The sequence below is a fragment of the Marmota flaviventris genome, unplaced genomic scaffold (assembly GCF_047511675.1).
Source record: "Marmota flaviventris isolate mMarFla1 unplaced genomic scaffold, mMarFla1.hap1 Scaffold_318, whole genome shotgun sequence".
Lineage (NCBI taxonomy): Eukaryota > Metazoa > Chordata > Mammalia > Rodentia > Sciuridae > Marmota > Marmota flaviventris.
Genome location: NW_027288185.1, coordinates 4,424 through 76,214, shown reverse-complemented (window position 1 = coordinate 76,214; position 71,791 = coordinate 4,424). Strand labels below are relative to the sequence as shown.

The 71,791-nt window shown below is 48.0% G+C and overlaps 2 long non-coding RNA genes across 6 annotated transcripts; one reads left to right on the top strand and one right to left on the bottom strand.

Annotated features, from left to right (window-relative positions):
• The first annotated feature begins 2,677 nt into the window (after positions 1-2,677).
• On the top strand, positions 2,678-10,482 carry LOC139704134 (uncharacterized). 2 transcript variants are annotated; one of them, XR_011706181.1, is made up of 4 exons: positions 2,678-2,712; positions 3,438-3,538; positions 4,190-4,225; positions 10,156-10,482. It is a non-coding gene; the product is annotated as an uncharacterized lncRNA (long non-coding RNA). The 2 variants fall into 2 exon arrangements; XR_011706182.1 differs by lacking the exon at positions 2,678-2,712 and adding an exon at positions 2,770-2,785.
• An 11,542-nt stretch (positions 10,483-22,024) lies between these two features.
• LOC139704133 (uncharacterized) lies at positions 22,025-70,988 on the bottom strand. 4 transcript variants are annotated; one of them, XR_011706180.1, is made up of 22 exons: positions 70,950-70,988; positions 69,056-69,169; positions 67,168-67,281; positions 65,276-65,389; positions 63,385-63,498; positions 61,493-61,606; positions 59,603-59,716; positions 57,712-57,825; positions 55,823-55,936; positions 53,933-54,046; positions 52,041-52,154; positions 50,148-50,261; positions 48,261-48,374; positions 46,481-46,594; positions 44,590-44,703; positions 42,700-42,813; positions 40,811-40,924; positions 38,923-39,036; positions 30,993-31,183; positions 30,323-30,373; positions 23,782-29,261; positions 22,025-22,212 (listed from the first exon to the last, which is right to left on the bottom strand). It is a non-coding gene; the product is annotated as an uncharacterized lncRNA (long non-coding RNA). The 4 variants fall into 4 exon arrangements; XR_011706178.1 differs by lacking the exons at positions 38,923-39,036; positions 40,811-40,924; positions 42,700-42,813; ... (13 more) ...; positions 69,056-69,169; positions 70,950-70,988 and adding exons at positions 37,808-37,991; positions 38,174-38,311; XR_011706179.1 differs by lacking the exons at positions 38,923-39,036; positions 40,811-40,924; positions 42,700-42,813; ... (13 more) ...; positions 69,056-69,169; positions 70,950-70,988 and adding exons at positions 37,808-37,904; positions 38,174-38,311.
• Between the last annotated feature and the right edge of the window lie 803 nt (positions 70,989-71,791).

The window sequence follows — 71,791 nt, the reverse complement described above, 5'->3', positions numbered from 1 at the left end:
CCCAAGATTTGCTTTGTGTCTCTGGGACACATACAACCTATTTTTATGTTCTGTAGAGGTTTAAACAAACAAACAAACAGGAAAAAAAAAAAAACTAAGCTGATAGTGTTTATGAAATTAAACTGAAAAAAAAAAAAAAATAGGCCTATATCCTGGAGATGTGAACAAGAATGCAGTGACCATTGCTATTCAAGAACAGAAGAAGATTAGGAACAAAGTGTAGTATAGGCAAACTGGCTTTGGAAAGCTGCATTCCCCGGCACTGTTACATGCGCCATTTTGAATGAGCACTAAGAACGCAATGTGGACAAAATAGGCAACCACAGAATACAGTTAGCATGGTTCCATATATATGAGGTTCAAAAACAGGCAAAACTAATGTCACTTAGGGTACATAAATAGTGTATTATAAAGAAAATTAAGGAAATGATAGTCATAAAAATTCAAAATAGTGCTTACCACTGATGAAAGAGAAATGGCAAAATTAAGCAGAGACAGAGAAATAGGGAAAGAACATACAGGCAGCTTCTTCCAGACACAGATTTATCAATCCAGAGTGGGCACATGGGTGTACCACTTAATATTATTTTTAACTTAGCAAACATAGTTACATTACCCACACCCCACTCTCCTCATGCTGGGGATTGAATGCTCTAACACTAAGCCACATCCCCAATCCCTTCTCTTTTTTTGAGACAGGATCAAGCTAAAATGCCCAGGCTAGCCTTGAACTTTCAATCCTCCTGCTTCACTCTTCCTAGTAGCTGGGATTATAGGCATATGCTATTGTTTTCTAGAGGCACATTCAATGTAATCCCAGTGACTTGGGAGGCTGAGGCAGGAGAATTGCAAGTTTGAGGCCAGCCTGGGCAGTTTAGCAAGATTCTAGCTCAAAATAAAAAATAAAAAGGACTGTGGATGTAACTTCTGGCAAAGTATCCCTGAGTTCAATCCCTAGGAAAGAAAGAAAGAAAGAAAGAGGGAAGGAGGAAGACAGACAGACTTGGTGCTATTCTGGACCCCTCTGTCACAAGAAGACAATAAAAATTTTTAAAAAGGTCAAAGAGAGCTCGTTCACAAGCTACCATACATGGGGTATATCCATAACTACAAGATACCATACATGGGGTATATAAATACCAGAAGCTTATTTCTCACAATTCTGGAGTCTGGTAAGTCTAAGATGAAGGAATCTGTTAAGGACCTGCTTTGGTTAAAGATGGCACATTTTCACCGTGTCCTCATATGGCAGAAGCTATTGGTATAAAAACAATCAAGACATGAGCTATTGTTATACAAACAGATAAGATAGATTTATGGAACAGAATAGAGTCCAGAAATAGACCCACACACATCTAGACAACTAACTTTCAACACAGATACAAAGTAGAGTAACTGTAATCTTTTCAATAAATTGGATTTAAGAAATAGATAAACATGTGCAAAGAAAATAAACTTAAGTTTCACGTTGTTTACAAAAACTTGCTCGAAAATGCCATAGACCTAAGTATAAAACTAGCAACTAGGGCCGGGGTGCTGGCTCAGTGGTAGAGCGCTTGCCTAAACATGAGAGGCACTGGGATAGATCCTCAGCACCACATAAAAAAAGAAATTCATTAAATAAAATTATAAAATACAAACAAACAAACAAATAAAACAGTGTGGAAATCAATGAAGATTGTCCCAGTGAGAATTGTAAGTTATTTTCAGAGCTCAACTGAAACAAGTTATACTGCTTGCATTTGGCAGAGACTCAAAGGCAGGCAGGGGCATGAGTTTGCCCTAATCTGAGGTTGTGGGTGTGGGTAAGCTGGGAGTGGGCTTACTAGAAGCAGGACATCCTCTGTGACTGGTCTGGAGATCATTTTGACTTTCTCTGGTTGGTCCTGAGTTGGAAGTGGGGGCAGGGACTAGGGAAGCCATTAGTTATTGCCCAAGTCCTGACCATTTGGGGCCAGTCGTTGCAGAGGTTATAGGTCACAGTTCTATTTTTATCCATGGTCTGGCCATTGTCCATAGGAATAGTCAAGCTCTCAGTCTCTCTCCACTTGGTCATTTTCTTGCTTTCAAGATGAGAACCAACTCATGAACACATGGAAATCCAATATTCACTGCTTGAGGTCATATCCACAGCAAACTATGGCAAGATCTTGACCTTTAGAGCACAATCATCTGATGAGAGTAGCTGTGCAGAAAAATGTAAAACTCTGGAAAGAATCCAGTTGACTAGTCTCATGACCATTATGATAAATAAAAAAGTACTTTAATAGTGCCTGTAGGAACTTGGAATCCCTAGAGCCCAACCCAGACCAAAAGAACAAATCCCATAAGCCATGAGGATCAATCTCATACAACCAGGACTCCTTTCCTGTAAAGTGACTACATAGCCTTGTTGGCTTCATTGATTCAAGTACATCAGGAAGTACAGGTAATGGCACAGATGCCACCATGGCTAACCAAGAAGAAATCTAGACCAAGGCCGTGTCCATCACTACTTGTGTTAATGACGGCTCCTCACTACTTGTGCTAATTTCTATATAGGGAAGAGATAGAGATAGTATCCTCTTTTTTTGAGAGAGAGAGAGAGAGAGAGAGAGAGAGAGAGAGAGAGAGAGAGAAAATTTTAATATTTATTTTTTTAATTTTCGGCAGACACAACATCTTTGTTTGTATGTGGTGCTGAGGATCGAACTCAGGCCGCACGCGTGCCAGGTGAGCATGCTACCCCTTGAGCCACATCCCCAGCCCGAGATAGTATCCTTAATAACGTCTGTCAGAGCTAATGGTAAGTTTCTTATATATATTCTATGTGTAAGACTCTCACTGATGAGAATCCTCTTCTGATTATGCATATAAACAAGGAGTCGATAATTCCTCCTAGGCAGTGTCCCCAGATAATCATGGATGGTTTTCTTTTAGGTCTCATGCTAGAGGTGAAATATCCAACCTTGTGTGATTTTTAGAATTAGGGTTTCTTTATGTAAATATGAACAGCTCTCATGGTATTTTTCCTAAAGTACAGGGAATGTTAGTCTAGGTTTAAATTTTGCAGTTGATTCCATTCCTGGCTGAAGAGAAGGACAGATCTTAGAGAGAACTGATATTTTGAAGTTTCAGGAGAGTTGTAGGTTAAAGATAAGGGGTCTAGACAAGTGAAAGAGAAGGAAGGCACCAACTGAGGAGAGATCAGAAGAATAAGATGGAGGCAGAGAGGCAACTGGAGAGCAAGGAGGGGAAGGCTTTTCTAGAGAAATGAGCCTTATATGTTACAGCTTAAGTATGTCCAGTTGCTCACTGTCATTAGGAAAAGAATGTTTTTTTGTTGTTTTTTTTGTTTTGTTTTTTGTTTTTTTGCAGGAGGGGAGATGATAGGGATTGAACTCAGGGGCACTCGAGCACTAAGCCACATCCTCAGCCCTATTTTGTATTTTATTTAGAGACAGGATCTCACTGAGTTGCTTAGCACCTCACTTTTGCTGTGGCTGACCTTGAACTCTTGATCCTCCTGCCTCAGCCTCCTGAGCTGCTGGGATTACAGGTATGCACCACTGTGTCCAATTTAGGAAAAGAATCTTGGAGTGAAGCAATTTTTGATTCAGAGTTTCATTTGAGAGCCTCCATATCAGCCCCAAACTGCTGCCCAATTGGTCTTATAAAACTGACTTATCCCATTACTTTTCTAAGGTGCTTCTCAAATGAGCAATTTTGTTCACATGCTCCCCCACATGGTCATTAAAGAGCCAAACCATCCTTGAAGTTATGCTACTTCAAAGGGCCATGAATTAGTAGTATACATATAAGAGCAGTTTTTCCAATGTAAGCAGAGGATGTAGACTTAGAACACCTTAAAAGAGATGACAGCCATCAGTGGGAATGTAATGTTTATGAACTTTGTGTCTCATGTTACCAGCCTCATGCTTGGCCATCTCTGATCCCAGATCTGACAATCTGTGTCCTCCTGCTGGCTGGATCAAAGCCAAGACCCCAGGACAAAAATCTTAAGTCAGGAGAAGAACTCTATTCTGGTTTTATTGATGACCCACAGCCTAATTTGTCCAAATGTCCAGTCCAGGGAGAACTGCAAACTCACTGGTCTGCAAGGCCATCTTGAACAGAGCCTTCTAGGATCTATGCCTGTGTTGTGTCTTGTGATTCTTCTTACAACAAACACTTTACTTTTATTTTGCAGGGCTGGGGATGAAACCCAGGGCCTTGTGCACGCTGGGTAAGTGATCTATCATTGACCTCTATTTCCATTCCCTGACAAACACTTTCAAATGGAGCAACACAAAAGGCCTAAAAGGGAATAGCATGATTGTCCCATGGATACCAGGCAAATGGGAATCAATATCAAAATCCAGGTGCCAAACTGAGGATAAACAGCCACATCAACACAATGAAAGAAAAGTTCAGAACTAGTGCTGACTTACCACAACAGTGCAGGCTCAACAAGCCACTTGTAGCAAGGTGCAAGGGGTCTCTGTAGGCACCAGACCTGGGCTTAGCCTGGGACCCACAACAACAAGGAGTGTAGATGGTGTCTTGTAGGAAACTCCAGAAGAACTGTGGACATTAATGAAAACCACTCAACTGAAAAAAGGTACAGGGTATTTATGGAGAGCTTGCTATAACAAGGGAAATAGTCACCATTGCTTGCAGTTGGCAGAGGTCTGATGACAGGGGAGGGAGTGGGAAATCTTCCTAGGGACAAAAAGACAAGCTTGGGTAAGGTCTGATTTGTGGTCATTAGTGAGGAAGATGAGGCAAGCAAAGTCGAAACGGAGCATCCTCTGTGATTAGACTGGGAAACCTATTTGGCTTCCTTGGTTGGCCCTGAGTTAGAAGTGAGGGCAGAAATTAGGGAAGCTGTCAGTTACTGGACAAGTCCTGACACTTTTGGCCAATGGCTCTGGGGGCTGTGGGTTACCCTCCTGGGCTGGTTGCTGCAGAGGTTGTCAGTCAGAGTTCTGTATTTATTTATATTTGGCCATCGTCTCTGTGTATATTCAGTCCCTCAACTATGAAACTTCTAGAGAAAGTAAAGGAGAAAATATTTTTTCCTTGGGTGAAGCAAACATTTCATAGAGATGCCACTAAATGCACAATACATAAAAGAAAAAAAAGAAATGTTGGACTTTAAGATCTTTTCTTTGACCTTTGCCTCCTTGCACCCTTGAAAGCAATATGGATCAGCAACAGCTCTATTGGAGCCATGCGCAAAAATTTGGCCTGGGTTCTTGATCTTTCCGCTGGAACTGTAGCTCAGTGGTAGAGTGCATCACCACATTTGTGAAGCCTGAGTTTAATACTCAGAACAAGAAAAATGTCAAGAGCTTCGTAATGTTTTGAACAACCAATAAAAAAAAAAATAAAATAAGAAAAAGAATGAAAACAAGCCCCTGATTGGAAAAAAAGAACTTGTAATCTAAGTTATATAAAGAACACTCACAAAGTAAAATAAGAAAACAGGCTGTGTCTCCCTCTTGAGCTTGCCCCCATTCTCCTTTGAATATCTTTCTACTTTCCTAAATAAATCTGCCTATGCCTTTAACTGAGGCGTGCTGTAATTCTGTAATTCTCTTCCCTGCTAGTCCTGAATCAAGTTCCCACTTCTCTCTGGGGAACTACTTGGATCCTTCTTGAGAGACATCTCTTGTCTTGTGAGAGAAAAATTCAGGACCACTCAGATCAAGATACATGTCAGAGCTCCTGTAGCATGGGACAAGCATGCTTGGCAAATAATCAGCAAAGTTTTCAGAGGACATCATTCAAAGATGGAGGATGGGAAATTCACAGGCAGTCACTTGTCAAACTCCACCAACAATAAACACCAGGGGGTAGGGGGGCTACTGAACGAGTGTTCTTACAGGAACTAATATGAAAACCCTTCATCTAGGTGGAGCTATTAAATATTCCTCCTTCAGGAATAAGCATCTGACTCCTTATGTTCAAGTTCCTTGAAGAGTTTTACACACACATTGAACAATGGGTGGCCAGTCACATGCCATGGAGCCAGGGTTCCCTAAAGATTGTGAGATGAACAAAACAGGGGGGATTTGAGACAGACTCCCTCCAAAACTAAGAACAACTTCTTGATAACTAGTTTCTCTGCAGGATTGCAAACAGCCCCTTTTGAAATTAATGCTTCAAATTGTTTTAACTTCTGAACTTCCTCTCACTGAGAATAAAATCTTCCTCCTGCTGAGGACAGATGCCAAGGAAGTTGAGACTGACCAGTTCTCTGGCTGACTGAATCCCAACATGTATATTTCCTGCCTTTTGTTTCATTTTTGCCCTCTCATTTAAAAAAAAAAAAAAAAAAAACTTTCCTCACCTTGAGTTCTCTGAGGGTAATGATTAGAGACAAAAGTCTATATCTTACTTCAAAGCTGGCTTTGAATAAACCTATTTTCCTGCCCCCCCCCAAGTTATAATAAAACAAACAACCCAATGTAAAAATGAATAAGAGATTGAACATATACTTCACCAAGAACGATACATAAATAGCAAATACCATGGGCTCTCCATTTCTGGTTTCTGCACCTGTGGATTCCACCAACCTCAAACGGAAAATACCTGAGGAAAAGTTTCATCTGTACTGACTATGTTCAGACTTTTTCCTTGACATTATTTCCAAAACAATAAAGAGCAACAACTATTTACCTGATATTTGCATCTTAATTGGTATTGTAGGTACCCTCCAGATGATTTAGAGTACTTGGGAGTATTATGTAGGTTAGATGCAAGTACTACGCCATTTTGTATGAGGTGCTTGAGCATCCTTCGATTTTAGTATTCACAGGGGGATCTTAGAATCAATCCCCTGAGGGAGGGCTATCAGCCCAGGAGAGAATGCTCAGCATCATTATTTGCTAGAGAAATGCCATTAAAACTACAGTGAGGGCTGGGAATGTAGCTCAGTGGTACAGTGCATGCCGTGCATGCTTAGCAAGCACAAACCCTGGGGTTGAATCCCCAGCACGGCCAAGAAACCAAAGATAAAACACAACAGAAACTACAGTGAGGTACCACTACCTACCTATGAGAACATGTAGTAGAATGGCTCAAATAGCTAATGATACCAGGTGCTGGCGAGGCTGTGACAGAATGCAAACTCTCCTGCTAGGAACATGAAGTGGTACAGGCATTTTGGAAAAGAGCTTGGCAGTTTCTTGAAAATAAACTTACCATCTAACCCAGCCATTCCACTCTAGGGTATTTTCCCAAGAGAAATGAAAGCATGTGTTTATTCCAGGACCTGTACATGAATGTTCACAACACTTTTATTTGTATAAAACCATAAACTGCAAACAAAACAAAAGCCTATCAACAGGTAAATGGAGAAGCCAATTTCGGTTACCCAGACAATGGGACTTTGACTCAGCAATAAAAAGGAAATGACAAGGATGAATTACAAAAATAATGATGCTCATTAGAAGAAGCCAGACAAAATAGGACATGGTTCCATTTGTATATAATTTTAAAAATGCCAAATAATGTATAGTGTCAGAAAGCCATTGGATTTCACTTGGAGAGGTGGGTAGGAGTACAAGGGAGAAATTAGAAAAGAGTACAAGGAAACTTTTAGACGTACCATCTTGATGGCAGTGAGGATTCCACCTATGTCGCAATTTATCAAATTGTGTGTTTTTATTTTCAGTGCCGGGGATCGAACCCAGGGCCTGACAAAAATTGTAGACTTTATGTACAGTTTCTTGTCTCTCAATAATACATCCATAAATCGATTAAAACCTTATTTATTGAAAAATAATTTTAAAGTATTTATTGTAATATCATTAGCTCAAAACCCAGCAGGAGATTTATGTGCCTGCTAGCTGAGTTTTTTTTTTTTTCATAGAATCTAAGTCTATGATGGGATTAGTGTCCCAGATTCTGCATACTCCTGATGGAGACTTTTCTATATCTTGTATATTCATTTGATTATGATCCTCCTGCTCTTTCCCTAGCACATTTTTTTTAAAAAATATTTTTATTAGTTGTGGATGGACCTTTAACTTTATTATTTATTTATTTACATGTGGTGCTGAGGTCAAACCCAGTGCTTCACACATGCTAGGCAAGGGCTCTATCACTGAGCCACACACAACCCAGCGCTCCCTGGAACATTTGAATTTTTACTTCTCAGACCTGCCAAGTCCCCTCTCAGTGGAAATCCTGTGTGTGGCCTGGAACACAACAGGCTGTCCTGACTTCCAGAGAAAATGACCCCAACACGAGGTGTTCTCTTTTCCCTTGCCATGCGTAAAGCAGGAACTGTTGTGCTTCAAGGAATTGCCCATGTAGGTTCTCCGGCCCCCAGCAGTCTAAGACACCGGGTCACAAGGATCTATCCTTCTGGTCTGTGAATCTGTCCATTAGTCTCAAGAAATACTAATCATGAATGGTTGCTTACTTAATGTCCTGTTACCATGGCAATAACACTGAAATCAATTTCTATTTTTCTGATAAGTAGAAACACCTGTAAATTTTCATAATCAGATGAGGAACTAATCACATTTCCTTCTTCTTTGACTCATGGAATTAGTAAAACTCAGGATGAATCACTTTATTTAAAGAGAAGAATCCCAGTCTTGTGACACTTACATGAATCATCTGACCCAGGATGCTTCATACTTAGTTGTTCACCTGAAATCCGGGGCAGGAATCCTCACCGCTACCCCGACAAAGGCATGAGAGATCATTTTTTTTCCCCACCTACACATCCTGGCTTCCCCACCTCCTGGTAGGGCAAAGCCAGGAGAACTTTGGCCACGCCCCATCTCCTCCTAGGGGCGTGGCTCTGGACCTCCACCTACTGGGGCCTTCTCCACCCCACCTCAACCCCATCCACCTGAAAACACCCAGCAACTACTGCCAAAGCCCTGAGGTCAAGCCTGCCCCAACTCCCTCCTGTACTCGTCCGGAAGGATTCTCTTCTGGCTCTTAAGACGTGTGCAAAAGGGTAACAAATTGACTCGCTGCAGCCAGCCTCTGCGGACAGAACCCGCCCAGCTCTACTAGCCACTTTATGCAGCATACAGGGATTCATGCATGGGCTATGCTGGGACCTGCCCATCCCTTCTGATGCTGTTACTATGTTCCAAGCCAGGGGCTTATGGGAAAGGCTGGGGAACAGAGCCTCTTGTCGTAGACGGGACACTAATTTATTTGTCCCCCAGACCACAACCTCACTTGGCTTCATCCGCAGGATCCTGGGTACCCGATTTAGTTGTTCCTCTCAAGTCCTTACTACTCCTGAACTGTGGGAAAATTCACCAGGTTTGGTTTAGGAAATCTTAGGCTGTGCTGCTTGACGTTTCTCCCGCATTTTCAGCCTCCCAGTCTGGCGCGCTCCACAGCCCTCTGTCCTTGGAAGTTGCTACTAAGTTGCTAACAAAGCAAATCCCTCAAGCAAGAAAGGAGTTCTCAGGGCAGTGCCCAGATCTGGGGAGGAGGCTGCCTTTGCCAAAGCCCTGGTGGGTGCAGACCTAGCGCCTTTAAAGGACCCGTGCAGGGGATCCAGGAGGATTCAGTACCCGTCAGTGTTTCTCCTCTGCAGTGTGTCTCTCTCCTGGAGTTAGCCACAGAGCCTCCCAAGTCCAGAGCAGAGACCTGACCCTGCAGACTCAAATGCTTATATCTGCTGAGGTTGGTGATGTTTGGGGGCGGGGCATTGTGTAAGAGGCAGAGGGAAACCCCACGATTGCATTTACGTGGACTAGGAAACCCATCTCTGCATAGGGAATCCTGGATGACTATGAGTGAGTGGGGTGGATTGAGGGGAGGGAGAAGGTGAGTTGCTTTTTCTTCCTTTTTATTTAGATTTGCAGGTCTTATCCCCACACTGGGAAGGAAACCTAGGTGTAACCCCCACGTCCTCCAGGCCTCCCTGGACCAGCTCTGGCCCTCCGTGAGATGCCCCGGGCTCGGGCGTGCTCTGCAGGTCTTTCCCCTTACCACCTCAAAGTCCCCCTAATTTCTGCTTAAATTGCTGCTCCAAAGGCTTCAGCTCCCAGCCAAATGAGCCAACAAGGGAGTGAGGGAGCCAGTAGCTGGAGGCACTGGGCAGCCCTGAAAGCAGAAAAATAAAGCCTTTCTTTTGCACCCACTTTCCCAATAATTAAAGAATATTGATCCACCTCCTTTCTTTTGCAGGTTCTTCAGTTTGTTAAAGGGGGATGCCTGCTACTAAGGACTCCAACTGAGGCCTGCCTGGGCATAAGTGGGGCCACTTGGGCCCACAACAGCATGCTCTGTCAGGGGCATTTGGTGACCAGAAAGAGAAGCTGTTCTTTGAATGGGTCGCCCACTGCAGACTGGACAACACAGCCTTGTGCTGAACTCAGTTCAATTTGTTCCTCTTTTTTCTATTATCAATGTGGGTTAGAGTCTGTAAACAAGTCAAAATAACACCTGGCATTTTGCCAGGGGAATGTTAGAGTTCGTAAACAAGTCTGGATGGTGCCTGGCAAAATGCCAGAGGGAGTAGTTTGAGAAGTAACAAAAGGGACCCATTAAGTGTGGAGATTCCTTATTGGTTGACTGATGTATCTAGTTTATGTTAATTAGATAAGCTGTGTGGAATGTATAAATACCGCTCCTGTCCTGCAATAAACGGCTTCCACTCCTGCTGTATCAATCTGCACAAGTTGTTCGTCACCCCCCGGTTATTTTGCTGCAGCCGGACTGCGGCAAATGTGCTTTGGTGAAGCAGTCCAGAGACCCCCACCCAGAAGACTCTTACCATAATTAAGCAGAAACCCACATCATATTTGTCACATGTAAGTCTCTCTTCTTATCAGAGAGCTTTTTGCATAGCGCATTAGCTATCTGCAAAAATCTGCAGAAGGCTTGTCATTTCCTCTTTTTGTTAATTGCCAGTTTTGCAGGAAAACAAACACACTTGTGAAACCTCTATTTAGAGGATGGAAAGAAAAGCACTTGCTATTGTAAAGGTTAAATTTAAGTTTTGCTTTTCTGTAAGTTTAAGTTCTGTTTTCCTGGAACCCGAAACTTATGTTAAAAACAGTTACTTATGTCAAAATGTACCCTGACCCAACACCCCCTGACAAAACGCATGATTATTCTGTAATGGTTATTTTGTAACAATCCCACCCTTGCACCCTAACTGCCATATGAACTTCCCTGTTTAAACACTGCATAAAAACTCTGCTTAAGCTGTGCTCAGGGCTCCAGCTTCTCTCAGGAGAGCTCTGAGCCCCAGCATGCTGGTCCAGTAAACCCCTTTGCTTTTGCATGAGACAGTCTCTTGGTGGTCCTTTCCTCTGATGTTTGCCCGACCCTAACACTATGTGAACCTCCTAGCTCCCCCACTCACCCCCCACACTGGATATAAAATTCAAAGAATTTCTCTACTCATGGTCCAGGAGAGAATTTTTAGGCAAGAGCTTCTATGGACCCTGCAATTAAGAAACCTGCTTCTCGAAAATTCCTCAGGTGTCCAGCCTCTTCTGTCCTATTTCACTGAGTACTCACGAAGGATCTGGCTACACCAAGCCCCACCCTCCGAACTTGCAGGCAGATAGATGTGACTAATGTTGCTTCCTGGTGGTGTCTCAGGCTGGGAACCCAAGATCCAAAAGGGTATCCACCGCAGCTCAGGGGGCCCAAGGGAACTAGGAGTGGACTTCCTGGGGGCTGATTTGAGCTGAACCTTCAAAGGTTTAAGTAGCACTTGGGTGTTTCCTGGAGCATTCAGTCCATCCTGACTCCAAGTGCTCCTCTTCCTGCCCTTCCTCAGCCTTCTTAAAATTCCAGTTAGCAGATGATTCTCCATCTTCTCTCTTTTCAACTCCAGGGCCCAGGGTTCCTAGGACCCCTGGAACCAGCTCAGAAGACCCTCTCTCCCCCCATGCACCGTAGAATTCAAGTGGACCTGGCTCAGGAGACAGTGGTCTATGGAACCTTGCTCAGAAAGACCCTCCAAAGAATCAGGCCCAACCAGATCTTGTGAGGCTGAAGAGAATGTGGAGCTTTGAACTAATGGGAAGGGAGCTGGGTTTAAATGGGTCTTTGTAGAACCCCATAGGTCTCCGGGGAGGCTCATAGCTGCTCAAGCACATGCAAATCCCTGCCCTGAGAGGAGGGTATTGCAGCCCTGCTTATTTCTGGCACTCAGGCAGTCACTTCCAGACATCCTGGGAAGATAAGAGCTCTGGCCAATTATTCAAGGCAGAGGGGAACAATGCATTTAAAAACTGAACCTCAGCCTTCTATAGTCATTTGAGGGGATTAGGGATCTTTTTTTTTTTAGTGGTCAATGGACTTTTGGTTTTTTATTTATATGCGGTGCTGAGAATCGAACCCAGTACCTCGCACATGCGAGGCAAGTGCTCTACCACTGAGCTACACAGCCTCATAGGGATCAATTTTTAAATGCATTATCAAATAGCTAAGGTGTACAGAGAGCACAAAAATAATAAATTAATCACTCATGTATCATGAGTAGTGTATAAATCATTCCTGTGAGCTATGTGAAACCCTGGAATTTGGTGCTGCTTCTTGGAACTCTTCTGGGTACCTTGCAAATGGGGCATGACTCATTCAATGAGTCATCAATGAAAGATGACTCCTGTTCCTAGGGGAAATTTCATGCTTGTCATAGAATTCTCTAGTTCTTTTAGCCATGAATTTAAATCCCAGGTGCCCAGAGATGGGTGTAACCTGATAAGTCCCAACCATGTAAGTTTTTCCCTTTTTTGTTATTCACACTGAAACCCTGTGATGTTCCTACCTATAAAATAAACATGCAGGATTTTGTTCCTTTGTTACATCCAGTTTCTACCAGAACTGGTCGCCCACCAGACCTCCCTATTTCATCTATTTTTGTGTCTTTTGTCCTATTACTTAATAATACTCTGGGGGCTAGGGCAGTGGTACAATGAATGCCTAGCACGTGTGAGACGCTGTGTTCCAACCTCAGCACCACATAAAAATAAATAAAATAAAGGTATTGTGCCCAACTACAACTAAAACAAACAAAAAAAACCTCTGAACTTTTATTTTCTCAGCCAGCCCACAGCCTGTGTTTGGAGGACTGTTTGGTGCTGTGTGGGTCAGCACCCAGGCATTCCCTATTCAGCTTAAACAAGAAAACCTTAGCAATACATTTGTGTCTACCCTGCTGGTCTCAGATCCTCATCCCCCACTGTCCTCCGCTCACTACAATCACTGCAGCATTCCAAATTTGAACTTTCTGTTCTCATGCAGTTCTTTGTGCTTTTAGTATATGTGTACCTGTTCCTCATCGATACACAACTTTGTTTCACACATTTAAATATATTTAAATGGTAAATAGTACCATATATGTAGTCAATAGAACTTGCTCCTGTTCCTTAACATTTTGCTAAGATTTATTTGTGTATGTAGATAATTTTTTGGCACTATTGTATGAGCTGGGTCCTTCCTGCTCATCATCCCCTTGGATTCTCAGAGTATCCAGGTCTCCCAGATTCTCTGCAAAAGAACAGTATCCAGCAGCTTCCAGGTCATCAGTGGGCCAATATAACATTTCTGTTTCCATCCTCAATCCCAATCTCCTGCACCCTTTTCCTGAAGTGGCATCCCTTTTCTCCACAGAAAAGTCTTAACTGGGCTTCTCCAGAAATCTTCACCATGGCTAATTTTAGGACTGTCAGCAAAAAGTCTCTGCAAAAGAGTTCAATGTAGATAAACTTCCTATTTTTGTGTTGCACTGTCTTAATTGGCCACTGGCTGGGAAGATATCAGCACTTCAGGTGCTAGACACCCTCTTACTAGTTTTTCACAAATGTATCCAGTATAGTAGTTTGTGGAAATGTGCAAACAAGGCCTCTGGCCTTGAGCTGGGCTTCACAGAGATGTCTGCATTTTTAAGAGAAGTTACCAATTGGGCTCCATGGTAACAGCTGGCAGGGGAGGAAAGAAAGGGGAGAAGAAGCTCTCCCCTTCTCAGGTGTTGTCCTTGAAGGGTTAACTTGCCCAGAATGGTGAAAGAAAAAAGCTGCTTTATGTGAATTTCTGCAGACTGTGAACTTCTGAGCCCCTCCCCTTACATGCTGGGTATAAAATTCTGAAACTCCCTGAACTCGGGGTTCAGGGGATTGATTGATTACAGCAAAAGCTGTGCCCTCTGAACTTGGCTGTGTTATGCCAGATTCGTGGGACCCCAATAGACCTCCAGGAGCCGAATCCGATGCAATCACACAAGAGTCTTTATTGCAAGCTCGAGCCTGGACTCACAACCCAGGGAGTGAGTCCCGTTCCTTTGTTCAGTGAGATTTTATAGGTTTTGGGGGGATACTCTATGTGTCACAACATCACACAGCAAATCATTCCATACCGCGCGGGAAAATCAAACAACTCTTAACGTTGATTAGCATATTCAATGGCGGGAACAAGTTGGGTAGGGGTGATTGGTTAGTACAAGAGAGGGATTCGTTTGAACTGATTGGTTTAGGCCATGAGGGGTATACGTGCTAAACTACATGGTTTTCCAACATGTTATCAACCACCATAAACTACTGGGGGGTCATCTGACATCCCAGGTATTTTCCCTGTCTCATGCTGATTGGAGGTTGCTAGGGGGGTTGCTATGGGCCCTCACCTAGCCTAACTGAGTCAGGGACACCTGGCGCCACAGATCTCTCCTGTTATTTACAGACAAACAACTCAGCAGGGTGGGTATGTGCCTAGGAGTGCTCTGTAGGTCTTTCCAAGGACAAGGGTCATGCCCCCTTCCTTGGACAGGCTTTGCTCTGAGGTAGAGGCTGGTTTCTCAAAAATGGAGTCACATTAGTTTCTCAGATGCAAAACTGTTTCCTGCTATGTTCTTTGCCTTGCCTCATCTGTCCCTACAACATTTTTGTTGATCCAGATGGGATGGAGGAGGTAAGGATGGCTGTTCTGTCTCTCTTGTCTCTGGGGATAGGCTTCCCCCCCCGCCCCCCCACCCCGGCAGTGGGGGACAGTGTTTCCCCTTAGCACACACAGTCAAATCTTGGCCTGAAGGAGAGGCCACTCACCACCCAGTGCCCTGGAGCTGCCACCCCGGAGCACAACAGAACCCACAGGCAGCAGGAACCAGAATTAGGGTTTTGGAGCACCACCCAGTTGAACAGGTAGGATCCGGGTCCATTTGGTTTTGTAGCCCACCTGACTTCCCCTTTGAGGCCTAAGCGGGTGGAAGAAAGGCTTGATCACCCTCTGTTGGGTCCCAAGTACCCTCCAAAGTGGTTGGAGCTGAAACGGACCCAGACCCGGGGAGTTGCCAGAGTAGTCTCTGTTCGGGGTCAGCGAGCAGAGGGGAAACCGTGAGGCCCTTTTCTGTTTGGTTTGGAATTGTTAGAATTTGGGCGGTATAGAAATTTTGTTCTGGCCATGTCTGTGTGAAAGTGTGTGAATGAGACGGACAAAGGGAAGGGTTCTGACTCAACCTGAGGGCCGAAGCGAGTGCAGAGTCCTGATCCGTGATTCCGTGGCACCTCACACAGTCTATGGCGGAATTTCCCCAACCAACGTCTAGGTGAAAGCTCCAGGTCGGGGGATGATACCGACCCCCAAGGCTAAGAGGGCCCTAAGTCCCCGTGAGGGGAGCGGCCAGAGTGGACTAAGTGGGAGATTTGTCCCAGTACCAGAGCCACAACCCAGATGAGAGCTCTCCAGATGCCTCTGCAAGGGACTAAAGGACCTGCCCATATCGACCAGAGGGAAACACCTGAGGGAGACAAGGCAGTTTTGTGTGCCAGCCTTTCTCCACCACTGAGCTCATAAGCTGGAAAAAATCATACTCCCTCCCCTACATGGAGAAACCCTGGGCCATGACTGATCTGATGTAGCCCATTATCCAGACCTAGGATGGGGTCCCAATGAAGAAGAAGGTCTAAAGATCAAGAGATATCAAGAAGCCTTTGTAGGAAACCTAAGAGAAGGGAAAAGAGAGCAAGATTTCCCTCCACATGCATATGAGCAAAGGTTCCCAGCAATGTTGTGTATGCTGACTGTTTCCCTCCCAGGTTGTAAATAAAACATGCCATTTCTCACTGTGTCCCTCCTGGTCCTTTGGAGGGAATAACAAATGGTAAAAAGGAAAGAGAAAACAAAATGAACTGTTTGTTTTCAAGAGTTAGAAGGAATCAGAGCCAGCCCTAAGCCCTAGCCTAAGACGGAGCCCATCTGCAGACAAACAGAGCAGAGCTAAGCCTCCCGCTGCTCCAGTATCTCCCCTCTCACACCCTCAATAGCCCTGAACATATCTCTGGGCCCCACCTCTGTCTAAGGCCCCTCTGCCCTATGAAACTGGCAACAATGATCAAAAGAGATGTGCCCAACTGACTCAGAGCTAAGTGTCTGGGCCACCACGGCTGCTGTCCCTCTCCCTGCTCAGAGGTGCTTGGGAGAGGAGGGGTACCTACAAGCAGAGCAGTCTTGTGTGCAAGTTTATCAGCGAGGAGATGCAGAGGCTCAAGCAACAGGTGATCAATGCAGCCTTTATGAGAAAAACTCAGAGTGACATTGGCCAAAAATTACAAAAACTAGAGGGCTTTACTGAGAAGTGTGCCAGAGAGCTGATTAAGGTGGCCACCACAGTTATCACCAATGAAGACTCAGAGGCTCAAAGACGGACGGACCAAAAAGATAAAAAGGAGGATGGGTCTCTTTACAGCTGCCCTCACCACAAAACCAGAGGTCACTCAAAGCGGGGGTCTTACTAGAACAAAGCCAATGGTCCAAATGTTTATAAGGGGGAAAAACATGGCCAGACAAAAAGGGAAGCCTCCAGTGCCCTGCTGGGCAAGCACCTACTTGCTAAAAGCTGAGCCCTGAATAGAGAAGGAGCAAATGTTTCCCCCAGCCTTTGGCCCCAGCCCCTCCTTTTAGTTCTCCCCACCTGCTTGGAAGGTGATGACTGATGAAAATGGCAGGGGTCCGATAGACACACAGCTGCATCTGATGCATGGGACCCAGGGCCTCAGGAGGGCTCAGCTGCTGCAAGCCCAAGAATATACTGGGGATAAGTTCACGTTAACAGGCAACAGTGGGCCATAGGGTGCGCACTCCAAAAGGACATGCCACCCCAGCTCCAAGCCACATGCTGTGAGCCACCAGCAGGAAGGGCCACAGAGCCCCATGCACCCAGGCATAGTGAACAAAAACACAAGAGGGGCAGCTACTATGTACAATTAGAGCAGGCCCCTACCTGGTAGGAGGAGGAAGCCAAGCAGACAAAAAGCAACACTTAGGTGGGCACAATATGGCTGCCACACCAGGACCCGCACCGGACCTGCCCTCCAACCTCAGCAGACAGCCCACAGTGAGATTTACATAGGTGCCTTTTATACAAATGTTGTCCCAGGTCATTCAATCTCTGCTAAGGTTTACATTAGATTTAAGAGTTGGAGAATTTCAGAAGCCAAGATCCTGCACCAGAAGATAACAAAAAAATCCTGCATCTAAAAGCGCCAGAGGCTCTGTGTATGCTTCCCTTCCCTAAATGACAGTTCCTCCTAGGTGCTTGAGTACACCATCTTTGGGACAGCCCTGGTCTCTGAATTATCAAGAAAAAGTCACTTAACTTGGTTACCATCTGACTCAGCAATAGAACAGACAACAGCAACTGGTGGTTCTCAGGAGTAAATACACATTCCAAATGTGTTTGGAGAGAATCAACATGGCCACCTACGAACCAGCACGTTCTCCACCCACCAGGTGTCTCTTGCCTAGGGTGTGAGTTCAGAAGGGCCAATTGCTGTTTTATCAAGAATATTCAGCGAATTTAATCTTCATGGAGTCTGAGAGGATTTTAAACAACAGATGGTCACAAATGCAATCCAGACTCGAGAAAATTCGAGTCCCTTGGTGAGGGGAACCCTACCAGCTGAACAGCGGCTCCCCGCAGCTGGCAAAATTGAATGCTGCAGAGTTCTGGCAGTGCAGAGAAGCAGAGTTTCAGATCCTGTGGAGATCTGCCACCCGCGCCTACACAAGGCACCAGACCGGGGACGGGGGTCCATCCTTCTCACTGGACACCCCACACGGAAATGGGCGGTCACCATCTTGGAGAATCAACTTCATCAGCTTTGGGGGGATTGCACAGCAGTGAGTTTGGCGACAGATCAGGTGTGTGACCCCCAGCACTCCCCTCCACCCAGCTGGGATAACTCAAAAACTTTCTCGCCAGCTCTCCGTGGGCGTGAATATCAGAGCCCAGTGAACCTGAAAAGGTGCCTGATCTCCAATTCCCCTTCCCTCCAGCGGTGATAACCAAAACCTTTCTTGCCGGCTCTCGATGGGTGTGGCTATCAGAGGGAATAAGTCAGAACAGGTTGCCAGTTTCCAACTCCTTCTCTCCACAGCCATGATGACTGGGTGACTAACAAAGAGAGCGCCCAGGTGTTCAAGAGTGCAGGGCGGCCAGGGCACTGCATGCCCAGAGTGAAACTAGAGCTGTGGAGAGGAGCCCCAGTAAGTGGGGCCTGGGGTGCAGAAATGAGGGGGCTAGAGACTGGGAGCAACCCAAAGAGACTGGGATTGGAGAGACATCCAGCAGGGGAGGGAGAGCCACCCCACACAGATTGCTTCCTACATCCTGAGGGCACCTACTGGAAGAGAAGAAAACAGAACTCTTAAGAGTGCATTTTTTTTCTTTTCTCTTCCCTTTTTCTTTTTTCTTTTCTTTGTACTTTTCTCCCTCCTTCTCTTCCCCTCCCAACCTCCCAAGCATTACTACTTCTACTACATATAATTTACTAAATGCAAATAGGTGAATGTTTCTAGGCTTTTTATAGTCCTCCTAAGTACCTACCCCCAAATACTCCTGTCTACTCTCCTGTTAATATCCCCCTTCATTAGAGCTCTCCTCCAAAGTAGCTAAGGTATACTAACCCCCATATCCTCACATCTTTCCCCCTAAAGATAAAGTCCTACGACCAAATGTGAGTGTTCTTTCCCTATTCATAAAGCTTCTGCTGCTATCACCACTCATGGATTCATAGGATGCCTCAGTCATTGCCATAAAACTTTAGCTCCAAACAAGAAACTCATCTTACTGTAATGGTACACCAAGATGCAAGTCATTAGGGTTGACAAGGGACTCCAGGAGAGTGGGGAGTTGAAGCTCCAAACCTCAGTGCTTGTGTTCCAAAGAAAGAAAAGTTAAAGGCAGACCCAAAAAGCCATGCAGGAGAGCTTCATTATAAGTAAAAGTAGAGTAAGGCTCAAACACAGAGCACTCCTGAGTGGGTCTTCTCCCAGCCGAGAACGACAAATGGAACAATGCTGTCTCCAAATGGATTGGTGTTTTAGGGGTGCCCTGAGAGCTGGGGTCCACCTTCAGCACTATTTGACAATCAGGGTTCAACTCCTTCATGTCAGGTGGTAGAGTTTTGGGCCCTAGTTGGTCCTTTCCAGAACTGTCATGGTGTCCACCTAGGGAGGGGAGTGTTATTTACGAGTCAATCCTATGTTAATGTGAGAATTGGGATACCTGTGGCCATCAATTCTAGCTTTACAATGACCTCAACTGACCCTGTCAAGAGTTAGGAATAGCCCCTATTAAACCTTTGATGTATTTCTTATTTGGCTCCTTTTGTTCTCTTTATTTGTATACTTGTTGTTTTCCTGCATTATCTGAGTACCTACTTGCCTTAAAATTAATTTAAAGAAAACCTTAAAAGTAACTTAAGGAAAACCCATGACCTTGCCCTGATATTGGCTTGCATTTCACTTCTCACTACTCACTGCTACCTAACATCTCCCACTCTTTGAAACTGCAGGCTGCATGGCAGATGAACAGCAGTCCCCCTGCCTTCCACAGGGACCATACAGGAAAGCAGGTAGAGAGAGGGTGGGGGCAGTCTCATAGACAGCTTTGGCAGGGTGCCCCACTCCTCATGCTGTAGTCCAACCAGACTTAGTTAAACTTCATAAATTTCATCACAGATCTTCAACAGCCCCATGGCACATTGGGCAAATATTCTCACAGATGAGAGATTAAAGCAGAGCACAGCAGTCAAGGTGCCCCAGTGTAAGCAAGTAAGGGGGCAGGAATGCAGGTCCCACCCCCTAGGTCAGGGCTCCTATCTACTGGGTGTCAAAGAACCAGGCACACATGGGCACTTCCCTGGTCAGGCACCACGCTGTGGCTTCACCAGACCGAGGTTCTAATGGAGTTGATGTCTGCTGCAAAGCTTTAATTCAACATGTAAACTTTTAAAAACAGGAAAGCATGAATTCTAATCACCAAAATATCCCCTTTACTAACAATGTTACTGTACAAAATTCTGATGTCTTTTTCAGATTTAAAAAAAAATGTAATCACATCATTAAATATTATTACAGCATAATATTAGAAACAACCCCAAATGCAAACATGACATTCAATTTCTCACAAAACATATTTATTCAGATGTATCATTTCTATACTTTACAGGGTATATCATAGCAATACAATATATGTATACAAGTTTCATCATGCAACACTGAATCTCCCCCCAGGAGGTCACTATAGTGTAATCTCCCTTTAGTTTTTTGTGATTAATATCTTTGGATAGAATTCATACTGTGGCAGAGTCAGAGAGACTGTCTCTGAGTGTCCTTCAAGAATGGGGACATTCTAGCATTTCAAGCAGGTATTGATGTAGGACAGAGGAGGATGGAAATGTGCAGGAACAAGGTTTATTTAAGCTGGTGTAATCCAGAGGGGCTAATGCCAAAAAATCCCTGGACCCCAGGTATGGAAGTTCTCTGGGATTTCTACTCAGTGAATGGTTACACAACACAATGGCTAACATAATAGTTACTTTTTCTTCCATGTTCTTAGATTGGACAGAGGTTTCACAAGATTTTACTAAGAAAAGAGAAAGAGTAACTTTTGTACATCAACAAGCTTGATTGCAGACATAACTTTTTTTTTAAGTTGTAGATGGGCACAATACCTTATTTTTATGTGGTGTAAGAATCAAACCCAGTGCCTCACACCTGCTAGGTAAGTGTTCTACCACTGAGCCACAACCCCAGCCCTGCAGACCTAAGTTTTACAAGAAAGACAAACCTGACCTTTACAATAAAGAGGAGCTAAACCACAATGAGCTCTCTAGAAATCCTGTTGACTTTTAAAAAAAAAATCTTGTTTACTAGGAGAAAGGCTTATATGTTACAATTAAGGTGGGGATCTTTTGGACACTACATCATTTGGAGTATTTGTGGTACATCGTTACCCCCTCTGATGCTCATTATTTAACCCTTTAAATAAAAAAACATCATTATCTTCTAGGCTTAACATTTTATATAATGCCATAATCTTAATTTCTCTCTCTGTTACTCCCTCCCCACCCCAATAGCTGCTTCTGTAGTTGACCCAATGTTTCATTGTAAAAGGGAGACAAACATGAAAGCAATAAACAATAGCATAATCCATACTATGTCAATTAAACTTTTGAATCCACCAAGAATAGAAAAACCATCCTCCAAAGAGTGAGCTTGGTTCCCAAGCCTTAATGCCCTTTCAGGTTTGAACTAGTACATGTGCTAGTTGGCTTTTTTTTTTTTCAATTTAATTAATAAGTTTAAATTTTATACAAGAAAAATGTATATATTTTTATGACCATTAAAGTATCCAGACTTCCTTTTAAGCCTTAGTCCTTTATGATTTTTTTTCAATTAGTTATATATAACAGCAGAATGCATTTTGACTATTAAACACAAATGGAGGCAACTTTTCATTTCTTGGTTAGAAACAGTGCACAGTCACCCTATTCCTGCAATCATACATGTACATAGATTAATACAATCCACCTCATTCCACCATCCTTCCCACTCCCATATCCCCTCCCCTCCCATACTCCCCTCTGCCCAATCCAAAGTCCCTCCCATCTTCCCTTGCCCCGCCCCCCATTATGGGTTAGCTATGTGTTTGGTGGTTGTCAGTCCTGTAGTAAAGACCAAGGAGAGGACTGTGTATATGACAGAAGTAAGGGGTGGCAATGCACCACAGTATGAGAGCCCTCTTACAGGATGAAACAGTCCATTTGTCCTGTTGCTTAGTTTATTTTCCTCCTTGCATTGATCAGCCAGCCCTCAAGTGGCTGAAGCAGGGCTGCTGTTTCCTCAAGCTTTGGTGTGTGCAGGCTAGCCAGCTTCCAGGGTGACCAGAGCAGGGCTAGTGTCCTTCTGATCCTCAAGCTTCTCTGGTGTTTCCTTCTTCCTGATGGTCAGCTGAAGGGGAGCAAAAGAATGTATATGAGATTCTATTACAGACAGTCTAAAAACAAACCAAAAAGAACAAAATATTACATAATACATCATGTATATGTGTGCGAGTATATATATGTGTATGTGTGTGTGTGTGTGTGTGTGTGTGTGTGTGTGTGTACACACAAACACATACATTTGGTGATAATGTAAAGAGGAGTAAAAAAGTTGTGGACACTGCTCCCTGTGTGTGCAGCAGAAGTCGGGGATATCCCGGGAGGCTTGAACTACATAGATTTATCTCAATGTAACATTAAATAAATTTGAAAAGAGCTTTTAATTCCATGAGCTTGACCCAACATTTCATGCTTTGGTTTATGACCTTCCATATATTATTATTTCCTCTAAAAACATGACATAAATTTGAACTCCCTACCTCACAAGTCAGTTGTCATCCAAAGGTGCACTTCTAGGTGTGTCACCTTTAGTCTGAGAATATATTTCTGCACGGAAATATTGCTGAATGCCTACCTGGCTCCCAGGGTGAGGTAGTGCAGAACAACTTGATTTGCCCATGGCTTATTGTCGGGAGCTGCCTTGGATGCAGACGCCTTTAAGCCCTGATGCACCGGGTTCTGAACAATTACTGCATTCAGTCTGGCAGGGCAGTGCCAGGTTGCAGTAATGTGGGCGTCACCCCAGCTCAGATAACAAGGCATGGCTCCAGGTGTAGGCATCACCCACTGGGGTTGAGTTACACTCATCTGTTCCCTTGTATTCCGACCCCTTTGCCCTTTTTGGGATAAAATATTCTATGGAAACTCCCCTTGTGTGTCTCCTATGTAAGAATAAAGAATTCCAGTGGCTCTATGTCTTTCCATGGGCCCTTGCATTCACAGAGCCACCCCCGGATTATTGAAAAGGTACTTCTGTGTGGTTGTGTGCTTTCTTTGTCATTTTCTTAAGTTATTGGAATAGTCAGATTTATGAACCACGCATGAGGTCTCCAGCTATGACAGATGGTGATAGCTTATCATCCTCACCATCATTGTTTTACCAGATGCAAAACCAAGGTTGTACCTAGTTCTGGACCCTGGACAAGGTCACCCAGTTAAATGGGATGTGAATTCAGCTCTACCAACTCTGATGCCTTTACCTCTCCCCACACTACCCTTTGCAAGACAAAACTAGGTAACATATTTTTCCTTTCTTGATAATCTCATGGAAGAAGTCAATGTCAGGCTAAGTTTGGTAGATCTAGGAGGGTATTTTCCCAAGAGGGGGCTTTTCCCCTAGTCCAGGTGGGTGGAGTCTGTCCAGTCTGGCTCATACCACTGCCCAGAGCCCAAGAGCCCAGATGGCTTTCTCTGGAATCCAGAGTCCCCTTCAGAGAGGAGTGTGAGGGTGAGTTAGGAAGCTGCTTCCAGGCTGGACTCCCAGAGCAGCCATAGATCCCTCTCCAGCTTGCCCCACAGGGTCAAGGTCCAGAGGAGGCCAGTAGCTCCACCCTTGCCCCCTCACCAGGAGGCTGGACCCACCTAGCCCCGCCCACTGCCTGCTGTGAGGACTGCAACCTTTGTTTAAAGTACTCACTTGTTTTCCTTGGATGAGTTCCCTGAGTCAGCACAACTCCTGCTCAAGGGCCCAGAAGGACTGGTGGGTGGTCCTGGGGGAGGAAAGGCAGGAAGCAACCGGTGGGCACCGATGAGGCGACTGCGATGGAGACTACCCAACTTCCGAGCTTCTGTGGTCTTGGGCAGCACAGCAGCATCTTTGGGATGGAATCACTGAAGAGGCCTCATGGAGTGGTAGCATCTGGTGGCAGCAGCAGCAACATGTAGCTGCTTCAGGCGTAGGGCATCAGGCGAGGGAGGTCCGGAGTTGAGAGTTGGCGTTGGGGTGGCAACAGCTGAGGTGTTGGCATCCAGCTGCAGTTTGGGAGATCCCTTGCTGCATACTCACAGTGGCGGTGGCAGCAGAAGAGTCCAGAAGCTGCTGTGGTGACAACAGAGGGATGTTGCCATGATCATTTCTGTCCTGCAGTGCCACAGGAGTCTGGCTGCAGTGGGTGAAGTGGGCATCCAGTGCTGCGTATCGCTGTCTTGCGTCCATGATGGAGTCTGGTGGTGGCAGCAACAACATGCAGCTTCATCCGGGAGCTGGCATGGGGCACTGGAGTCAGGCATCATGGCGGGGGGTGAAGGGCATTGACGTTGGGCCCTTGGTGGGCAGCATCATAGTCCAGCTGGGGTTTGGGAGTTTGGTTGCTGCACGGTGGCGGCAGCACCAGTAGAGTCTGGAAACGGGGCTGAGGACACAGAGGCAACCAGTGGTGAGCATCTTCATCCTGCTGGGGTAACAGGAATCCTGCTGCAGTGGCATCTGGCGACCATGTGGGGAGTCCGGTGGCTACAGTGAAGAGCTCCAGGCTGGCGGCGGCAGCGAGGGCGCAGGGCAGTGAGCCTCAGAGTGGAAGGGTGACGAGAGGCTGGAATGGCCTCTGCAGTGGCTGTTCCAGGCCCTGGGTCTTGGTCCTGGCTGAGCGGCCTGTTCAGGAAGCTGCACGAGGGGGGTGGCAATACCCAGGCAGCTGCTGAGGACCTTAGGCTGCCCACACCTGCCTCGCCTGGCACTGGCCATGAGCCCGCCGGGTGGCTGCTCGCCCCATCCCCGATGTGGCCTCTGCAGGGGAACTAGGCCATCTGCCAGGTGGGGCAGCCTTGGGAGAGGACCCCCACCTTCCTAAGAGACATCCCACCTGGGCTGTGGGGGGAGAGAGCAGAGGAACTAGGACCTCTTCATCCTCAAAGTGCATTTCTGATTGGAAGCATTTCCTCTCAGAACTGGAACAGGACAAGGATGCCCTCTCTCACCTTCTACTCTACATAGTCCCTGATACTCTAGCCAGAGTTTAAACTATACTGCTGTTTAAACTCCACTACAGCTTAGACTACAGGACAGAGCTGTAGATGAAAGAAATTAAAGGGATAGGAATAGGGGAAGAAGAACTCAAACTATCACTATTTGCTGATGACATGATTCTACACATAGAGGATCCAAAAAAACTCCACCAGAAAACTTCTAATATTAACAAATTCAGCAATGTCACAGGATATGAAATCAATATCCATAAATCAAATGCATTTCTATCTATTAGTGATGAACCCTCTGAAAGAGAAATTAGGAAAACTATCCCATTCACAATAGCCTCAAAAATGAAATATTTGGGTATAAATTTAACAAAAGAGATGAAAGACCTATACAATGAAAACTAAAGAAAGAAATTGAAAAGACATTCAAGATGGCGGACCAGAGGGAAGCAGCATCTGTGTTGCTCTGTGACCCAGATCTCTCCTAGTAGAATTCTGCATCTCTTGAGAGTGTTAGAGGCCCCTGTACAGCTTCTCTCTACAGAAATGACCAGCGCTGTGACCTCGCTCAGGACTCCGGGCCTCAGTGTCTGAGCAGGACCCAAAGCCAAAGTTGCAGTTCACTTAACACTTGGCCAGCGCCTTAGCAGAACCACCTACCAACACATCTGCAGACCACCGAGACTCCGCTCCACTCCCACGCAGGTCACTCAGCTGCTACCTCCCCACAGCACAAGGCCATCGGTTCCCCTGACATCACCAGACACCCCGGCTCTGGAAGCACACCGACTACATCTTGGAAAGCATTCCTTGCCATTTTGAGGTGGGCGTGGCTATCGGATCCGTCCCCTTTTGAGCAGGTACCTGATTCCAATTCCTCCCTCATGGAATTAATATTGTCAAAATGGCCACACTATCAAAAACCTTATACAGATTTAATGTGATTCCAATTAAAATCCCAATAACATTCCTCATAGAAATAGAAAAAGTAATCATGAAATTCATTTGGAAAAATAGACACAGAGAAATCCTTATTGACAAAGCAATCCTTAGCAAGAAGAGTGAAGTAGGAGACATCACAATATCAAACCTTAAACTATACTACAGATCTGTAGTGACAAAAATGGCATGCTATTGGCACCAAAATACACATGTAGACCAATGGTCCAAAATAGAAGATACAGAGAAAAACCCACATAAATGTAGTTATCTAATTCTTGCCAAAGGTGCCGAAAACATACATTAGCTAAACGATAGCCTCTTCAACAATGGTGCTGGGGAAACTGTAAATCCATATGTAGCAGACTGAAATTAAACCGTGATCTCTCACCTTGCACAAAACTCAAAGTAGATCAAGGACCTAGGAAATAGACCAGAGACCCTGTACTTAAGAAATAAAATCAAGAATTAATAATGGGATGGATTCAAACTTAAAAGCTTCTTCTCAGCAAAGGAAACAATAATATGAAGAGAGAGCTCACAGAGTGGGAGAACATCTTTACTACACACACATTAGATAAAACCCTAATTTCCAGGATATATAAAAAACTCAAAAACTTCAATACCCAAAGAATAAATAACCCAATCAATAAATGGGCTAAGGAAATGGACAGACACTTCACAGAAGAAGATACACAGTCGATCAACAAATATATGAAAATATGTTCAACTTCACCAGAAATTAGAGAAATGCAAATCAAAACTACTCTAAGACCATCTTACTCCAGCCAGAATGGCAATTAACAAGAATACAAGCAACAATAAGTGTTGCTGAGAATGTGGGGGGGGGGGGGGAAAGGTATACTCATACATTGCTAGTGGCATTGCAAATTGGTGCAACTACTCTGGAAAGAAGTATGGAGCTTCCTCAAAAAACATGGAATGGAACCTCCATTTGATCCAGAAATTCCACTCCTCAATCTATACCCAAAAGACTTAAAATCAGCATACTAGAGTGATGCAGCCACATCAATGTTTATAGCAGCTCAAGTCACAGTAGGTAAACTGTGGAACCAACCTAGAAGTCCTTCAAGAGCTAAATCGATAAAGAAAATGTGGTATATGTGCACAATGGAATCAGCTTTAAAAGAGAATAAAATTATGACACTTGCAGGTAAGTGGATGGAGTTGGAGAATATTATGTAAGTGAAAAAAGCTAATCCTCAAAAACAACAGGCTGAATGTTCTCCCTGATAAGTGGATGCTGATCCATAATGAGGGGGGCAAGGGAAGAATGGAGGAACTTGGGGCAAAGGGGAAGGATAGGAGGGATGGTCATGGGGTAGGAAAGAGTTTGGAATGAAACGGATATCATTACCCTAGGTACATGCAGGACTGCACATATGGTGTAACTCTACATCGTGTTCTACCAGAGAAATGAAAAGCTGTGCTCCATTTCTGTACAATGAACCAAAGTGAATTCTGCTGTTATGTACAACTAATTAGAGCTAATTAATTTTTTTAAGTACATTTCTGTGTCTAAGGGTGGCAGAAGACCAAGACCAAGGACGGCACGTCTTGGGTATCCCTCTGCCATCTATGCCCTCCACCCTTGTCCCGCCCCAGGGATGCGCTTTGAGGGGGAGGATTTGTAGCCCCACCCCCCACTGCCTCTGCTCTCAGTGGCCACAGCCCAGGAGAGATGTCGCTGGGGAGGGTGGGTGTCCTCTCCAAAGGCTGCCCCGGCTGGCAGCGGGCCTACTCCTCCCGCAGAGGCCGCAACCCAGGGAGGGGCAGGGCGAACCCGGGGTGGGGCGAGCTGCCACCCGGGGGGCTCAGGGCCGGTGCCAGGCGCCCCCTGCGTGGGCAGCATAAGGTCCTCAGAGGCTGTGTGGGTACCGCCGCCTGCCGTGTCCTGCTTCCCGAGCAGGCAGGCCCTGCCAGGAGCAAGACAAGTGGCCTGGGGCAGCCACAGCACAGGGCACCCCATCCTCTGGTCGCCCTCTGACTCTGAGGCCCGCTGCCCTACGCTGTCGCTGTCGCCACAGCCAGCGCTCCACACTGTGGCCACTGGAGTCCCGACCTGGCCACCAGCAATGCTGCCAACACCTCCACTGCACTGGAAGCAGACTCCCGCCACCGCCAATGGATGAGGATGCTCCTATTTGGACGCCTATTTCCATGCAGCCACCGATTCAACTGGACTCCCCAAAGGGCCTTAGGGTGCCCAGGCTCCCTGATGAATGCCCTGCCCACAGAGGGATGCCGCTGGTTCCTGGGAACCTCCAATGTGGAACCCTAATGTGGAACGTTGAGGATGGCTGCTGTTCGCTTCCACACTGCAACTGGACTCCTCCACAGGTGGCGCCTACACCTCCAGGCTTGGGGAGGGTGTGGGCACCCCATTTTATCTGTGCCACCTGTTCATCCTGCCAGGGGATTAATTCACTAATTGGCTTTAGGCTCTCATAACAGGATCATTTCCCCTCTAAACCTTCTTGCATTGTCTCACCCATGAGCTTTTGGGGGACACTGAGAAACTCAACCATATCGCGTCTTCATCAGATAGCTTAGCAAGATCTTCTTCATGACTTGCTGTAGCTTCTACATCAGCACTTGCTGCTTCACCCTGCACTTGTCTTATATGGAGATGGGCCTCTTGCCTCCAACATCATGAACCAAATTCTGCCACCTTCAGACTTCTTCTGGAGCTTTCTCCCTTCTCTTGGCATCAGACAAATCTAATGTTTTGGCCTTATCTGGATGCAGTTTTGGCTTAAGGGAACGTGGCTTGTTTCATCTGTTCTCCAGACTATGAAAACTTTATCCCTATCAGCTGTTTTGCTTTCTTATCATTCACATATGCCCTGGAGCAGCACTTTAATTTTCTTTATGAACATTTCCCTTGCATTCTCATTGGGACTAACTATTCAAGAGGCACAGCTTTTTTTTTTCTATCCTTTCTTTCCTTCTTTCTTTCTTTTTTTAATAGTTTTAGATCAACAGCATGCCTTTCTTTGTTTAGTTTTTGTTTTTGTTTTTTTTTTTTTTTTTGTAGTGCTAAGGATTGAACTCAGTGCCTCATACATTCTAGGCAAGCACTCTGCCACTGAGCTACAGCCTAGCCCAAGGCACAGCTTTCTATTTGGAATGCAAAACATGGAACTCTTCCTTCTATTCCAACTGTTCAGTCCATTACAGAGTAATTAACTGGTCTAACTTCAGTATTGTTTCTTAGGGAATGAGAAGAAGGTGAGTCATGATCTGTGGAGCAATAAGAAGACACATATTAAGTTTGCTGTCTTATATGAAGAGGGTTTGTAGTGTCACATGACATCTAACCTAGTTAACGTCACAGAACACAGTAGGGGATAAAATGCCCTGAAATCCTCACCACCCTTTAGGCAGTCATCTCGGCTCCATGCACAGGGGCCCCACAGGACCCCTGTGCTCTAAGGGGGCTCCATCTTCAGCTACTCAGTGCTGGGGGTGGCACAGCCTGGTGAATGGATTGAGCACGATTGTGTCAACATAAATGTTTGCTACTAAAATACTTACAATGCCATCCCAGACATTTAAAAAAAAAACCACCATCACAAAAAATAAAATAGACAGTTTTAGTGGGAGGAGGCGGATAGCTGTGGTGGGGCATCTGGCACAATGCGCAGGTGCTCACACGTGGGAGGTGCCCTCAAGGACTTTCGAACTAGGGCAGCGAGAAAACATTCTAGGAGAAGTGGAGGCTTCTGGTCTAATCGTTTCTTGACCCCCTGCCTCTGGCATTTGTGTGTGTGTGAATTTTATGTAGCTGCCAGGGAAGATGGCTGACTTTGAAAGAATGGGATGGCAGCTTGGGTCACCACCTGTACCAACTGGAAGATAATGATGTAAAGGGCCTCTCCTTCAGCTGGAACCTCCCAAGGCCCCCTGCATGGGGAGCTTCCCAGAGAGTGTCCAAGCAGGTCACATGCAGCAGAGCAAAGGGGGCAAAACTGTGAGGCACATGTGTGGGTAGGATTCTCCCCTCACTTTCTGTCCAGTCTCTATACAAAAAAGCATGGGCAATCCAGGCTGGGATTGGCTGTGCTGGAGAGGGATCCTCACAGGGCCTGGCTCTGGGCTCCAGCCACGCCTCTCTTCCTTGGGTACCCAGAATCCCACCACAGCTTGCTTTGTTCCTTCTACAGAGTAAGCCCCAGACCTCTGTCCTCTGCTGGGAAACAACAGAGTAGACCCTGAGGTCTGCCCAGCCATCCTCTACAACAGCCCCCCAAGTGACCACTCTCGAGACAGCAGCCCTCCCTCTTGGCCCAAAGACCACTCACTTCTTGTCTTGAAGGTACTCCTCCTCAACATATGGCTGGAGGCGTCCATACCTAGAGAATACCAGGAGGCTGTGACCTCTAATATCCTGTGTCCCTCATCTGTCGAGATGCCTGGTGGACTGGACTAACTTACTGACAATAACGGGAGCTCAGGAGGGCTGGGAGAGTTTGTCTGCACGGATTCCTAAATGATAGGCCAAGTGCCTGCCAAAGGTAGGTGCTTCATATATATTTGAGCTATGAATGAACCCAACCACCTGCTGCCTGGCTACCTCAGGGCCAGGACCCTCTCAGTTGACCCCAGGGGTCCCTGTTCTGTCTACAGGCAGGTTGGAACCCTCCCAGATGCAACCCACAGACTCCTTCCCAAATGTGGAAACTGCTTTTCCTGAGGCCTCAGAGGAGTGAGGTCTGAGGCAGAGAACTTCCTCTCAGGGAGGGGACAGGCCCCCAGGGAAAGACCAGAGCCATCGCCAGCCTGTGTCCCAGGACCACTCTGAGGCAAACACTCCTAGGGCTCATCCTACTTGGATTTCTAAACACCCAGGCAGAGTTCTCCTCTGAAAAACCCTACTTTCCTCAGAGCTGACGGAGGTTCAGAGTGATGCCCGGCATTCCCAACACCAGGCCAGGAGATGGCCATGGGCCAGGGCTTGGAGGTGATACACACCTTTTACCCAGCAGCTCCAGAGCCTTCTGGGTACTGGCCAAATCTTGGTACAAATACAAAACCCCATGGACATAGGGGGTGTTACCCTGCTGCAGGGTAGGCACCAGGCCATCCTCGAGCTCCCAGAGAAGTACTGTGAGGGTTTCCACAAGACAGGACACATCCACTGATGAGCCTTGGTCATCTTCTCCCTAGGATGGGCAATCAAAGAGGGACATTTCAACAGGAAAACGGTAGCCATTTGCAAAAGGAATCACTGCCATACGTCAGGGGAAATCAAAATATTTTCCCTCCATATTCTCAGGAGACATCACACACACACACACACACACACACACACACACACACACACATACACACAAACCTGGTGAGATCTGGCACTTTTGAAAGGGGAATCTGAATGTGGGTTAAACTATGGACACCTGTGGTGCCCTGTCCTGTCTCACTTCTGGTCTCCTTGGGAAAAATTGCCAGAGTCGTTGGGACACAGAGCTGACCCAGCACCTCCACACTCAGGAAAAGCCCTGAGGCTTAAGCACCCACAGATCTGTAGACAACAAGAACTCATGGCTCTGGGCTTGCTGTCTCAACACCAGTGAGCAGACTGGGACTGTTTGTGGACTGTGAGTGCCTAGCTACCAGGGTTCCAAGTTCTGTGAGTTCCATGGCCAAGGAAGTGAGGTCACTGTCTCAGGAAGTCCTTTGCTGAGTCCCTTTCTTACACAAGATGGTTCCAATGGCCCACTGGGCTGCAGTCTTCCCATGACATAGGCACAGGTGGACCCAGTTACACCAACACACCCTGGATCAGGCCCTCAGACAGGCCCGGGTGTAGCCAGCTCCCTTGGTTTGGGGAGACAGAGCTTGGTTGAGACCCTTCCCCTTCTTGTGGGTATGTGTGTGGCCCTGAGGAAGTCATTGTGCCTTGCAGGGCCTCCATAGCTTCTCAACATGTTCCCAGGGGTCATTCTAGCATCTGCTTTAGAGGTTGTCATCAGGGACATGTGCCCACACATACATGGACTCCCTGAGAAACCCTAATCCAGGAGTCATGCGTCTCTAATGCACAAATATACAGATAACATGACATAGCAAGTTAAGGGACAAAGGATGACATCCAACTTTACCATGACCTGAGTCCCACAGTGACAGAGGGAAAGTCAGCTCCTCTCTTGGCCATGGTCCCCACTCTGCACCACTGGAGGGTTATTTTCAGAGATAGCCTCCCCTTTGCCATAGAATTCTAATTCCTGTGCGAAATCAAATTGCCCCAATGTCTCTTCCGATCGTATGATGGGGTACACTACAGGGGATTTCAAACACCACAGCATCCTGTGCCCAAAGCCTGTAGCTCCCTCCTCTCTCAGTGGATCCACATCAGCATCTGGTTTCTAAGAAACAGAAATCAACAAGCCTCATGGGGTATCACTTCCAAGTTTGAGTCACGGGAAGTCTAACTTAGTCTGGCTCCACAGGCTCACAGCAGAGGGCACTGCTGAAATTCCAGAGGTTTGTGGGGAAAGTTGGTGGGGCAGCAGGCAGAGACCTGAGGACCCCATGAAACGGCAAGGTGCTGGCATTTCTGTGCCTCCGTTTCTACATGCCTCCCATAGGTGAAAATGCTAGGGCTAAAAAATTCACTGATGCACAAAACATATAAGAAGCAAGGATGGTGTGGAATGGCCAAAAATTTGTTCCATAGCATGGCCACGACCACGGAAACGGACTTCTCTATCTCCATGTCTTTAGGGAAAGGCAAAGCCACTTCCTTTTGTTTTGTGTGCAGTTTAAAGCAACAGTTTCCTCCTATTCTTCCAACTAAACTTTGGAGGCAAGATCCCAGTAGTATGAACCAAGAAGCATCTCAGAGGCAATAGTACTCAATAGCTGAGGCTACTGGAGCAGAGAGAAAGACAGACAATTCAGCTTTGAGGTCTGGAAAGGGAATAGGAGACCAGTCCCTGCAGGGGACACTCACAAACCGAATGCATGTTCACTGAGCGCCCTGTGCTCACTGTTGAATGGAACATGAGGAGCTGATGTCTTTCCATCTCCTAAGGAACTTCCAGATTTAGTTAGCCATCCCAGGAGACTCAGGACCATCATCCTTGTGCACACAGAGCTAAGTGGCTGCTCATTACCTTCCCACCAAAGGTGAGAGGCAGGTGATGCTAAGTTCTTTGAACTGATACTGAATTGAAAAATATTTTAATTGTATATGCTCTCCTGAAAATACCAGTAAATTCATCAGCTTCAAATTACTATAAGAAAGAACTAAAGGGGAGAAGATATGTTAAGCAAAGTAAAGATATGACAAGAATTCAACTTCCAAATGACCTAAATGCACTTGCAGCTTCTGTGCTATTTCCTGTTGCTTATAATACATAGCAGGTTTCATATGTGCTGATGGTGCCTTACAGGCTCCTGGCCTAACAGGAGAGGCTTTCCTCACACTAGAGCAGCTTCACCAAGCATCTGGATTTACACAGCTGCAAATTTTGAAAAGTAACACTAAATGATATCTCTCAAGATAAAGATGTCTGCTTAAAAACAAATATTAAAACTAGATAAAATTCTACTAGAATACAAAAATGTAGAAACTACGATGACATAACAAAATATTTATTAAACTCTAAGCATGTTATTTATTGACCCCCAAACAAATATTCCTATAGCATTTCTAAAAGACATCATCCTTATTCTTCCTTGAATTGCTTCTATCCATCAGAAAGATGTCATGTTCTTAAGGCTGGTTGATTTATTCCCTTCAAATGTGAATAAAAACCCAAATCTCAAAATTCCACAAAACCATTTATAAGAAGGGAAAATGTCCTTCATCCAATTCACAATGCAGCTGAAAAAAATCCCAATAAAACCAGAAACAGCCTATGAGAAAGTTTCACAAGAATTGCAATTAGCTATACAATGATATACAGAAACCAGTTTTTTAAACACTTGAAAGTGCTCCTCAGCCACATCACAAGCAACTAAGATATTTATTTACCACCTATTAACTCAATTTCCACAAGGATAAAAAAATCTTCCTCATGCTAAACAGGATAGATGAAGGAAATGCAGTGTCAAAGAACAGCTCTCTTTGGTCATCAGCTCTGTGCTTCCCAGTTCACACTGAGGTTGACTTTCATCTTGCCCACATGGACCAGGACACTTAATTAACACACAGTCAGGGAGCCTGCCCTAGAAGGCTACTACTCCCCAGAGACTAGTACATGTGCTCCTTTGGCTTTCCTGACACTAACAGGTTATGAACATCCTTTCTTCTTAAAGAATAGGCTGATGGGGCTGGGGTTTGGGTCAGTGGTAGAGTGCTTGCCTAGCATGTGTGAGGCACTGGGCTCAATTTTCAGCACCACATATAAATAAATAAAATAAAGGTCCATTGACAACTAAAAAACAATATCAAAAAAAAAAAAAAAGAATAGGCTGGTGAACACAGCACATCAGCTGTTTCATGTGAGTACTGATATCTATTAGTTGTTGATAGCTGTCCCATTCCCAGGGTTACCTGCTATTAAAAGGCAAGCTCACTGGGGAAGCACTGAGGACTCCTATCATAGCCTCCTGCTGAAAACCTCAGTTGAACTCCTGCTTCAATCCTAAGCCTGCTGCTTCCCCAAACACAAGTCTATTGCATGATTTTACAAAGAGGGGGAACTGATGGAAATCACTGAGGGGCTGGAACACCTGAAGAAGGTCAGCCTGGCCAGTGACTAGGTCCTCTTCCAGTCTGACCTCTTTGGAACAATTTGGAAGAAAATGATTTCTAGACAAGTCACTTGATAACAAATTTATAGTTTCATATTTGAAAGCACCAACGAAAGCTTTAGTTACCAGTCAAGATATGCAGTTCATGAGTGTGTCATTATGAGAAGTAACCAAGAAAAGGGTTGTGGCTAAACTCAGACCATAGAGAACCCTCAGTGATCCACAGTGGCATTGGGCAGGGGGAGAGGTAGGGTCAATATGGGTAAATTCAATGCTCAGGACAATATTAAGAAGACTGTTAGATTAATTCAAACTATAATCCCCAGCCCTTTACAATAACAAACCATCCATTTAAGATCCACTCTCCCTCCTCCTGGCCATTTCCTAACAAAAGTACTAAGAGGCTCAGATCTGGCCAAAATGAAAGGCCCAGCAGGGCTTGGAGGCACACACCCGTAGTCCAAGCATTGGGGAAGATGGGACAGGAAAATATGGAGTTCAAAACTAGCCTCAGCAAACTAGAGAGGTCTGAAGCAACTTAGCTAGAATCTGTCTCTAAATAAACATATTTTAAAAAAAAAGTCTGAGGATGTGTCTTAGTGGTTAAGAACCCCAGGTTCAATATGTGGTATAAAAATAAATAAATGAATGACTCATCAAATTTTCAGTCCTCCGGATGGTTCTGTATTTTCAGCAGTGCCCATCAGGAACCATGGCGATGAGGTTACCTTCTAGAAAGCCAATCACATTATATATTCCCACATCCAATACTGCTCAAAAACCTGTTCCCCTGGTTTGGATTCATCTCAATGAAATGCCTGACTGTGCCAGCAATGCTCCTGTGCAATGACTGTGAAGCACTTGACAACTACTACACTCAAGGCAGGCAAGGCTGGCATCCTGCACCTTTGGGTTCAAAGGCTGGAGAGTCCAGGTTCTGGCAGGGACTGCCCTGGCTTATTCTCCTTTGTGGGACTTTCCAGGACTTGGGCACCATGGGTCCAGCTTAGGACCTGCTAAGACACCCTAGCTATGGGTGCTTCTAATTTTACTGCCATCTCCAAAGTCATCCGAAGCAGAAACCCCTACGATCAATGCAGGGGACCAACACCATTTCCAGAAAGGCCACCTGCACTTGAAAGTCCATGCTGTGGAATCACTGGCTTCTACGACTACAGACCTCCCTCCAGATGTGATACTGGCCTTTGGAGCACTGAGCATCTGCTCCAAAAGAAGAGAAACTCCAAGCCCAGACAGCAAGCCTGGAGCATGAAAACCTGCAGCACCTCTAACCAGAATACCTCCAGTGACCAAGGGACAAAAGACAAGCAGCAAACATGAGCAGGGAGTCACCAGTTCCCCTCCATTTAATGCTTGACACAAAGGCCACCCAAGCAGAAATCGAGGGGCCAGCACCACCCCAGAAAGACCAACTTGCATGACTATGCCCTTGGCAGTGTCCTCAGTGGAACCTGAGAGCAGAGAACCTGGGAGCAGCCTGTGGGTAATGAGCATCTCCTTTCTAAGAGGAGGGACCCTCGAGCACCAGACAGACCTATGAGGCAAGCTTGGGCCTGACTCTCTGTGGCCCCCACCACCAGAGTATTTCCATGGTGACCAAGTTACACAGGACAAACAGCAACCATGATCTTGGAGCCACCTAGGCCCCTCCTTTCAGTGCCATCCCCAAAGGGCCCACCCAAGCAGAAATGCCCAAGTTGGCCTCGGGGCACCAGCACCACCATGAGCAAGGCTGCATCTAGGTGCACATCTGTGCTGGCCTCTCAACCTGGCAGCTCAGCTGGACCAGCCACCAGACCATCCTCTTCCAGGTCAGGACCCACTCCTGTGGGGTCCAAGAGAAAACTCTTTTGCTAAGATGACATCCACCTTCTCCCACATGGGACCTGGTGGCAGACTGCTTAGATGCATAGCACAGGTCTCACCCTGACCTCTGTGATCCTGGGGCAAAGTGGAGGCTCAGAGACATGATGTCCCCTTCCCTCTCACTTCCTGGCAGCTTTGCCCTCAGAGTTGGGTAGCAGGAGGCTTTCATTTTACTTGGCTCTCTGGTCAGGCTCCTCACTACTACAGAGGCCCTGTCCTGGCTCTCTGGTTTCCTTGTTGTTTGAGCATCTGGGAGTTCTCTGTCCTTAGGCCATTTGCTTGGATGGGGAAATTTGAAATTGGCTTGTGGTCCAGATAATGAGAAGGGATATGAGGTGCACAGAGGAACCACAATGTTTGGAAGGTTTCCTTCATAATTTGTAAGTATAGGAAATATTAAGCCCAGACTACTCACTAGAAAGAATTTTCACAGAGTGCTCTGCTTATAGCTATAAATCTGACCAAGAAAAAATTATTTTCCCACTCTAACAGAGCATGGCCTCTGTATGGGCCAGAATCAAGAGAAAAATGGCCTTTAAGGAGGTCACTGAATTATTAGTCTTATGCAAATAGAATTGTTTTGTCAAAGACCAGGAAAATGGGATGAAATACATAATTTTTTTATTCTACATAAATAAGCCTGTTCTAGACTCCTGGTGGGAAGACCTCCAGAGGCCTCTGCCACCTGGTGGGGGAGAGTGGAGAGCCACAGGGTGGGGTGGGTAAGCTGAGCCAGTGAGGTGCATGGGCTGCAGTCCTTCAGGGACCCTCAGTTGACCTTCACAAGAGAATCACAGAGGACAGGGTGGCTGAATCAGGAAGGCTGGAGGGATTTTCAGGCCCAACCTGAATCCTGTCCCCCTCCGTCCCTGCACCCCCAGCTGCTCACAGGTCATTCCTCTGCCTGACCCACACACTCCAGCTGCCTGGCCTTGCTCATGCAGTCCCCTCACTGGATCCCCTCCCTCTCCTATTGGTCTCCCCCTCTGGACGAATTCCCCAGCCACACCCATCTCTTCATTCTTCTCTGAGCCCCCCACCCCAACTTGATGGGTCCGCCCCTTCCAAGCTCCCGGCATCAGGCCTCCCCTGCAGGGTTCTGCACATGAGGCTCTGGAGCCAGATTTCCAGAATTCCAGTCCCAGCTCTTCCAGGCAGGACCTTGACTAACTCATAATTCATGTCCTTTCCCAGAGCCTCACCTTTACCACCAGGGAAATGGGTGATATGATTCCCTCTGTAAATATATGCAGCCTGGTTCATGGAGGTATTGATGCTCCGAGGTGGAATTCAGGGTTCCTGTAAGGGGGCGCCTTTTGTCACTTAAAGGAGTGGCCCTCGTGGCTCCAAGAACAGAGTTGGTTTTTGTCCCCTGTAAAGTGACCACTATAGGGATGGTCTAGTTAGTGGCGCTGAATATGTCGAAGCCCGATTTACCCTGTAAATGCTGTCTCATGCTTCTCTTTCCTTCACTTGGGGAGGAGATGAACAGAACCCCAAAGACAGATATGAGATCCGGGAGCTAGTTTGGGCTCCCAGGTTCCTGGATTGCATGGGGACAAACTTACAAGTCAAGGTGGCCTTTCTGAAGGTGGTGATGGTTCCTCCCAGGAGAGCTTCAGGGGTTCTGCACGGTCAGGCTTTGGGGGATGGCATGAATTGCACAAACATCAGTGGTTGCTTACCCTGGTTTGTATTTTGCCTTCTCTCCCTTGGTCCTCATGGCTCTGCCTAGGGGCAGGCCCTGGAGCTGTTCTATCCCAAACTTGCCCCATGGTGTTCTCTGGTTTGGGGGGTCCCTCTACTTTTTTAGCAGATGCCCATTTCTGCCATGGGAGATGGAAGAACTGGGGACAAATCTGTCTTCCAAGTTGCAATTGAGGCAACTGACACTGGCAACATAAAGGGGGATGAATCTTGGTTGTCCCATGCTGACTGGGGCTGCCTGTTCTTGGGACAAACACTGTTCACAGTCCCTGGCCTCTGAGTAGCAGCTGCAGAGGCTGATGGACTAGTTGCTCCAGTGGACTTGCAGCCTGGCTGCCAGCAGAATGTGTGTGGGTGCTGGCATGGGCCCCCACGGTGGGATTTCTACGTCTGTCAGCACCAAGGGCTGAGTGGGTTGGGCTGCCCAGGCTGGGGGGCCTGCTATCAATGGTGGGAATGGAGCTACCCCTGGACCTGGAGATCCCAGGTGTCCAAACTACTGACAGCTGGCAGAGGTGGGGGCTCTGGGCTTCTTCCTGTCAGAAACCCCAGGTGGGATGGTGGCTCCAGGGATGAGGGGCTTCTTCCCTCGGGGAGCGTGTTTAGGTACCTTTCAAGACGGCAGACTGAGGAATCAGACCAGAGACTCTGCGTCTAATAGAAGATAAAGTTGGTCCTCATCTTCATCTCGTGGGGGCAGGCCCCAAATTCCTTAATAAGACTCCTATAGCACAAGAGTTAAAACCAAGAATCAACAAATGGGACGAATTCAAACTGAAAAAGGTTTTTCTCAGCAAGAGAAATAATATGCGAGGTGAATAGGGAGCCTACATCCTGGGAACCAATTTTTACCCCTCAAACATCAGATAGAGGCCTAATCTCTAGAGTGTACAAAGAACTCAAAAAGTTAAACAACAAAAAAGCAGATAACCCAATCAACAAATGGGCCAAGGACTTGGACAGAAACTTCTCAGAAGAGGACATACAATCAATTAACAAATACATGAAAAAATGCTCACCATCTCTAGCAATCAGAGAAATGCAAATCAAAACCACCCTAAGATACCATCTCACTCCAGTCAGAAAGGCAGCCATTATGAAGTCAAACAACAATAAGTGCTGGCGAGGATGGGGGTGGGGGGGGGGTACACTCATACATTGCTGGTGGGACTGCAAATTGGTGCAGCCAATTTGGAAAGCAGTATGGAGATTCCTTGGAAAGCTGGGAATGGAACCACCATTTGACCCAGCTATTCTCCTTCTTGGATTATACCCAAAAGACCTAAGAAGAGCACACTACAGGGACACAGCCACATCAATGTTTACAGCAGCACAATTCACAATAGCTAGAATGTGGAACCAACCTAGATGCCCTTTAATAGATGAATGGATTAAAAAATGTGGCATTTATACACAATGAAATATTACTCAGCACTAAAAAATAACAAGATCATGGCATTTGCAGGGAAATGGATGGCAAAGAAGGCCCAGTGTGAGAAGGTGGCTGTAGGCAGAGCGGGACAGCCATTGCCAAGGAAGAAATGCTCATCCATGGGGAATACGGGTAGGCCACAGAAATGAAAGTTTCCTTTGCCGGCACATCAATAGGGGGACCTCTGAGGCTGCCACCACTTCTGGAACTGGCCTGTCCAGTCACCACTGAGGACCTGAACTGGGAGAAACAGAAAGCTCCGCAGCACATCCACTGCCTTCTGATGGGTGAGTCCCAGGCCATCTGGGACAGCTATACCATGCCCCCCAACCCCAGCCCATGTGTGGGCCCCTCTACCTGGGGAGGGGCCAAGCCTCTGGCATCAGTGGGCCTCAGCCAGACCTTGCCTTACCACCCCAGCACTGCCTGCCCGCCCAAAGTGGGTGGGCGCTGCTCTCTCCTCCCAGAGACACCCTCCTACCTCCAAACTTTGTGTCCCCCTCTTCCACAGCCTGCCAACTGTTCCTTGGCCCTTCCTCCCAGGCCCTCTCCCAGCACCTTGGCAGGCTTGGCTCTGCAGCCAGGGGCTCCCTTGGGGGCCACCCTCATGAACACCATTATGACTTCACAGTCCCGCTTCCCCCACGTCTGGGGCCTCCATCTGACTCCAGTAGGAACTTCCTACTCTCTCACCAGGGCCCAAAGCCCAACAGTACTCACAGGGCCTCAGCAGTAGACAGCTCCAGTCTGCCACCTTTTTTTAAAATTTTTACTTATTTTTTTTAATCATACATGACAGAATGTGTGTGGGTGCTGGCATGGGCCCCCACGGTGGGATTTCTAAGTCTGTCAGCACCAAGGGCTGAGTGGGTTGGGCTGCCCAGGCTGGGGGGCCTGCTATCAATGGTGGGAATGGAGCTACCCCTGGACCTGGAGATCCCAGGTGTCCAAACTACTGACAGCTGGCAGAGGTGGGGGCTCTGGGCTTCTTCCTGTCAGAAACCCCAGGTGGGATGGTGGCTCCAGGGATGAGGGGCTTCTTCCCTCGGGGAGCGTGTTTAGGTACCTTTCAAGACGGCAGACTGAGGAATCAGACCAGAGACTCTGCGTCTAATAGAAGATAAAGTTGGTCCTCATCTTCATCTCGTGGGGGCAGGCCCCAAATTCCTTAATAAGACTCCTATAGCACAAGAGTTAAAACCAAGAATCAACAAATGGGACGAATTCAAACTGAAAAAGGTTTTTCTCAGCAAGAGAAATAATATGCGAGGTGAATAGGGAGCCTACATCCTGGGAACCAATTTTTACCCCTCAAACATCAGATAGAGGCCTAATCTCTAGAGTGTACAAAGAACTCAAAAAGTTAAACAACAAAAAAGCAGATAACCCAATCAACAAATGGGCCAAGGACTTGGACAGAAACTTCTCAGAAGAGGACATACAATCAATTAACAAATACATGAAAAAATGCTCACCATCTCTAGCAATCAGAGAAATGCAAATCAAAACCACCCTAGGATACCATCTCACTCCAGTCAGAAAGGCAGCCATTATGAAGTCAAACAACAATAAGTGCTGGCGAGGATGGGGGTGGGGGGGGGAGGTACACTCATACATTGCTGGTGGGACTGAAAATTGGTGCAGCCAATTTGGAAAGCAGTATGGAGATTCCTTGGAAAGCTGGGAATGGAACCACCATTTGACCCAGCTATTCTCCTTCTTGGATTATACCCAAAAGTCCTAAGAAGAGCACACTACAGGGACACAGCCACATCAATGTTTACAGCAGCACAATTCACAATAGCTAGAATGTGGAACCAACCTAGATGCCCTTTAATAGATGAATGGATTAAAAAATGTGGCATTTATACACAATGAAATATTACTCAGCACTAAAAAATAACAAGATCATGGCATTTGCAGGGAAATGGATGGCAAAGAAGGCCCAGTGTGAGAAGGTGGCTGTAGGCAGAGCGGGACAGCCATTGCCAAGGAAGAAATGCTCATCCATGGGGAATACGGGTAGGCCACAGAAATGAAAGTTTCCTTTGCCGGCACATCAATAGGGGGACCTCTGAGGCTGCCACCACTTCTGGAACTGGCCTGTCCAGTCACCACTGAGGACCTGAACTGGGAGAAACAGAAAGCTCCGCAGCACATCCACTGCCTTCTGATGGGTGAGTCCCAGGCCATCTGGGACAGCTATACCATGCCCCCCAACCCCAGCCCATGTGTGGGCCCCTCTACCTGGGGAGGGGCCAAGCCTCTGGCATCAGTGGGCCTCAGCCAGACCTTGCCTTACCACCCCAGCACTGCCTCCCCGCCCAAAGTGGGTGGGCGCTGCTCTCTCCTCCCAGAGACACCCTCCTACCTCCAAACTTTGTGTCCCCCTCTTCCACAGCCTGCCAACTGTTCCTTGGCCCTTCCTCCCAGGCCCTCTCCCAGCACCTTGGCAGGCTTGGCTCTGCAGCCAGGGGCTCCCTTGGGGGCCACCCTCATGAACACCATTATGACTTCACAGTCCCGCTTCCCCCACGTCTGGGGCCTCCATCTGACTCCAGTAGGAACTTCCTACTCTCTCACCAGGGCCCAAAGCCCAACAGTACTCACAGGGCCTCAGCAGTAGACAGCTCCAGTCTGCCACCTTTTTTAAAATTTTTACTTATTTTTTTTAATCATACATGACAGAATGTGTGTGGGTGCTGGCATGGGCCCCCACGGTGGGATTTCTACGTCTGTCAGCACCAAGGGCTGAGTGGGTTGGGCTGCCCAGGCTGGGGGGCCTGCTATCAATGGTGGGAATGGAGCTACCCCTGGACCTGGAGATCCCAGGTGTCCAAACTACTGACAGCTGGCAGAGGTGGGGGCTCTGGGCTTCTTCCTGTCAGAAACCCCAGGTGGGATGGTGGCTCCAGGGATGAGGGGCTTCTTCCCTCGGGGAGCGTGTTTAGGTACCTTTCAAGACGGCAGACTGAGGAATCAGACCAGAGACTCTGCGTCTAATAGAAGATAAAGTTGGTCCTCATCTTCATCTCGTGGGGGCAGGCCCCAAATTCCTTAATAAGACTCCTATAGCACAAGAGTTAAAACCAAGAATCAACAAATGGGACGAATTCAAACTGAAAAAGGTTTTTCTCAGCAAGAGAAATAATATGCGAGGTGAATAGGGAGCCTACATCCTGGGAACCAATTTTTACCCCTCAAACATCAGATAGAGGCCTAATCTCTAGAGTGTACAAAGAACTCAAAAAGTTAAACAACAAAAAAGCAGATAACCCAATCAACAAATGGGCCAAGGACTTGGACAGAAACTTCTCAGAAGAGGACATACAATCAATTAACAAATACATGAAAAAATGCTCACCATCTCTAGCAATCAGAGAAATGCAAATCAAAACCACCCTAAGATACCATCTCACTCCAGTCAGAAAGGCAGCCATTATGAAGTCAAACAACAATAAGTGCTGGCGAGGATGGGGGTGGGGGGGGGGGGTACACTCATACATTGCTGGTGGGACTGCAAATTGGTGCAGCCAATTTGGAAAGCAGTATGGAGATTCCTTGGAAAGCTGGGAATGGAACCACCATTTGACCCAGCTATTCTCCTTCTTGGATTATACCCAAAAGACCTAAGAAGAGCACACTACAGGGACACAGCCACATCAATGTTTACAGCAGCACAATTCACAATAGCTAGAATGTGGAACCAACCTAGATGCCCTTTAATAGATGAATGGATTAAAAAATGTGGCATTTATACACAATGAAATATTACTCAGCACTAAAAAATAACAAGATCATGGCATTTGCAGGGAAATGGATGGCAAAGAAGGCCCAGTGTGAGAAGGTGGCTGTAGGCAGAGCGGGACAGCCATTGCCAAGGAAGAAATGCTCATCCATGGGGAATACGGGTAGGCCACAGAAATGAAAGTTTCCTTTGCCGGCACATCAATAGGGGGACCTCTGAGGCTGCCACCACTTCTGGAACTGGCCTGTCCAGTCACCACTGAGGACCTGAACTGGGAGAAACAGAAAGCTCCGCAGCACATCCACTGCCTTCTGATGGGTGAGTCCCAGGCCATCTGGGACAGCTATACCATGCCCCCCAACCCCAGCCCATGTGTGGGCCCCTCTACCTGGGGAGGGGCCAAGCCTCTGGCATCAGTGGGCCTCAGCCAGACCTTGCCTTACCACCCCAGCACTGCCTCCCCGCCCAAAGTGGGTGGGCGCTGCTCTCTCCTCCCAGAGACACCCTCCTACCTCCAAACTTTGTGTCCCCCTCTTCCACAGCCTGCCAACTGTTCCTTGGCCCTTCCTCCCAGGCCCTCTCCCAGCACCTTGGCAGGCTTGGCTCTGCAGCCAGGGGCTCCCTTGGGGGCCACCCTCATGAACACCATTATGACTTCACAGTCCCGCTTCCCCCACGTCTGGGGCCTCCATCTGACTCCAGTAGGAACTTCCTACTCTCTCACCAGGGCCCAAAGCCCAACAGTACTCACAGGGCCTCAGCAGTAGACAGCTCCAGTCTGCCACCTTTTTTTAAAATTTTTACTTATTTTTTTTAATCATACATGACAGAATGTGTGTGGGTGCTGGCATGGGCCCCCACGGTGGGATTTCTACGTCTGTCAGCACCAAGGGCTGAGTGGGTTGGGCTGCCCAGGCTGGGGGGCCTGCTATCAATGGTGGGAATGGAGCTACCCCTGGACCTGGAGATCCCAGGTGTCCAAACTACTGACAGCTGGCAGAGGTGGGGGCTCTGGGCTTCTTCCTGTCAGAAACCCCAGGTGGGATGGTGGCTCCAGGGATGAGGGGCTTCTTCCCTCGGGGAGCGTGTTTAGGTACCTTTCAAGACGGCAGACTGAGGAATCAGACCAGAGACTCTGCGTCTAATAGAAGATAAAGTTGGTCCTCATCTTCATCTCGTGGGGGCAGGCCCCAAATTCCTTAATAAGACTCCTATAGCACAAGAGTTAAAATCAAGAATCAACAAATGGGACGAATTCAAACTGAAAAAGGTTTTTCTCAGCAAGAGAAATAATATGCGAGGTGAATAGGGAGCCTACATCCTGGGAACCAATTTTTACCCCTCAAACATCAGATAGAGGCCTAATCTCTAGAGTGTACAAAGAACTCAAAAAGTTAAACAACAAAAAAGCAGATAACCCAATCAACAAATGGGCCAAGGACTTGGACAGAAACTTCTCAGAAGAGGACATACAATCAATTAACAAATACATGAAAAAATGCTCACCATCTCTAGCAATCAGAGAAATGCAAATCAAAACCACCCTAAGATACCATCTCACTCTAGTCAGAAAGGCAGCCATTATGAAGTCAAACAACAATAAGTGCTGGCGAGGATGGGGGTGGGGGGGGGGAGGTACACTCATACATTGCTGGTGGGACTGCAAATTGGTGCAGCCAATTTGGAAAGCAGTATGGAGATTCCTTGGAAAGCTGGGAATGGAACCACCATTTGACCCAGGTATTCTCCTTCTTGGATTATACCCAAAAGTCCTAAGAAGAGCACACTACAGGGACACAGCCACATCAATGTTTACAGCAGCACAATTCACAATAGCTAGAATGTGGAACCAACCTAGATGCCCTTTAATAGATGAATGGATTAAAAATGTGGCATTTATACACAATGAAATATTACTCAGCACTAAAAAATAACAAGATCATGGCATTTGCAGGGAAATGGATGGCAAAGAAGGCCCAGTGTGAGAAGGTGGCTGTAGGCAGAGCGGGACAGCCATTGCCAAGGAAGAAATGCTCATCCATGGGGAATACGGGTAGGCCACAGAAATGAAAGTTTCCTTTTGCCGGCACATCAATAGGGGGACCTCTGAGGCTGCCACCACTTCTGGAACTGGCCTGTCCAGTCACCACTGAGGACCTGAACTGGGAGAAACAGAAAGCTCCGCAGCACATCCACTGCCTTCTGATGGGTGAGTCCCAGGCCATCTGGGACAGCTATACCATGCCCCCCAACCCCAGCCCATGTGTGGGCCCCTCTACCTTGGGAGGGGCCAAGGCTCTGGCATCAGTGGGCCTCAGCCAGACCTTGCCTTACCACCCCAGCACTGCCTGCCCGCCCAAAGTGGGTGGGCGCTGCTCTCTCCTCCCAGAGACACCCTCCTACCTCCAAACTTTGTGTCCCCCTCTTCCACAGCCTGCCAACTGTTCCTTGGCCCTTCCTCCCAGGCCCTCTCCCAGCACCTTGGCAGGCTTGGCTCTGCAGCCAGGGGCTCCCTTGGGGGCCACCCTCATGAACACCATTATGACTTCACAGTCCCGCTTCCCCCACGTCTGGGGCCTCCATCTGACTCCAGTAGGAACTTCCTACTCTCTCACCAGGGCCCAAAGCCCAACAGTACTCACAGGGCCTCAGCAGTAGACAGCTCCAGTCTGCCACCTTTTTTTAAAATTTTTACTTATTTTTTTTAATCATACATGACAGAATGTGTGTGGGTGCTGGCATGGGCCCCCACGGTGGGATTTCTAAGTCTGTCAGCACCAAGGGCTGAGTGGGTTGGGCTGCCCAGGCTGGGGGGCCTGCTATCAATGGTGGGAATGGAGCTACCCCTGGACCTGGAGATCCCAGGTGTCCAAACTACTGACAGCTGGCAGAGGTGGGGGCTCTGGGCTTCTTCCTGTCAGAAACCCCAGGTGGGATGGTGGCTCCAGGGATGAGGGGCTTCTTCCCTCGGGGAGCGTGTTTAGGTACCTTTCAAGACGGCAGACTGAGGAATCAGACCAGAGACTCTGCGTCTAATAGAAGATAAAGTTGGTCCTCATCTTCATCTCGTGGGGGCAGGCCCCAAATTCCTTAATAAGACTCCTATAGCACAAGAGTTTAAACCAAGAATCAACAAATGGGACGAATTCAAACTGAAAAAGTTTTTTCTCAGCAAGAGAAATAATATGCGAGGTGAATAGGGAGCCTACATCCTGGGAACCAATTTTTACCCCTCAAACATCAGATAGAGGCCTAATCTCTAGAGTGTACAAAGAACTCAAAAAGTTAAACAACAAAAAAGCAGATAACCCAATCAACAAATGGGCCAAGGACTTGGACAGAAACTTCTCAGAAGAGGACATACAATCAATTAACAAATACATGAAAAAATGCTCACCATCTCTAGCAATCAGAGAAATGCAAATCAAAACCACCCTAAGATACCATCTCACTCCAGTCAGAAAGGCAGCCATTATGAAGTCAAACAACAATAAGTGCTGGCGAGGATGGGGGTGGGGGGGGGGGGGAGGTACACTCATACATTGCTGGTGGGACTGCAAATTGGTGCAGCCAATTTGGAAAGCAGTATGGAGATTCCTTGGAAAGCTGGGAATGGAACCACCATTTGACCCAGCTATTCTCCTTCTTGGATTATACCCAAAAGTCCTAAGAAGAGCACACTACAGGGACACAGCCACATCAATGTTTACAGCAGCACAATTCACAATAGCTAGAATGTGGAACCAACCTAGATGCCCTTTAATAGATGAATGGATTAAAAAATGTGGCATTTATACACAATGAAATATTACTCAGCACTAAAAAATAACAAGATCATGGCATTTGCAGGGAAATGGATGGCAAAGAAGGCCCAGTGTGAGAAGGTGGCTGTAGGCAGAGCGGGACAGCCATTGCCAAGGAAGAAATGCTCATCCATGGGGAATACGGGTAGGCCACAGAAATGAAAGTTTCCTTTGCCGGCACATCAATAGGGGGACCTCTGAGGCTGCCACCACTTCTGGAACTGGCCTGTCCAGTCACCACTGAGGACCTGAACTGGGAGAAACAGAAAGCTCCGCAGCACATCCACTGCCTTCTGATGGGTGAGTCCCAGGCCATCTGGGACAGCTATACCATGCCCCCCAACCCCAGCCCATGTGTGGGCCCCTCTACCTGGGGAGGGGCCAAGGCTCTGGCATCAGTGGGCCTCAGCCAGACCTTGCCTTACCAACCCAGCACTGCCTCCCCGCCCAAAGTGGGTGGGCGCTGCTCTCTCCTCCCAGAGACACCCTCCTACCTCCAAACTTTGTGTCCCCCTCTTCCACAGCCTGCCAACTGTTCCTTGGCCCTTCCTCCCAGGCCCTCTCCCAGCACCTTGGCAGGCTTGGCTCTGCAGCCAGGGGCTCCCTTGGGGGCCACCCTCATGAACACCATTATGACTTCACAGTCCCGCTTCCCCCACGTCTGGGGCCTCCATCTGACTCCAGTAGGAACTTCCTACTCTCTCACCAGGGCCCAGAAGATGAGGACCAACTTTATCTTCTACGTCTGTCAGCACCAAGGGCTGAGTGGGTTGGGCTGCCCAGGCTGGGGGGCCTGCTATCAATGGTGGGAATGGAGCTACCCCTGGACCTGGAGATCCCAGGTGTCCAAACTACTGACAGCTGGCAGAGGTGGGGGCTCTGGGCTTCTTCCTGTCAGAAACCCCAGGTGGGATGGTGGCTCCAGGGATGAGGGGCTTCTTCCCTCGGGGAGCGTGTTTAGGTACCTTTCAAGACGGCAGACTGAGGAATCAGACCAGAGACTCTGCGTCTAATAGAAGATAAAGTTGGTCCTCATCTTCATCTCGTGGGGGCAGGCCCCAAATTCCTTAATAAGACTCCTATAGCACAAGAGTTTAAACCAAGAATCAACAAATGGGACGAATTCAAACTGAAAAAGTTTTTTCTCAGCAAGAGAAATAATATGCGAGGTGAATAGGGAGTCTACATCCTGGGAACCAATTTTTACCCCTCAAACATCAGATAGAGGCCTAATCTCTAGAGTGTACAAAGAACTCAAAAAGTTAAACAACAAAAAAGCAGATAACCCAATCAACAAATGGGCCAAGGACTTGGACAGAAACTTCTCAGAAGAGGACATACAATCAATTAACAAATACATGAAAAAATGCTCACCATCTCTAGCAATCAGAGAAATGCAAATCAAAACCACCCTAAGATACCATCTCACTCCAGTCAGAAAGGCAGCCATTATGAAGTCAAACAACAATAAGTGCTGGCGAGGATGGGGGTGGGGGGGGGTACACTCATACATTGCTGGTGGGACTGCAAATTGGTGCAGCCAATTTTCAAAGCAGTATGGAGATTCCTTGGAAAGCTGGGAATGGAACCACCATTTGACCCAGCTATTCTCCTTCTTGGATTATACCCAAAAGTCCTAAGAAGAGCATACTACAGGGACACAGCCACATCAATGTTTACAGCAGCACAATTCACAATAGCTAGAATGTGGAACCAACCTAGATGCCCTTTAATAGATGAATGGATTAAAAAATGTGGCATTTATACACAATGAAATATTACTCAGCACTAAAAAATAACAAGATCATGGCATTTGCAGGGAAATGGATGGCAAAGAAGGCCCAGTGTGAGAAGGTGGCTGTAGGCAGAGCGGGACAGCCATTGCCAAGGAAGAAATGCTCATCCATGGGGAATACGGGTAGGCCACAGAAATGAAAGTTTCCTTTGCCGTCACATCAATAGGGGGACCTCTGAGGCTGCCACCACTTCTGGAACTGGCCTGTCCAGTCACCACTGAGGACCTGAACTGGGAGAAACAGAAAGCTCCGCAGCACATCCACTGCCTTCTGATGGGTGAGTCCCAGGCCATCTGGGACAGCTATACCATGCCCCCCAACCCCAGCCCATGTGTGGGCCCCTCTACCTGGGGAGGGGCCAAGCCTCTGGCATCAGTGGGCCTCAGCCAGACCTTGCCTTACCACCCCAGCACTGCCTCCCCGCCCAAAGTGGGTGGGCGCTGCTCTCTCCTCCCAGAGACACCCTCCTACCTCCAAACTTTGTGTCCCCCTCTTCCACAGCCTGCCAACTGTTCCTTGGCCCTTCCTCCCAGGCCCTCTCCCAGCACCTTGGCAGGCTTGGCTCTGCAGCCAGGGGCTCCCTTGGGGGCCACCCTCATGAACACCATTATGACTTCACAGTCCCGCTTCCCCCACGTCTGGGGCCTCCATCTGACTCCAGTAGGAACTTCCTACTCTCTCACCAGGGCCCAAAGCCCAACAGTACTCACAGGGCCTCAGCAGTAGACAGCTCCAGTCTGCCACCTTTTTTTAAAATTTTTACTTATTTTTTTTAATCATACATGACAGAATGTGTGTGGGTGCTGGCATGGGCCCCCACGGTGGGATTTCTACGTCTGTCAGCACCAAGGGCTGAGTGGGTTGGGCTGCCCAGGCTGGGGGGCCTGCTATCAATGGTGGGAATGGAGCTACCCCTGGACCTGGAGATCCCAGGTGTCCAAACTACTGACAGCTGGCAGAGGTGGGGGCTCTGGGCTTCTTCCTGTCAGAAACCCCAGGTGGGATGGTGGCTCCAGGGATGAGGGGCTTCTTCCCTCGGGGAGCGTGTTTAGGTACCTTTCAAGACGGCAGACTGAGGAATCAGACCAGAGACTCTGCGTCTAATAGAAGATAAAGTTGGTCCTCATCTTCATCTCGTGGGGGCAGGCCCCAAATTCCTTAATAAGACTCCTATAGCACAAGAGTTAAAACCAAGAATCAACAAATGGGACGGATTCAAACTGAAAAAGTTTTTTCTCAGCAAGAGAAATAATATGCGAGGTGAATAGGGAGCCTACATCCGGGGAACCAATTTTTACCCCTCAAACATCAGATAGAGGCCTAATCTCTAGAGTGTACAAAGAACTCAAAAAGTTAAACAACAAAAAAGCAGATAACCCAATCAACAAATGGGCCAAGGACTTGGACAGAAACTTCTCAGAAGAGGACATACAATCAATTAACAAATACATGAAAAAATGCTCACCATCTCTAGCAATCAGAGAAATGCAAATCAAAACCACCCTAAGATACCATCTCACTCCAGTCAGAAAGGCAGCCATTATGAAGTCAAACAACAATAAGTGCTGGCGAGGATGGGGGTGGGGGGGGGGGGAGGTACACTCATACATTGCTGGTGGGACTGAAAATTGGTGCAGCCAATTTGGAAAGCAGTATGGAGATTCCTTGGAAAGCTGGGAATGGAACCACCATTTGACCCAGCTATTCTCCTTCTTGGATTATACCCAAAAGTCCTAAGAAGAGCACACTACAGGGACACAGCCACATCAATGTTTACAGCAGCACAATTCACAATAGCTAGAATGTGGAACCAACCTAGATGCCCTTTAATAGATGAATGGATTAAAAAATGTGGCATTTATACACAATGAAATATTACTCAGCACTAAAAAATAACAAGATCATGGCATTTGCAGGGAAATGGATGGCAAAGAAGGCCCAGTGTGAGAAGGTGGCTGTAGGCAGAGCGGGACAGCCATTGCCAAGGAAGAAATGCTCATCCATGGGGAATACGGGTAGGCCACAGAAATGAAAGTTTCCTTTGCCGTCACATCAATAGGGGGACCTCTGAGGCTGCCACCACTTCTGGAACTGGCCTGTCCAGTCACCACTGAGGACCTGAACTGGGAGAAACAGAAAGCTCCGCAGCACATCCACTGCCTTCTGATGGGTGAGTCCCAGGCCATCTGGGACAGCTATACCATGCCCCCCAACCCCAGCCCATGTGTGGGCCCCTCTACCTGGGGAGGGGCCAAGCCTCTGGCATCAGTGGGCCTCAGCCAGACCTTGCCTTACCACCCCAGCACTGCCTCCCCGCCCAAAGTGGGTGGGCGCTGCTCTCTCCTCCCAGAGACACCCTCCTACCTCCAAACTTTGTGTCCCCCTCTTCCACAGCCTGCCAACTGTTCCTTGGCCCTTCCTCCCAGGCCCTCTCCCAGCACCTTGGCAGGCTTGGCTCTGCAGCCAGGGGCTCCCTTGGGGGCCACCCTCATGAACACCATTATGACTTCACAGTCCCGCTTCCCCCACGTCTGGGGCCTCCATCTGACTCCAGTAGGAACTTCCTACTCTCTCACCAGGGCCCAAAGCCCAACAGTACTCACAGGGCCTCAGCAGTAGACAGCTCCAGTCTGCCACCTTTTTTTAAAATTTTTACTTATTTTTTTTAATCATACATGACAGAATGTGTGTGGGTGCTGGCATGGGCCCCCACGGTGGGATTTCTAAGTCTGTCAGCACCAAGGGCTGAGTGGGTTGGGCTGCCCAGGCTGGGGGGCCTGCTATCAATGGTGGGAATGGAGCTACCCCTGGACCTGGAGATCCCAGGTGTCCAAACTACTGACAGCTGGCAGAGGTGGGGGCTCTGGGCTTCTTCCTGTCAGAAACCCCAGGTGGGATGGTGGCTCCAGGGATGAGGGGCTTCTTCCCTCGGGGAGCGTGTTTAGGTACCTTTCAAGACGGCAGACTGAGGAATCAGACCAGAGACTCTGCGTCTAATAGAAGATAAAGTTGGTCCTCATCTTCATCTCGTGGGGGCAGGCCCCAAATTCCTTAATAAGACTCCTATAGCACAAGAGTTAAAACCAAGAATCAACAAATGGGACGAATTCAAACTGAAAAAGGTTTTTCTCAGCAAGAGAAATAATATGCGAGGTGAATAGGGAGCCTACATCCTGGGAACCAATTTTTACCCCTCAAACATCAGATAGAGGCCTAATCTCTAGAGTGTACAAAGAACTCAAAAAGTTAAACAACAAAAAAGCAGATAACCCAATCAACAAATGGGCCAAGGACTTGGACAGAAACTTCTCAGAAGAGGACATACAATCAATTAACAAATACATGAAAAAATGCTCACCATCTCTAGCAATCAGAGAAATGCAAATCAAAACCACCCTAAGATACCATCTCACTCCAGTCAGAAAGGCAGCCATTATGAAGTCAAACAACAATAAGTGCTGGCGAGGATGGGGGTGGGGGGGGGGGAGGTACACTCATACATTGCTGGTGGGACTGAAAATTGGTGCAGCCAATTTGGAAAGCAGTATGGAGATTCCTTGGAAAGCTGGGAATGGAACCACCATTTGACCCAGCTATTCTCCTTCTTGGATTATACCCAAAAGTCCTAAGAAGAGCACACTACAGGGACACAGCCACATCAATGTTTACAGCAGCACAATTCACAATAGCTAGAATGTGGAACCAACCTAGATGCCCTTTAATAGATGAATGGATTAAAAAATGTGGCATTTATACACAATGAAATATTACTCAGCACTAAAAAATAACAAGATCATGGCATTTGCAGGGAAATGGATGGCAAAGAAGGCCCAGTGTGAGAAGGTGGCTGTAGGCAGAGCGGGACAGCCATTGCCAAGGAAGAAATGCTCATCCATGGGGAATACGGGTAGACCACAGAAATGAAAGTTTCCTTTGCCGTCACATCAATAGGGGGACCTCTGAGGCTGCCACCACTTCTGGAACTGGCCTGTCCAGTCACCACTGAGGACCTGAACTGGGAGAAACAGAAAGCTCCGCAGCACATCCACTGCCTTCTGATGGGTGAGTCCCAGGCCATCTGGGACAGCTATACCATGCCCCCCAACCCCAGCCCATGTGTGGGCCCCTCTACCTGGGGAGGGGCCAAGCCTCTGGCATCAGTGGGCCTCAGCCAGACCTTGCCTTACCACCCCAGCACTGCCTCCCCGCCCAAAGTGGGTGGGCGCTGCTCTCTCCTCCCAGAGACACCCTCCTACCTCCAAACTTTGTGTCCCCCTCTTCCACAGCCTGCCAACTGTTCCTTGGCCCTTCCTCCCAGGCCCTCTCCCAGCACCTTGGCAGGCTTGGCTCTGCAGCCAGGGGCTCCCTTGGGGGCCACCCTCATGAACACCATTATGACTTCACAGTCCCGCTTCCCCCACGTCTGGGGCCTCCATCTGACTCCAGTAGGAACTTCCTACTCTCTCACCAGGGCCCAAAGCCCAACAGTACTCACAGGGCCTCAGCAGTAGACAGCTCCAGTCTGCCACCTTTTTTTAAAATTTTTACTTATTTTTTTTAATCATACATGACAGAATGTGTGTGGGTGCTGGCATGGGCCCCCACGGTGGGATTTCTACGTCTGTCAGCACCAAGGGCTGAGTGGGTTGGGCTGCCCAGGCTGGGGGGCCTGCTATCAATGGTGGGAATGGAGCTACCCCTGGACCTGGAGATCCCAGGTGTCCAAACTACTGACAGCTGGCAGAGGTGGGGGCTCTGGGCTTCTTCCTGTCAGAAACCCCAGGTGGGATGGTGGCTCCAGGGATGAGGGGCTTCTTCCCTCGGGGAGCGTGTTTAGGTACCTTTCAAGACGGCAGACTGAGGAATCAGACCAGAGACTCTGCGTCTAATAGAAGATAAAGTTGGTCCTCATCTTCATCTCGTGGGGGCAGGCCCCAAATTCCTTAATAAGACTCCTATAGCACAAGAGTTAAAACCAAGAATCAACAAATGGGACGAATTCAAACTGAAAAAGTTTTTTCTCAGCAAGAGAAATAATATGCGAGGTGAATAGGGAGCCTACATCCTGGGAACCAATTTTTACCCCTCAAACATCAGATAGAGGCCTAATCTCTAGAGTGTACAAAGAACTCAAAAAGTTAAACAACAAAAAAGCAGATAACCCAATCAACAAATGGGCCAAGGACTTGGACAGAAACTTCTCAGAAGAGGACATACAATCAATTAACAAATACATGAAAAAATGCTCACCATCTCTAGCAATCAGTGAAATGCAAATCAAAACCACCCTAAGATACCATCTCACTCCAGTCAGAAAGGCAGCCATTATGAAGTCAAACAACAATAAGTGCTGGCGAGGATGGGGGGGGGGGGGGGAGGTACACTCATACATTGCTGGTGGGACTGAAAATTGGTGCAGCCAATTTGGAAAGCAGTATGGAGATTCCTTGGAAAGCTGGGAATGGAACCACCATTTGACCCAGCTATTCTCCTTCTTGGATTATACCCAAAAGTCCTAAGAAGAGCATACTACAGGGACACAGCCACATCAATGTTTACAGCAGCACAATTCACAATAGCTAGAATGTGGAACCAACCTAGATGCCCTTTAATAGATGAATGGATTAAAAAATGTGGCATTTATACACAATGAAATATTACTCAGCACTAAAAAATAACAAGATCATGGCATTTGCAGGGAAATGGGTGGCAAAGAAGGCCCAGTGTGAGAAGGTGGCTGTAGGCAGAGCGGGACAGCCATTGCCAGGGAAGAAATGCTCATCCATGGGGAATACGGGTAGGCCACAGAAATGAAAGTTTCCTTTGCCGTCACATCAATAGGGGGACCTCTGAGGCTGCCACCACTTCTGGAACTGGCCTGTCCAGTCACCACTGAGGACCTGAACTGGGAGAAACAGAAAGCTCCGCAGCACATCCACTGCCTTCTGATGGGTGAGTCCCAGGCCATCTGGGACAGCTATACCATGCCCCCCAACCCCAGCCCATGTGTGGGCCCCTCTACCTGGGGAGGGGCCAAGCCTCTGGCATCAGTGGGCCTCAGCCAGACCTTGCCTTACCACCCCAGCACTGCCTCCCCGCCCAAAGTGGGTGGGCGCTGCTCTCTCCTCCCAGAGACACCCTCCTACCTCCAAACTTTGTGTCCCCCTCTTCCACAGCCTGCCAACTGTTCCTTGGCCCTTCCTCCCAGGCCCTCTCCCAGCACCTTGGCAGGCTTGGCTCTGCAGCCAGGGGCTCCCTTGGGGGCCACCCTCATGAACACCATTATGACTTCACAGTCCCGCTTCCCCCACGTCTGGGGCCTCCATCTGACTCCAGTAGGAACTTCCTACTCTCTCACCAGGGCCCAAAGCCCAACAGTACTCACAGGGCCTCAGCAGTAGACAGCTCCAGTCTGCCACCTTTTTTTAAAATTTTTACTTATTTTTTTTAATCATACATGACAGAATGTGTGTGGGTGCTGGCATGGGCCCCCACGGTGGGATTTCTACGTCTGTCAGCACCAAGGGCTGAGTGGGTTGGGCTGCCCAGGCTGGGGGGCCTGCTATCAATGGTGGGAATGGAGCTACCCCTGGACCTGGAGATCCCAGGTGTCCAAACTACTGACAGCTGGCAGAGGTGGGGGCTCTGGGCTTCTTCCTGTCAGAAACCCCAGGTGGGATGGTGGCTCCAGGGATGAGGGGCTTCTTCCCTCGGGGAGCGTGTTTAGGTACCTTTCAAGACGGCAGACTGAGGAATCAGACCAGAGACTCTGCGTCTAATAGAAGATAAAGTTGGTCCTCATCTTCATCTCGTGGGGGCAGGCCCCAAATTCCTTAATAAGACTCCTATAGCACAAGAGTTAAAACCAAGAATCAACAAATGGGACGGATTCAAACTGAAAAAGTTTTTTCTCAGCAAGAGAAATAATATGCGAGGTGAATAGGGAGCCTACATCCGGGGAACCAATTTTTACCCCTCAAACATCAGATAGAGGCCTAATCTCTAGAGTGTAGAAAGAACTCAAAAAGTTAAACAACAAAAAAGCAGATAACCCAATCAACAAATGGGCCAAGGACTTGGACAGAAACTTCTCAGAAGAGGACATACAATCAATTAACAAATACATGAAAAAATGCTCACCATCTCTAGCAATCAGAGAAATGCAAATCAAAACCACCCTAAGATACCATCTCACTCCAGTCAGAAAGGCAGCCATTATGAAGTCAAACAACAATAAGTGCTGGCGAGGATGGGGGGGGGCGGGGAGGTACACTCATACATTGCTGGTGGGACTGAAAATTGGTGCAGCCAATTTGGAAAGCAGTATGGAGATTCCTTGGAAAGCTGGGAATGGAACCACCATTTGACCCAGCTATTCTCCTTCTTGGATTATACCCAAAAGACCTAAGAAGAGCACACTACAGGGACACAGCCACATCAATGTTTACAGCAGCACAATTCACAATAGCTAGAATGTGGAACCAACCTAGATGCCCTTTAATAGATGAATGGATTAAAAAATGTGGCATTTATACACAATGAAATATTACTCAGCACTAAAAAATAACAAGATCATGGCATTTGCAGGGAAATGGATGGCAAAGAAGGCCCAGTGTGAGAAGGTGGCTGTAGGCAGAGCGGGACAGCCATTGCCAGGGAAGAAATGCTCATCCATGGGGAATACGGGTAGGCCAAAGAAATGAAAGTTTCCTTTGCCGGCACATCAATAGGGGGACCTCTGAGGCTGCCACCACTTCTGGAACTGGCCTGTCCAGTCACCACTGAGGACCTGAACTGGGAGAAACAGAAAGCTCCGCAGCACATCCACTGCCTTCTGATGGGTGAGTCCCAGGCCATCTGGGACAGCTATACCATGCCCCCCAACCCCAGCCCATGTGTGGGCCCCTCTACCTGGGGAGGGGCCAAGCCTCTGGCATCAGTGGGCCTCAGCCAGACCTTGCCTTACCACCCCAGCACTGCCTCCCCGCCCAAAGTGGGTGGGCGCTGCTCTCTCCTCCCAGAGACACCCTCCTACCTCCAAACTTTGTGTCCCCCTCTTCCACAGCCTGCCAACTGTTCCTTGGCCCTTCCTCCCAGGCCCTCTCCCAGCACCTTGGCAGGCTTGGCTCTGCAGCCAGGGGCTCCCTTGGGGGCCACCCTCATGAACACCATTATGACTTCACAGTCCCGCTTCCCCCACGTCTGGGGCCTCCATCTGACTCCAGTAGGAACTTCCTACTCTCTCACCAGGGCCCAAAGCCCAACAGTACTCACAGGGCCTCAGCAGTAGACAGCTCCAGTCTGCCACCTTTTTTTAAAATTTTTACTTATTTTTTTTAATCATACATGACAGAATGTGTGTGGGTGCTGGCATGGGCCCCCACGGTGGGATTTCTACGTCTGTCAGCACCAAGGGCTGAGTGGGTTGGGCTGCCCAGGCTGGGGGGCCTGCTATCAATGGTGGGAATGGAGCTACCCCTGGACCTGGAGATCCCAGGTGTCCAAACTACTGACAGCTGGCAGAGGTGGGGGCTCTGGGCTTCTTCCTGTCAGAAACCCCAGGTGGGATGGTGGCTCCAGGGATGAGGGGCTTCTTCCCTCGGGGAGCGTGTTTAGGTACCTTTCAAGACGGCAGACTGAGGAATCAGACCAGAGACTCTGCGTCTAATAGAAGATAAAGTTGGTCCTCATCTTCATCTCGTGGGGGCAGGCCCCAAATTCCTTAATAAGACTCCTATAGCACAAGAGTTAAAACCAAGAATCAACAAATGGGACGAATTCAAACTGAAAAAGTTTTTTCTAAGCAAGAGAAATAATATGCGAGGTGAATAGGGAGCCTACATCCTGGGAACCAATTTTTACCCCTCAAACATCAGATAGAGGCCTAATCTCTAGAGTGTACAAAGAACTCAAAAAGTTAAACAACAAAAAAGCAGATAACCCAATCAACAAATGGGCCAAGGACTTGGACAGAAACTTCTCAGAAGAGGACATACAATCAATTAACAAATACATGAAAAAATGCTCACCATCTCTAGCAATCAGAGAAATGCAAATCAAAACCACCCTAAGATACCATCTCACTCCAGTCAGAAAGGCAGCCATTATGAAGTCAAACAACAATAAGTGCTGGCGAGGATGGGGGTGGGGGGGGGGAGGTACACTCATACATTGCTGGTGGGACTGAAAATTGGTGCAGCCAATTTGGAAAGCAGTATGGAGATTCCTTGGAAAGCTGGGAATGGAACCACCATTTGACCCAGCTATTCTCCTTCTTGGATTATACCCAAAAGACCTAAGAAGAGCACACTACAGGGACACAGCCACATCAATGTTTACAGCAGCACAATTCACAATAGCTAGAATGTGGAACCAACCTAGATGCCCTTTAATAGATGAATGGATTAAAAAATGTGGCATTTATACACAATGAAATATTACTCAGCACTAAAAAATAACAAGATCATGGCATTTGCAGGGAAATGGATGGCAAAGAAGGCCCAGTGTGAGAAGGTGGCTGTAGGCAGAGCGGGACAGCCATTGCCAAGGAAGAAATGCTCATCCATGGGGAATACGGGTAGGCCACAGAAATGAAAGTTTCCTTTGCCGTCACATCAATAGGGGGACCTCTGAGGCTGCCACCACTTCTGGAACTGGCCTGTCCAGTCACCACTGAGGACCTGAACTGGGAGAAACAGAAAGCTCCGCAGCACATCCACTGCCTTCTGATGGGTGAGTCCCAGGCCATCTGGGACAGCTATACCATGCCCCCCAACCCCAGCCCATGTGTGGGCCCCTCTACCTGGGGAGGGGCCAAGCCTCTGGCATCAGTGGGCCTCAGCCAGACCTTGCCTTACCACCCCAGCACTGCCTCCCCGCCCAAAGTGGGTGGGCGCTGCTCTCTCCTCCCAGAGACACCCTCCTACCTCCAAACTTTGTGTCCCCCTCTTCCACAGCCTGCCAACTGTTCCTTGGCCCTTCCTCCCAGGCCCTCTCCCAGCACCTTGGCAGGCTTGGCTCTGCAGCCAGGGGCTCCCTTGGGGGCCACCCTCATGAACACCATTATGACCACACAGTCCCGCTTCCCCCACGTCTGGGGCCTCCATCTGACTCCAGTAGGAACTTCCTACTCTCTCACCAGGGCCCAAAGCCCAACAGTACTCACAGGGCCTCAGCAGTAGACAGCTCCAGTCTGCCACCTTTTTTTAAAATTTTTACTTATTTTTTTTAATCATACATGACAGAATGTGTGTGGGTGCTGGCATGGGCCCCCACGGTGGGATTTCTACGTCTGTCAGCACCAAGGGCTGAGTGGGTTGGGCTGCCCAGGCTGGGGGGCCTGCTATCAATGGTGGGAATGGAGCTACCCCTGGACCTGGAGATCCCAGGTGTCCAAACTACTGACAGCTGGCAGAGGTGGGGGCTCTGGGCTTCTTCCTGTCAGAAACCCCAGGTGGGATGGTGGCTCCAGGGATGAGGGGCTTCTTCCCTCGGGGAGCGTGTTTAGGTACCTTTCAAGACGGCAGACTGAGGAATCAGACCAGAGACTCTGCGTCTAATAGAAGATAAAGTTGGTCCTCATCTTCATCTCGTGGGGGCAGGCCCCAAATTCCTTAATAAGACTCCTATAGCACAAGAGTTAAAACCAAGAATCAACAAATGGGACGAATTCAAACTGAAAAAGGTTTTTCTCAGCAAGAGAAATAATATGCGAGGTGAATAGGGAGCCTACATCCTGGGAACCAATTTTTACCCCTCAAACATCAGATAGAGGCCTAATCTCTAGAGTGTACAAAGAACTCAAAAGTTAAACAACAAAAAAGCAGATAACCCAATCAACAAATGGGCCAAGGACTTGGACAGAAACTTCTCAGAAGAGGACATACAATCAATTAACAAATACATGAAAAAATGCTCACCATCTCTAGCAATCAGAGAAATGCAAATCAAAACCACCCTAAGATACCATATCACTCCAGTCAGAAAGGCAGCCATTATGAAGTCAAACAACAATAAGTGCTGGCGAGGATGGGGGTGGGGGGGGGGAGGTACACTCATACATTGCTGGTGGGACTGAAAATTGGTGCAGCCAATTTGGAAAGCAGTATGGAGATTCCTTGGAAAGCTGGGAATGGAACCACCATTTGACCCAGCTATTCTCCTTCTTGGATTATACCCAAAAGTCCTAAGAAGAGCATACTACAGGGACACAGCCACATCAATGTTTACAGCAGCACAATTCACAATAGCTAGAATGTGGAACCAACCTAGATGCCCTTTAATAGATGAATGGATTAAAAAATGTGGCATTTATACACAATGAAATATTACTCAGCACTAAAAAATAACAAGATCATGGCATTTGCAGGGAAATGGGTGGCAAAGAAGGCCCAGTGTGAGAAGGTGGCTGTAGGCAGAGCGGGACAGCCATTGCCAAGGAAGAAATGCTCATCCATGGGGAATACGGGTAGGCCACAGAAATGAAAGTTTCCTTTGCCGTCACATCAATAGGGGGACCTCTGAGGCTGCCACCACTTCTGGAACTGGCCTGTCCAGTCACCACTGAGGACCTGAACTGGGAGAAACAGAAAGCTCCGCAGCACATCCACTGCCTTCTGATGGGTGAGTCCCAGGCCATCTGGGACAGCTATACCATGCCCCCCAACCCCAGCCCATGTGTGGGCCCCTCTACCTGGGGAGGGGCCAAGCCTCTGGCATCAGTGGGCCTCAGCCAGACCTTGCCTTACCACCCCAGCACTGCCTCCCCGCCCAAAGTGGGTGGGCGCTGCTCTCTCCTCCCAGAGACACCCTCCTACCTCCAAACTTTGTGTCCCCCTCTTCCACAGCCTGCCAACTGTTCCTTGGCCCTTCCTCCCAGGCCCTCTCCCAGCACCTTGGCAGGCTTGGCTCTGCAGCCAGGGGCTCCCTTGGGGGCCACCCTCATGAACACCATTATGACTTCACAGTCCCGCTTCCCCCACGTCTGGGGCCTCCATCTGACTCCAGTAGGAACTTCCTACTCTCTCACCAGGGCCCAAAGCCCAACAGTACTCACAGGGCCTCAGCAGTAGACAGCTCCAGTCTGCCACCTTTTTTTAAAATTTTTACTTATTTTTTTTAATCATACATGACAGAATGTGTGTGGGTGCTGGCATGGGCCCCCACGGTGGGATTTCTACGTCTGTCAGCACCAAGGGCTGAGTGGGTTGGGCTGCCCAGGCTGGGGGGCCTGCTATCAATGGTGGGAATGGAGCTACCCCTGGACCTGGAGATCCCAGGTGTCCAAACTACTGACAGCTGGCAGAGGTGGGGGCTCTGGGCTTCTTCCTGTCAGAAACCCCAGGTGGGATGGTGGCTCCAGGGATGAGGGGCTTCTTCCCTCGGGGAGCGTGTTTAGGTACCTTTCAAGACGGCAGACTGAGGAATCAGACCAGAGACTCTGCGTCTAATAGAAGATAAAGTTGGTCCTCATCTTCATCTCGTGGGGGCAGGCCCCAAATTCCTTAATAAGACTCCTATAGCACAAGAGTTAAAACCAAGAATCAACAAATGGGACGAATTCAAACTGAAAAAGTTTTTTCTCAGCAAGAGAAATAATATGCGAGGTGAATAGGGAGCCTACATCCTGGGAACCAATTTTTACCCCTCAAACATCAGATAGAGGCCTAATCTCTAGAGTGTACAAAGAACTCAAAAAGTTAAACAACAAAAAAGCAGATAACCCAATCAACAAATGGGCCAAGGACTTGGACAGAAACTTCTCAGAAGAGGACATACAATCAATTAACAAATACATGAAAAAATGCTCACCATCTCTAGCAATCAGAGAAATGCAAATCAAAACCACCCTAAGATACCATCTCACTCCAGTCAGAAAGGCAGCCATTATGAAGTCAAACAACAATAAGTGCTGGCGAGGATGGGGGTGGGGGGGGGGGAGGTACACTCATACATTGCTGGTGGGACTGAAAATTGGTGCAGCCAATTTGGAAAGCAGTATGGAGATTCCTTGAAAAGCTGGGAATGGAACCACCATTTGACCCAGCTATTCTCCTTCTTGGATTATACCCAAAAGTCCTAAGAAGAGCATACTACAGGGACACAGCCACATCAATGTTTACAGCAGCACAATTCACAATAGCTAGAATGTGGAACCAACCTAGATGCCCTTTAATAGATGAATGGATTAAAAAATGTGGCATTTATACACAATGAAATATTACTCAGCACTAAAAAATAACAAGATCATGGCATTTGCAGGGAAATGGGTGGCAAAGAAGGCCCAGTGTGAGAAGGTGGCTGTAGGCAGAGCGGGACAGCCATTGCCAAGGAAGAAATGCTCATCCATGGGGAATACGGGTAGGCCACAGAAATGAAAGTTTCCTTTGCCGTCACATCAATAGGGGGACCTCTGAGGCTGCCACCACTTCTGGAACTGGCCTGTCCAGTCACCACTGAGGACCTGAACTGGGAGAAACAGAAAGCTCCGCAGCACATCCACTGCCTTCTGATGGGTGAGTCCCAGGCCATCTGGGACAGCTATACCATGCCCCCCAACCCCAGCCCATGTGTGGGCCCCTCTACCTGGGGAGGGGCCAAGCCTCTGGCATCAGTGGGCCTCAGCCAGACCTTGCCTTACCACCCCAGCACTGCCTCCCCGCCCAAAGTGGGTGGGCGCTGCTCTCTCCTCCCAGAGACACCCTCCTACCTCCAAACTTTGTGTCCCCCTCTTCCACAGCCTGCCAACTGTTCCTTGGCCCTTCCTCCCAGGCCCTCTCCCAGCACCTTGGCAGGCTTGGCTCTGCAGCCAGGGGCTCCCTTGGGGGCCACCCTCATGAACACCATTATGACCACACAGTCCCGCTTCCCCCACGTCTGGGGCCTCCATCTGACTCCAGTAGGAACTTCCTACTCTCTCACCAGGGCCCAAAGCCCAACAGTACTCACAGGGCCTCAGCAGTAGACAGCTCCAGTCTGCCACCTTTTTTTAAAATTTTTACTTATTTTTTTTAATCATACATGACAGAATGTGTGTGGGTGCTGGCATGGGCCCCCACGGTGGGATTTCTACGTCTGTCAGCACCAAGGGCTGAGTGGGTTGGGCTGCCCAGGCTGGGGGGCCTGCTATCAATGGTGGGAATGGAGCTACCCCTGGACCTGGAGATCCCAGGTGTCCAAACTACTGACAGCTGGCAGAGGTGGGGGCTCTGGGCTTCTTCCTGTCAGAAACCCCAGGTGGGATGGTGGCTCCAGGGATGAGGGGCTTCTTCCCTCGGGGAGCGTGTTTAGGTACCTTTCAAGACGGCAGACTGAGGAATCAGACCAGAGACTCTGCGTCTAATAGAAGATAAAGTTGGTCCTCATCTTCATCTCGTGGGGGCAGGCCCCAAATTCCTTAATAAGACTCCTATAGCACAAGAGTTAAAACCAAGAATCAACAAATGGGACGAATTCAAACTGAAAAAGGTTTTTCTCAGCAAGAGAAATAATATGCGAGGTGAATAGGGAGCCTACATCCTGGGAACCAATTTTTACCCCTCAAACATCAGATAGAGGCCTAATCTCTAGAGTGTACAAAGAACTCAAAAAGTTAAACAACAAAAAAGCAGATAACCCAATCAACAAATGGGCCAAGGACTTGGACAGAAACTTCTCAGAAGAGGACATACAATCAATTAACAAATACATGAAAAAATGCTCACCATCTCTAGCAATCAGAGAAATGCAAATCAAAACCACCCTAAGATACCATATCACTCCAGTCAGAAAGGCAGCCATTATGAAGTCAAACAACAATAAGTGCTGGCGAGGATGGGGGTGGGGGGGGGGAGGTACACTCATACATTGCTGGTGGGACTGAAAATTGGTGCAGCCAATTTGGAAAGCAGTATGGAGATTCCTTGGAAAGCTGGGAATGGAACCACCATTTGACCCAGCTATTCTCCTTCTTGGATTATACCCAAAAGTCCTAAGAAGAGCATACTACAGGGACACAGCCACATCAATGTTTACAGCAGCACAATTCACAATAGCTAGAATGTGGAACCAACCTAGATGCCCTTTAATAGATGAATGGATTAAAAAATGTGGCATTTATACACAATGAAATATTACTCAGCACTAAAAAATAACAAGATCATGGCATTTGCAGGGAAATGGGTGGCAAAGAAGGCCCAGTGTGAGAAGGTGGCTGTAGGCAGAGCGGGACAGCCATTGCCAAGGAAGAAATGCTCATCCATGGGGAATACGGGTAGGCCACAGAAATGAAAGTTTCCTTTGCCGGCACATCAATAGGGGGACCTCTGAGGCTGCCACCACTTCTGGAACTGGCCTGTCCAGTCACCACTGAGGACCTGAACTGGGAGAAACAGAAAGCTCCGCAGCACATCCACTGCCTTCTGATGGGTGAGTCCCAGGCCATCTGGGACAGCTATACCATGCCCCCCAACCCCAGCCCATGTGTGGGCCCCTCTACCTGGGGAGGGGCCAAGCCTCTGGCATCAGTGGGCCTCAGCCAGACCTTGCCTTACCACCCCAGCACTGCCTCCCCGCCCAAAGTGGGTGGGCGCTGCTCTCTCCTCCCAGAGACACCCTCCTACCTCCAAACTTTGTGTCCCCCTCTTCCACAGCCTGCCAACTGTTCCTTGGCCCTTCCTCCCAGGCCCTCTCCCAGCACCTTGGCAGGCTTGGCTCTGCAGCCAGGGGCTCCCTTGGGGGCCACCCTCATGAACACCATTATGACTTCACAGTCCCGCTTCCCCCACGTCTGGGGCCTCCATCTGACTCCAGTAGGAACTTCCTACTCTCTCACCAGGGCCCAAAGCCCAACAGTACTCACAGGGCCTCAGCAGTAGACAGCTCCAGTCTGCCACCTTTTTTTAAAATTTTTACTTATTTTTTTTAATCATACATGACAGAATGTGTGTGGGTGCTGGCATGGGCCCCCACGGTGGGATTTCTACGTCTGTCAGCACCAAGGGCTGAGTGGGTTGGGCTGCCCAGGCTGGGGGGCCTGCTATCAATGGTGGGAATGGAGCTACCCCTGGACCTGGAGATCCCAGGTGTCCAAACTACTGACAGCTGGCAGAGGTGGGGGCTCTGGGCTTCTTCCTGTCAGAAACCCCAGGTGGGATGGTGGCTCCAGGGATGAGGGGCTTCTTCCCTCGGGGAGCGTGTTTAGGTACCTTTCAAGACGGCAGACTGAGGAATCAGACCAGAGACTCTGCGTCTAATAGAAGATAAAGTTGGTCCTCATCTTCATCTCGTGGGGGCAGGCCCCAAATTCCTTAATAAGACTCCTATAGCACAAGAGTTAAAACCAAGAATCAACAAATGGGACGAATTCAAACTGAAAAAGTTTTTTCTCAGCAAGAGAAATAATATGCGAGGTGAATAGGGAGCCTACATCCTGGGAACCAATTTTTACCCCTCAAACATCAGATAGAGGCCTAATCTCTAGAGTGTACAAAGAACTCAAAAAGTTAAACAACAAAAAAGCAGATAACCCAATCAACAAATGGGCCAAGGACTTGGACAGAAACTTCTCAGAAGAGGACATACAATCAATTAACAAATACATGAAAAAATGCTCACCATCTCTAGCAATCAGAGAAATGCAAATCAAAACCACCCTAAGATACCATCTCACTCCAGTCAGAAAGGCAGCCATTATGAAGTCAAACAACAATAAGTGCTGGCGAGGATGGGGGTGGGGGGGGGGGAGGTACACTCATACATTGCTGGTGGGACTGAAAATTGGTGCAGCCAATTTGGAAAGCAGTATGGAGATTCCTTGAAAAGCTGGGAATGGAACCACCATTTGACCCAGCTATTCTCCTTCTTGGATTATACCCAAAAGTCCTAAGAAGAGCATACTACAGGGACACAGCCACATCAATGTTTACAGCAGCACAATTCACAATAGCTAGAATGTGGAACCAACCTAGATGCCCTTTAATAGATGAATGGATTAAAAAATGTGGCATTTATACACAATGAAATATTACTCAGCACTAAAAAATAACAAGATCATGGCATTTGCAGGGAAATGGATGGCAAAGAAGGCCCAGTGTGAGAAGGTGGCTGTAGGCAGAGCGGGACAGCCATTGCCAAGGAAGAAATGCTCATCCATGGGGAATACGGGTAGGCCACAGAAATGAAAGTTTCCTTTGCCGTCACATCAATAGGGGGACCTCTGAGGCTGCCACCACTTCTGGAACTGGCCTGTCCAGTCACCACTGAGGACCTGAACTGGGAGAAACAGAAAGCTCCGCAGCACATCCACTGCCTTCTGATGGGTGAGTCCCAGGCCATCTGGGACAGCTATACCATGCCCCCCAACCCCAGCCCATGTGTGGGCCCCTCTACCTGGGGAGGGGCCAAGCCTCTGGCATCAGTGGGCCTCAGCCAGACCTTGCCTTACCACCCCAGCACTGCCTCCCCGCCCAAAGTGGGTGGGCGCTGCTCTCTCCTCCCAGAGACACCCTCCTACCTCCAAACTTTGTGTCCCCCTCTTCCACAGCCTGCCAACTGTTCCTTGGCCCTTCCTCCCAGGCCCTCTCCCAGCACCTTGGCAGGCTTGGCTCTGCAGCCAGGGGCTCCCTTGGGGGCCACCCTCATGAACACCATTATGACCACACAGTCCCGCTTCCCCCACGTCTGGGGCCTCCATCTGACTCCAGTAGGAACTTCCTACTCTCTCACCAGGGCCCAAAGCCCAACAGTACTCACAGGGCCTCAGCAGTAGACAGCTCCAGTCTGCCACCTTTTTTTAAAATTTTTACTTATTTTTTTTAATCATACATGACAGAATGTGTGTGGGTGCTGGCATGGGCCCCCACGGTGGGATTTCTACGTCTGTCAGCACCAAGGGCTGAGTGGGTTGGGCTGCCCAGGCTGGGGGGCCTGCTATCAATGGTGGGAATGGAGCTACCCCTGGACCTGGAGATCCCAGGTGTCCAAACTACTGACAGCTGGCAGAGGTGGGGGCTCTGGGCTTCTTCCTGTCAGAAACCCCAGGTGGGATGGTGGCTCCAGGGATGAGGGGCTTCTTCCCTCGGGGAGCGTGTTTAGGTACCTTTCAAGACGGCAGACTGAGGAATCAGACCAGAGACTCTGCGTCTAATAGAAGATAAAGTTGGTCCTCATCTTCATCTCGTGGGGGCAGGCCCCAAATTCCTTAATAAGACTCCTATAGCACAAGAGTTAAAACCAAGAATCAACAAATGGGACGAATTCAAACTGAAAAAGGTTTTTCTCAGCAAGAGAAATAATATGCGAGGTGAATAGGGAGCCTACATCCGGGGAACCAATTTTTACCCCTCAAACATCAGATAGAGGCCTAATCTCTAGAGTGTAGAAAGAACTCAAAAAGTTAAACAACAAAAAAGCAGATAACCCAATCAACAAATGGGCCAAGGACTTGGACAGAAACTTCTCAGAAGAGGACATACAATCAATTAACAAATACATGAAAAAATGCTCACCATCTCTAGCAATCAGAGAAATGCAAATCAAAACCACCCTAAGATACCATCTCACTCCAGTCAGAAAGGCAGCCATTATGAAGTCAAACAACAATAAGTGCTGGCGAGGATGGGGGGGGGGGGGAGGTACACTCATACATTGCTGGTGGGACTGAAAATTGGTGCAGCCAATTTGGAAAGCAGTATGGAGATTCCTTGGAAAGCTGGGAATGGAACCACCATTTGACCCAGCTATTCTCCTTCTTGGATTATACCCAAAAGACCTAAGAAGAGCACACTACAGGGACACAGCCACATCAATGTTTACAGCAGCACAATTCACAATAGCTAGAATGTGGAACCAACCTAGATGCCCTTTAATAGATGAATGGATTAAAAAATGTGGCATTTATACACAATGAAATATTACTCAGCACTAAAAAATAACAAGATCATGGCATTTGCAGGGAAATGGATGGCAAAGAAGGCCCAGTGTGAGAAGGTGGCTGTAGGCAGAGCGGGACAGCCATTGCCAAGGAAGAAATGCTCATCCATGGGGAATACGGGTAGGCCACAGAAATGAAAGTTTCCTTTGCCGTCACATCAATAGGGGGACCTCTGAGGCTGCCACCACTTCTGGAACTGGCCTGTCCAGTCACCACTGAGGACCTGAACTGGGAGAAACAGAAAGCTCCGCAGCACATCCACTGCCTTCTGATGGGTGAGTCCCAGGCCATCTGGGACAGCTATACCATGCCCCCCAACCCCAGCCCATGTGTGGGCCCCTCTACCTGGGGAGGGGCCAAGCCTCTGGCATCAGTGGGCCTCAGCCAGACCTTGCCTTACCACCCCAGCACTGCCTCCCCGCCCAAAGTGGGTGGGCGCTGCTCTCTCCTCCCAGAGACACCCTCCTACCTCCAAACTTTGTGTCCCCCTCTTCCACAGCCTGCCAACTGTTCCTTGGCCCTTCCTCCCAGGCCCTCTCCCAGCACCTTGGCAGGCTTGGCTCTGCAGCCAGGGGCTCCCTTGGGGGCCACCCTCATGAACACCATTATGACTTCACAGTCCCGCTTCCCCCACGTCTGGGGCCTCCATCTGACTCCAGTAGGAACTTCCTACTCTCTCACCAGGGCCCAAAGCCCAACAGTACTCACAGGGCCTCAGCAGTAGACAGCTCCAGTCTGCCACCTTTTTTTAAAATTTTTACTTATTTTTTTTAATCATACATGACAGAATGTGTGTGGGTGCTGGCATGGGCCCCCACGGTGGGATTTCTACGTCTGTCAGCACCAAGGGCTGAGTGGGTTGGGCTGCCCAGGCTGGGGGGCCTGCTATCAATGGTGGGAATGGAGCTACCCCTGGACCTGGAGATCCCAGGTGTCCAAACTACTGACAGCTGGCAGAGGTGGGGGCTCTGGGCTTCTTCCTGTCAGAAACCCCAGGTGGGATGGTGGCTCCAGGGATGAGGGGCTTCTTCCCTCGGGGAGCGTGTTTAGGTACCTTTCAAGACGGCAGACTGAGGAATCAGACCAGAGACTCTGCGTCTAATAGAAGATAAAGTTGGTCCTCATCTTCATCTCGTGGGGGCAGGCCCCAAATTCCTTAATAAGACTCCTATAGCACAAGAGTTAAAACCAAGAATCAACAAATGGGACGAATTCAAACTGAAAAAGGTTTTTCTCAGAAAGAGAAATAATATGCGAGGTGAATAGGGAGCCTACATCCTGGGAACAATTTTACCCCTCAAACATCAGATAGAGGCCTAATCTCTAGAAGTGTACAAAGAACTCAAAAAGTTAAACAACAAAAAAGCAGATAACCCAATCAACAAATGGGCCAAGGACTTGGACAGAAACTTCTCAGAAGAGGGACATACAATCAATTAACAAATACATGAAAAAATGCTCACCATCTCTAGCAATCAGAGAAATGCAAATCAAAACCACCCTAAGATACCATCTCACTCCAGTCAGAAAGGCAGCCATTATGAAGTCAAACAACAATAAGTGCTGGCGAGGATGGGGGTGGGGGGGGGGAGGTACACTCATACATTGCTGGTGGGACTGAAAATTGGTGCAGCCAATTTGGAAAGCAGTATGGAGATTCCTCTGGAAAAGCTGGAATGGAACCACCATTTGACCCAGCTATTCTCCTTCTTGGATTATACCCAAAAGACCTAAGAAGAGCACACTACAGGGACACAGCCACATCAATGTTTCAGCAGCACAATTCACAATAGCATAGAATGTGGAACCAACCTAGATGCCCTTTAATAGATGAATGGATTAAAAAAATGTGGCATTTATACACAATGAAATATTACTCAGCACTAAAAAATAACAAGATCATGGCATTTGCAGGGAAATGGATGGCAAAGAAGGCCCAGTGTGAGAAGGTGGCTGTAGGCAGAGCGGGACAGCCATTGCCAAGGAAGAATGCTCATCCATGGGGAATACGGGGTAGGCCACAGAAATGAAAGTTTCCTTTGCCGTCACATCAATAGGGGACCTCTGAGGCTGCACCACTTCTGGAACTGGCCTGTCCAGTCACCACTGAGGACCTGAACTGGGAGAAACAGAAAGCTCCGCAGCACATCCACTGCCTTCTGATGGGTGAGTCCAGGCATCTGGGACAGCTATACCATGCCCCCAACCCCAGCCATGTGTGGGCCCCTCTACCTGGGGAGGGGCCAAGCCTCTGGCATCAGTGGGCCTCAGCCAGACCTTGCCTTACCACCCCAGCACTGCCTCCCCGCCCAAAGTGGGTGGGCGATGCTCTCTCCTCCCAGAGACACCCTCCTACCTCCAAACTTTGTGTCCCCCTCTTCCACAGCCTGCCAACTGTTCCCTTGGCCCTTCCTCCCAGGCCCTCTCCCAGCACCTTGGCAGGCTTGGCTCTGCAGCCAGGGGCTCCCTTGGGGGCCCACCTCCATGAACACCATTATGACCACACAGTCCCGCTTCCCCCACGTCTGGGGCCTCCATCTGACTCCCAGTAGGAACTTCCTACTCTCTCACCAGGGCCCAAAGCCCAACAGTACTCACAGGGCCTCAGCAGTAGACAGCTCCAGTCTGCCACCTTTTTTTAAAATTTTTACTTATTTTTTTTAATCATACATGACAGAATGTGTGTGGGTGCTGGCATGGGCCCCCACGGTGGGATTTCTACGTCTGTCAGCCACAAGGGCTGAGTGGGTTGGGCTGCCAGGCTGGGGGGCCCTGCTATCAATGGTGGGAATGGAGCTACCCCTGGACCTGGAGATCCCAGGTGTCCAAACTACTGACAGCTGGCAGAGGTGGGGGCTCTGGGCTTCTTCCTGTCAGAAACCCCAGGTGGGATGGTGGCTCCAGGGATGAGGGGCTTCTTCCCCCCTCGGGGGAGCGTGTTTAGGTACCTTTCAAGACGGCAGACTGAGGAATCAGACCAGAGACTTCTGCGTCTAATAGAAGATAAAGTTGGTCCTCATCTTCATCTCGTGGGGGCAGGCCCAAATTCCTTAATAAGACTCCTATAGCACAAGAGTTAAAACCAAGAATCAACAAATGGGACGAATTCAAACTGAAAAAGGTTTTTCTCAGCAAGAGAAATAATATGCGAGGTGAATAGGGAGCCTACATCCCGGGGAACCAATTTTTTACCCCTCAAACATCAGATAGAGGCCTAATCTCTAGAGTGTAGAAAGAACTCAAAAAGTTAAACAACAAAAAAGCAGATAACCCAATCAACAAATGGGCAAGGACTTGGACAGAAACTTCTCAGAAGAGGACATACAATCAATTAACAAATACATGAAAAAATGCTCACCATCTCTAGCAATCAGAGAAATGCAAATCAAAACCACCCTAAGATACCATCTCACTCCAGTCAGAAAGGCAGCCATTATGAAGTCAAACAACAATAAGTGCTGGCGAGGATGGGGGGGGGGGAGGGAGGTACACTCATACATTGCTGGTGGGACTGAAAAATTGGGTGCAGCCAATTTGGAAAGCAGTATGGAGATTCCTTGGAAAGCTGGGAATGGAACCACATTTGACCCAGCTATTCTCCTTCTTGGATTATACCCAAAAGACCTAAGAAGAGCACCCTACAGGGACACAGCCACATCAATGTTTACAGCAGCACAATTCACAATAGCTAGAATGTGGAACCAACCTAGATGCCCTTTATAGATGAATGGATTAAAAAATGTGGCATTTATACACAATGAAATATTACTCAGCACTAAAAAATAACAAG